General features: G+C 37.6%; 1 protein-coding gene across 1 annotated transcript; it reads left to right on the forward strand.

Moving 5' to 3' along the window:
• The first annotated feature begins 2,166 nt into the window (after window positions 1–2,166).
• LOC141424281 (vomeronasal type-2 receptor 26-like) lies at window positions 2,167–44,899 on the forward strand. Its single transcript, XM_074077845.1, is given in 13 exon segments — window positions 2,167–2,192; window positions 2,911–3,146; window positions 3,149–3,205; window positions 4,760–5,260; window positions 5,263–5,317; window positions 29,299–29,573; window positions 31,183–31,346; window positions 40,628–40,852; window positions 41,751–41,853; window positions 41,856–41,873; window positions 44,013–44,229; window positions 44,231–44,265; window positions 44,268–44,899. Coding segments are annotated over 13 exon segments (2,544 nt in total).
• Window positions 44,900–72,089: the final 27,190 nt, after the last annotated feature.

Genomic DNA, 72,089 nt, shown 5'->3' on the forward strand with positions numbered 1-72,089 from the left:
TCTATGAAATAGAAAGGGAAGGAAAACTGCCTAAAACCAGGCAAAGACACCTCCAAAAAGGAGAACTATAGGCCAATCTCCTTAATGAATATTGATGCAAAAATCCTGAAAAAAATAATGGCAAATCAAATTCAACAACACATCAAAAAGAGTGTTCACCACGACCAAGTAGCCTTCATCCCAGGAATGCAGGGGTGGTTCAACATATAAAAATCAATAAATGTAATAAATCACTTTAACAGAAACAAAGACAAAAACCACTTGATCATCTCAATAGATGCAGAAAAAGCCTTTGATAAGATCCAACACCATTTCATGATAAAAGCTCTAAGAAAACTAGGAATAGAAGGAAAGTACCTCAACATTATAAAAGCCATATATGACAAACCTACAGCCAGCATTATACTTAATGGAGAAAAACTGAAACCATTCCCTCTAAAATCAGGAATGAGACAAACATGCCCACTATCCCCACTCCTACTCAACATAGTACTGGAATTTCTAACCAGAGCAATTAGGCAAGAAGTGGGAATAAAGGCAATACAAATAGGTAAAGAAACTGTCAAAATATCCTTATTTGCAGATTATATGATCCTATATCTTAAAGACCCAAAAAACTCTACTCAGATGCTCCTAGACACTATCAACATCTATAGCAAAGTAGCAGGATATAAAATCAATGTAGAAAAATCATTAGCATTTCTATACAATAATAATTAATAAACTGAGAAAGAATATATGAAAGCAAATTCATTTACAATAGCCTCAAAAAACCCAAATACCTAGGAGTAAACTTAACAAAGGATGTGAATAACCTCTATAAGTAAAACTATAAACTACTGAAGAAAGAGGTTGAGGAAGTCTATAGAAAGTGGAGAGTTCCTCCATACTCATGGATTGGCAGAATCAACATAGTAAAAATATCTATACTCCCAAAAGTAATCTACATGTTTAATGCAATTCCCATCAAAATCCCAATGACATTCATCAAAGAGATTGAAAAATCTACCATTAACTTTATATGGAAACACAAGAGGCCATGAATAGACAAGGCATTAAAGAACAATGCTGGAGGTATCACAGTACTTGACTTCAAAGTATATTACAAAGCAAAGGCAATAGAACAGCAATGGTACTGGCACAAAAGCAGACATGAAGACCAGTGGAACAGAATAGAGGACCCGGATATGAAGCCACACAACTATAACCAATTTATCTTTGACAATGGCACTAAAAATATACAAAGGAGAAAAGACAGCCTCTTCAACAAAAACTGCTGGGAAATTGGTTAGCAGTCTGTAAAAAACTGAAGCTAGATCCATGTTTATCACCTTGTACCAGTATTAACTCAAAATGGATCCAGGACCTTAATATCACACCCAAACTCTAAAGTTGCTACAGAAAAGAGTAGGAAATACTTTGGAACTAATAGGTATAGGCAAGGACTTTCTCAGTGGAACTCCAGCAACTCAGCAACTAAGAGATAGCATAGACAAATGGGACTTCATAAAACTAAAAAGCTTCTGCTCAACAAAAGAAATGGTCTCTAAACTGAAGAGAACACCCACAGAGTGGGAGAAAATATTTGCCAGCTACACATCAGACAAAGGACTGGTAACCAGAATATACAGGGAACTTAAAAACTAAATTCTCCCAAAACTAATGAACCAATAAAGAAATGGGCAAGTGAACTAAACAGAACTTTCTCAAAAAAAGAAATTCAAATGGCCAAAAAACACATGAAAAAATGCTCACCATCTCTAGCAATAAAGGAAATGCAAATTAAAACCCAACACGAAGATTCCACCTCACCTGTGTTAGAATAGCCATCATTAGCAACAACACCACCAACAGGTGTTGGCGAGGATGTGGGGAAAAAGGAACCCTCTTACACTGTTGGTGGGAATTAAACTAGTACAACCACTGTGGAAAAAAATTTGGAGGCTACTTAAAAAGCTAAACATTGTTCTACCATATGATCCAGCAAAACCACTCTTGGGCACATACCCAAAAGACTGTGACACAGGTTACTCCAGAGGCACCTGCAACCATGTTTATTGCAGCACTATTCACAATAGCCAAGTTATGGAAACAGCCAAGATGCCCCATACTGATGAATGGATCAATAAAATGTGTTATCTATACACAATGGAATTTTATGCAGCCATGAAAAAGATACAACATGAGTGTAAGTAAGTATCAATTCTTTGATGTCATCTTTTACATTTACTAAAATGGAGAAAAAGAAAGCAAGGGAGGAAAAAAAAAGAGGGAAGGAAAGAATCACCTGCACAGGCCAAATAACAATTCATAGTTATTTTTGAAAAGTACACCTTTGGGTTTCATTGAAAAGCATTATTTGACCAACACAATGTGGAGGAGTCTGTGCGTGTGTGTGTGTGTGTGTGTTTGTGTGTAAGGGACACAAATAGAGGGAGAGGGTTTAAAAAGAAAAATACATTTTTACCTATTCCCCCTCAATTTCTTCATACATACAAGTTCCTGTGCTAATCCAGAAAATGGCCAGTAATTAATCTTCACAATGGGATACAGCTTAGAGTTTTGTTGTTTTCTAACAGCAATTTGAGCAGCTCAGTTTTACCTTACAGTTCTAAACAATCACAATGTCATGAACCACTCCTCTTTAGGGATTTCCCACAGTCTTTCTCCCTCTTCCCTCCATGCTGGTGATACTGTGGGCAGTCAGGGAAGAGCAGGCAGGGACTTCAGAGATAAAGATCAAGGGACAGTGAGATGGTAGAAGTGTGATGCTTTTAGGCAACACATTCCTCAACATCTTAGCAAAGGGTAGCTTCTTTATTTCTTAGATTATCATGTGCATTCTTTGTATGACTTATTTTTTTGAGAATTAAAACTCCAGAAAATGATCTTTTCAACTTTGCATTTTAGGGATCTCACTAAGCACTATCAGCACGTGCTGGCCATGGTTTTTGCTGTACAAAAAATCAACAAGGACCTGAATTTGTTATTCAACATGTCTCCGGGATTCTATCTCTTCAGTGTTAACTGTACTGAGACGAAGGCTGTGGAGAGTTCTCTGTCTTTGCTGTCAGGAGAGAGTCCTCCGGTTCCTAACTATAACTGCAGGTCTGAGAAAAGAAACAAGCTGGTGGCTGTGATAGGAGGTATTCAACAGGAATATCAACCACGATTTTCCAAGTATTAAGTCTCTACAATGTCCCACAGGGAAATAAAGATTCTGGGGTTTGAGGTTAAACATAGTAATTTTGTATGTTAAACACAATAATAGAGCAATGAATATCAAGCAAGTCAATTTATGCTCATTGAAAAAGTATGTACTTCTTAACAATATATTGTTTACTCATTCTTTTTCTCTAAAACATAATTAATCATAATATAAAATTGTGTTTGGATAATAAGATTCCCTTTTGGAAGACTTTAAAGTGAAGAAAAACATATAAGGTAAAATAATGTTAACCTATAATTTGGGCCTAATGTACCCATCATGATTCAGTAGTTATCAAAAATAAAAACAAGACATTACTTTGTTTCATTTATGAAAACTGCTTATTTTTGTAAATACTGAGCTTTTCTTCATTCTTTCTTCCTCTTTCCTCCCCTCTCCACCTCCTATAGTTTCTCCTCTATCTCCTCTTTAAACCACCCTTTCATCTATCAGTTAGTTAATAAGCACATCTATGTCCAAAGACCATGCTTTTGGAACTGCTAAGTGTAGATGTGTATTAAACATTGAATTTTAGCTATCTGGTGAGCAGTTGGGTATATGGGTCTAGGGCTTGGGTTAAGTCCTAGAGTGGACATACAAATTTTGGACATCATTTAGAAAATGTGTGTTTGAGAGAAAATAGAAATGACCCTAGTATGAACTGTGAGATATATGAGCTTGGGAAGATGTAGAAAGTACAGTAAAGAAGACTGATTATGTGTATCATATCCCAGAAATGTATTTCTTAATTAAGGAATACTAACAACTGATTGAGGAACATGTTTCAAGGGAAAGCAAATGATCAATTTTTATACCAGTGGTAGATTAAGTAAAATGAGTTATGGTAATTGATCATTTTACTGAACAACTTAAGTAATTAGTTACCCAATTTTCTAAAAATGGAAGGGAGGAGGGAATACTTGATTGAGAAGTTTCTGGTTGGAGCATTTAGAAATGTATAGGAATAACAGCCTAGACAACTCAGCTTTCAGTTTTCTGTGAAGAAGGGTATCAACATGGGGGTAGCTGCAGGGTGTTGGATAATGACATTTTGGGGAAATAATCAGGCTTGTATCTTAAACAATTTCATTTTAGGATAGTTCACGATGTACACTTCATATAGCAGAAGACATAAGGGACTTTTAGTGAAATTCAGACTTCTTTCTCTAGTGAATTTTAAAATGCTTCATACATGCACCTTTCATAGTTCACTTGGTTATATATTTGGGGCTTCAAGAAAAAGTCTAGAGTGTTTATCGAATCTCATTATAGGAAATTCTGAATTTGCAAATAATCTTTTCAGATTTATGTTGCCATAACTCAGGAGATGTAAACTCTTATGACTTTGTTTAAATATATTTTTAAAAGAACAAATAAAAATATATACATAATGTCAAAAGTGAAAATTAAGTGATGAGTGATCTGCACTCATTAAAGTTATTTGTTCAATTATTTCATTTCATCCACAATGCATGTAAGTCATAGGATAAATGAAGCCATTTGTGAATAAACATCATTATTCTGTACAAGCAGCAACTTTGTGTTTTGTTTAAATCAGTTATGATCCATTTGACCCCAGTCTCAGGGGCAGAGTCCAGCTGCAGTCTCTTTACCAGTTTCCTAAGAGCCCTACAGCTCTGTATCAGGGATTCATTCAATTGATGCTGCATTTTTGTTGGGTCTGTATTGGCCTTGTGGTTCCAGATGACATCAGGGGAGACATATTCCTCAGGCACATGACCCAAGAAATGGCCAACCATGGACTGAGTGTTCCATTTGCAGAGAGGATTCCAGAATTTCTTGCTAAGGATACAGTTAACAGGAAATGTTTTGTGGAAAGATTCACATTAATCAATGTCAATGTTGTATTTGGTGACACTTATTCTCTTCTGAGATTTGTATATAACATCTATTATAATACCCCATCTGGCAATATCTGGGTTACAACTTCTGGTTGGGATATAACTACATTAATCTTTGAACAAAGTCAAAGTTATGTATATTTTGGTGGAGGATTATCATTCTCTGCTCATGTAGATGAGATTTCTGGTTTTAAAATTTTCTCAGAAGTGTGCAGCCTGCAAAATATCCTCATGATGAGATTCCAAGGTGGCGGCTAGAAGGAGGACGCAGAAAGCATGCTTCCTAAAGTAAAATCTTGGAGAGACACTGGAGATACACCTTACAGGAAAAAACACTGAGAATAGGCAAAATTTGATTCCTCCACACCCTCAGCCTATGCATAGCATCCCCACTTCACATTAAATGGAGAAACAAGGAGGGATCCCTCACCACCAGACACCAGAGTGAAGATGGCTTGGGAAGATGCAGACCACAGGTGAGCTAAGTGGCATGTGGTACTCCCACAGACAACCCTGGGCCAGATCAGCATAGCCCCCTGGACAGACCAACCCCCACCAAGGGAAAAAAGAGAAACTGAATAATAAACAACAACAAAAAAGACATGTAGCAAAGAAGGCAGAGTGTCCTAGCACCAAAGAGGGGGGAGGAGAAATCCTCACAGAACTGTAAATAAACAAGCCGGCCAGAGAAGGCAGGAGCGGCGGCACATGCCCAGCAACCAGGAGTGGGAAAGCTTGTAAAAGTGACAATTTGAGGAAAACTCCACAGGAGAGGGGAGAAGGCCCACTTTCCACATGAACTGTAAATAAACATGCTGGCCTGAGAAAGTGGGTGTAGTGACACCTCCCCCAGTGTGCTTGGAAAGGAGAAAGCTTGTAGCAGTGGTGGTTGTGCCCAGGAGAACTCTAAGGAAACAAAGCCTGAGGGGCTAGGTGAGTGTTAATTTCACTCCTGAGATCTGCATAAATAACACCTCCAGCAACAGCAGGCTGACAGCAGCAGGCAGGTGAGCCACAGCCTCAGATAGCCATTCACAGAACTGTCTCCAGACTCTTTTTTTTCTCCGTTCCTTTAATGAGACAACAATTGAACTACAACTGCATGCTGAAAAACTTACTGAAACTGTATTGCATTTGAACTTGGGACACTTTGGTGTTTTTTTTTGTTGTTCTATTCTGTTCTGTTTTGTTTTATTTGTATTTTTTCCACCTTTGATGAGACAATGACAGAACTACTTCTGAAACACCATCTCCAGGATTGGAGGCTGAGGGACTAACACCAAAATTATTAAGACTGAAACTTTATTGCATTTGAACTTGGAGATCTCTTTTCAATCCTCTCTCTGTCTCTTTAATGCCTTTTTAGCTTACTGTTGATTAGTTCACTATCCGTCCCTGCTTATATCTCTGAAACTTTTGTTTGTTTGTTTTGTTTTTTACTTGTTTATTTGTTTTTCCCTTTTTCTTTAACTTCTTTGCTTTCAATCTCCTCTCACCCTTCCATTCTAAATATCACCAGTGTGATTATTACAAGCCAGAAAATACTTAATTGCACATAGTACAGGGACAATAACAACAGCAGGGGCAATGATAGGAAGACAGAATAAACAGGGAAACCAGTTTCCCCACAGCAAAAAATTAGTATGGAAATCATAGGGAAATGAAGAAAACAGATACTCAGATCCAGACTCCAACAAAATGAAGATAAACTATGACCAAGAACCCAATGAAGCCCACAAGAACAGTCTAAAAGAAGAAAACTACAGGTAATCAATGAGAATTTTATAGAGATGATACTGGATATGGTCAACCAAATGTATAGGAGACACTCAAGAAATTCCAAGACAAACAAAAATAGAGAATTTGAAAAATCAAAAGAAGAAATAAAAGAAACCATAGAAGCATTGTATAAACACCAAAGTGAAACAAAGAACAAGATAAATAAAGAGATAAATGAACCTAGGATGAAAATAGACAACATTAAGGAGGAAACAACTCAGGATATGGAAAAAAGAATGAAACAGAATTGCAAAAGAAAATGGAAGGCCAATCCAGCAGAATAGAACAAACAGGAGACAGAATCTCAGAACTCAAAGATGAAATGGTAATTAAAGGAAAAACTGAAGAATTATTAGTTAAACAACTCAAGACCTGTGAAAAGAAAATGCAAGAACTCACCGACTCTATCAAAAGACCAAACATGAGAATCATGGGCATTGAAGAGGGAGAAGAGGTGCAAGCAAAGGGAATGCATAATATATTCAACAAAACAATAACAGAAAATTTCCCAAATCTAGAGAAATCTATTCCCATATAGATGCAAGAGTCCTCCAGAACACCAAACAGTGCAGACCAAAATAGAACTACCCCACAGCATATTATCATTAAAACAACAAATACAGAGACCAGAGAAAGAATATTGAAGGCTGTAAGAGAGAAAAAACAAATAACATACAAAGGTAAACCCATCAAAATCACAGCAGACTTCTCAACAGAAACATTAAGAACAAGAAGAGCTTGGGGTGAGATCTTCTGGGCACTGAATGAAAATAACTTCAACCCCAGGATACTCTACCCAGCAAAAGTATCATTCAAAATAGATGGAGCAATAAAAGTCTTCCATGACAAGCAGAAACTAAAACTATATGTCACCACAAAGCTACCACTACAAAAGATTCTTCAAGGGATTCACACATAGAAAGTGAAACCCAAAATAACCATGAAAGGGCAGGCAGCACCAAACTTCAGGAAAAGAAAAAGCCAGACAGTAGAGAGTAACCTCAACTTAGGTACACACAATCAAACCTTCAAACAACTAAGACAACTAAATGACAAAAATCACCACATACCTATCAATACTAACACTTAGTGTTAATGGACTTAATTCTCCCATCAAAAGGCCCCATCAAAAGGCACTGTTTGATGAAATGGATTAAAAAGGAAGATCCAATGATTTGTTGCTTACAGGAGATCCATCTCACTGACAGAAATAAGCATAAGCTTAGGATGAAAGGCTGGAAAAAGATTTACCAAGTCAATGGCCTCTGAAAACAGGCAGAAGTACCAATACTTATCTCGGACAAAGTAGACTTCAAACCTACATTGATCAAATGAGATAAAGAAGGATATTCCATACTAATAAAAGGGGAAATAGACCAAAAGGAAATAACAATTATCAACCTATATGCACCCACTGTCAATGCATCCAATTTCATCAAACATACCCTGAAGGACCTAAAAGCATATATTAACTCCAACACAGTGGTTGTGGGAGACTTTAGCACCCCATTATCATCAATAGATAGGTCACCCAAACAAAAAATCAATAAAGAAATCCTAGATCTAAAATATACTATAGATCAAATTGAACTAGTTGATGTCTACAGAGCAATTCACCCAACTTCTACACAATATACAATCTTCTCAGCAGCCCACAGAACCTTCTCCAAAATAAATCATATCCTAGGGCAAAAAGCAAGCTTCAGCAAATATAAGAAAATAGAAATTATACCGTGCATACTATCTGATCACAATGCAATAAAACTAGAACTCAACAACAAAAATAAAGACAAAAAACATGCAAACAATGGAACCTGAATAACTCATTGCTTAATGAACAATAGGTCATTGATGAAATAAAAGAGGAAATTAAAAAGTTCCTGGAAATCAGTGAAAATGAAAACACAACCTACCGGAACCTATGGAACACAGCAAAGGCAGTTCTGAAAGGAAAGTTTATAGCTACGAGTGCATATATTAAAAAGACTGAAAAATCCCAAATCAATGACCTAATGATACATCTCAAACTGCTAGAAAAACAAGAACAAGCAAATCCCAAAACAAATAGGAGAGAAATAATAAAAATAAGAGCTGAAATCAATGAAGTAGAAACCAAAAACACCATACAAAGAATTCATGAAATAAAAACTTGGTTCTTTGAAAAAATAAACAAGATCGACAGACCCCTGGCAAACCTGACTAATATGAGGAGGGAAAAAACCCAAATTAGTAGAATCAGGAATGCAAAAGGGGAGATAACAACAAACACCATGGAAGTCAGGGAATCATCAGAGACTACTTAAGAACCTATATTCAAATAAGTTCAAAAATCTTAAAGAAATGGACAGATTTCTAGATACATATGATCATCCAAAACTGAACCAAGAAGGTATTAATCACTTGAATAGATCTATAATACAAAATGAAATTGAGACAGCAATCAAGAGTCTCCTAAAAAAGGAAAGTCCAGGACCTGATGGATTCTCTGCTGAATTCTATCAGACCATTAAAGAAGAACTGATACCAACCCTCTTTAAGCTGTTCTATGAAATGGAAAGGGAAGGAAAACTGCCTAACACATTTAATGAAGCCAGTATTACACTTATCCCAAAACCAGGCAAAGACACCTCCAAAAAGGAGAACTATCGGCCAATCTCCTTAATGAACATTGATGCAAAAATCCTTAAGAAAATAATGGCAAACCAAATTCAACAACACATCAAAAAGATCATTCACCATAACCAAGTAGGCTTTATCCCAGGAATGCAGGGGTGGTTCAACATATGAAAATCAATAAACGTAATAAACCACATTAACAGAAGCAAAGACAAAAAGCACTTGATCATCTCAATAGATGCAGAAAAAGCCTTTGATAAGATCCAACACCGTTTCATGATAAAAGCTCTAAGAAAACTAGGAATAGAAGGAAAGTAACTCAACATTATAAAAGCTATATATTACAAACCTACAGTCAGCATTGAACTTAATGGACAAAAACTGAAACCATTCCCTCAAAATCAGGAACTAGACAAGGATGCCCACTATCTCCACTCTTATTGAATATAGTACTGGAATTCCTAGCCAGAGCAATTAGGCATGAAGAAGGAATAAAAGGAATATAAATAGTTAAAGAAACTTTCAAAATATCCCTATTTGCAGATGATATGATCCTATACCTTAAAGACCCAAAAAACTCTACTCAAAATCTCCTTGATACCATCAATAGCTATAGCAAGGTAGCAGGATATAAAATCAACATAGAAAAATCATTAGCATTTCTATACACTAATAATGAACAAACTTAGAAGAATGTATGAAAACAATTCCATTTACAATAGCCTAAAAAAAAATCAAATACCTAGGTGTAAACCTATCAAAGGATGTGAATGATCTCTAAAAGGAAAACTATAAACTTCTGAAGAAAGAGATTTAGGAAGACTATAGAAATTGGAAAGATCTCCCATGCTCATCGATTGGTAGAATCAACATATTAAAAATGTTATATTCCTAAAAGTAATCTACATGTTTAATGCAATTCCTATCAAAATCCCAATGACATTCATCAAAGAGATTGAAAAATATACTGTTAAATTTATATGGAAACACAAGAGGCCATGAATAGCCAAGGCAGTACTCAGTCAACAGAACAATGCTGGAGGTATCACGATACCTGACTTCAAACTATATTGCAAAGCAACAACAATAAAAACAGCATGGTACTGGCACAAAAACAGACATGAAGACAAGTGGAACAGAATAGAGGACCCAGATATGAACCCACACAACTATAACCAACTTGTCTTTGACAAAGGCGCTAAAAATATACGATGGAGAAAAACAAAAACTGCTGGGAAAACTGGTTATCAGTCTGCAAAAAACTGAAACTACATTCATGTATATCACCCTATACCAATATTAACTCAAAATGGATCAAGGATCTTAATATCAGACTCCAAACTCTAAAGTTGATACAGGAATGAGTAGAAAATACTCTGGAATTAGTAGGTATAGGTAAGAAATTTTCAATGGAACCCCAGCACAGCAACTAAGAGGTAGCATAGATAAATGGTACTTCATAAAACTACAAAGCTTCTGCTTATCAAAAGAAATGGTCTGTAAACTTTATAATACACCCACAGAGTGGGAGAAAATATTTTCCAGCTACATATTAGACAAAAGACTGATAACCAGAATATATAGGGAACTCAAAAAACTAAATTCTCCCAAATTAATGAACCAATAAAGAAATGGGCAAGTGAACTAAACAGAAATTTCTCAAAAGAAGAAATTCAAATGGCCAAAAAACACATGAAAAAATGCTCATCTCTAGCAATAAAAGAAACGCAAATTAAAACCACACTAAGATTCCACCTCACCCCTGTTAGAATAGCCATCATCAGCAACACCACCAACAACCTGTGTTGGCAAGGATGTGGGGAAAAAGGAACCCTCTTACACTGCTGGTGAGAATGTAAACTAGTACAAACACTGTGGAAAAAAAATTGGAGGCTACTTAAAAAGCTAAACATTGATCTACCATATGATCCAGCAATACCACTCTTGGGGATATACCCAAAAGAATGTGACACAGGTTACTCCAGAGGCACCTGCACACTCATGTTTATTGCAGCACTATTCACAGTAGCCAAGTTATGGAAACAACCAAGATGCCCCACTACTGACGAATGGATCAAGAAAATGTGGATCTATACACAATGGAATTTTATGCAGCCATGAAGAAGAACAAAATGTTATCATTCGCTGGTAAGTGGATGGAATTGGAGAACATCATTCTGAGTGAGGTTAGCCTGGCCCAAAAGACCAAAAATCGTATGTTCTCCCTCATATGCGGACATTAGATCAAGGGCAAACACAACAAGGTGATTGGACTTTGATCACAAGATAAAAGTGAGAGCACACAAGGGAGATATGAGGATAGGTAAGACACCTAAAAAAAGTCAATGGCATTTGTTGCCTTCAAAGCAGAGAAACTAAAGCAGATATCTTAAAAGGAACTGAGGCCAATATATTAAGGGGACCAGGAACTAGAGAAAAAGTTAGATCAAGAAGAATTAACGTAGAAGGTAACACACATGTACAGGAAATCAATGTGAGTCAACTCCCTGTGTAGCTATGCTTATCTCAACTAGCAAAAACCCTTGGTCCTTCCTATTATTGCTTATATACTCTCTCTACAACAAAATTAGAGATAATGGCAAAATAGTTTCTGTGGGTATCGAGGGGATGGGGGAGAGGGAGGGAGTGAGGTGTGGGATAAGGGAGGGCTTGGGGGGAGTAATGACCCAAACATTGTATGTACATATGAATAAAAAAATTAAAAATTCATAATCTACTTTATACTATATGGTAACTATTATCCCGTATCTGTACATAAAGAGCTTTCATTTAATTGTTTTGTGTTTGCCTTGCAGGAAATACATTATTGTCCAGTAATGTATTTAACCAACCATTCATCCATTTACCAAATACTGAAAATCTTTTCACATTATAATTAGCATATTCTCATACGCTAATTTTTTCAATTGGTGCCAATCTTCTGCCCAGTTTTCTACTTTTATTTGTCTACCTTTTTCATTTAGAAAAGTTTTTAATACATGTATTGAGGATATTTTTCCTCTGTGAGTTGAGTTTTCATTTTTCTGTTTCCATTAACAAATGTTAACTTCAATGTAACCCAATTATTTTCTTCCCTTTATGGTTTATGCTTTTTGCCCCATTGAGAAGTCTTTGCTTTTATCAAGGTAGTGAAGATAATTCTCTAGCCTTCTTCTAAAAAATTTATTGGTTTATATTTCACATTTAGATAGTAATGTATTTGAAATTGAGTGTTCTGTGTGAATAGTTGGGGGATCAAGCTGGATGATGCTGGCTCATGTGTGTAATCCTAGATAATTAGGAGGTTGAGTTCATGAGGATCGCAGTTTGAGGCCAGCCTGGATCCCATTTCCAAAAGAACCAGAACACAATAAACTGGAGGTGTGGCTCAAATGGTAGAGCACCTATTTTGCAAATGTGAAGTCCTAAGTTAACCTCCCTTTCCCTCCCCACCCAAAAAATAGATGGGAGGAATCAAGATAATTTTTTTTCACTCTGAATATTCAATTAGCCCAGGACAATTTATGGAAAAAGATATATCTCCCTGTATTACCCTCTCTGTATTATAATCTTTAAATTAGGGGCCTGCATTTATAATTCTATTTTTGACTTTCTTCTGCTTTATTAGTTGTTCACCTGTAGAAATTTTATGCTGTCATAAGTACTATGAATTTATAATATAAATTTTTATTCAGTTTGCTTGCAGCTGATTTATAAAGATATGATTCATATGTTTGTATTTATTTTATGAATTTATTTTTTACATCCATTTTGCACTCATTTCATATTTATAATCTGTAAATGCTATGTACATAATCATATCACCTGAAAATAAAAATTTTCATTTATTTCTAGTCTTATGATTATATTTCCCTTTTGCCTTACTAAACAAGTTAAGCCCTTTTGTAAAGTTGCATACAAGTAACGCTAGCTGGCGTACATACTTGTTCACAAAGTTAATAAAAACACATCCATATTTTTATTGTTTTATGATTTGTTCTGTAATTTGTGGATGCTGTTTACTAGAAAAACAAACCTTCTTCAAATTTTCTAAGAATTTAAAAATATTAAAGTTCTTCACTTTGACAAATGTTTTTCTACATTCAGTTTGATCGGTTTTATTGAGGTTTTTTGTTCATGTGGAATAGTGGTCTGTGATTTTCTTTTTTTAAAAGATTATTTTTTATTAGCATACACTGAAGATTGAAAGGGATTCCATTGTGACAGTTCCATAGGTATGTATATTGCACTTTGAACAAGTTCATCCCTCCATCCTCCATGATATTTCTTTTTTTTTTTTTTTTTTCATGTGGCAGTTATATTTTAATTTTTTGAGGAACTTCTATGTTGTTTTTACATAATGGCGGTACCAATTTACATTCCCAACAACAGTGTCCCAGGGTTTCCTTTTCTCCACCTCTTCACCAACAATTGTCTGTTGACTTTTTAATAATTACACCTAACAGATGTAATGTGATATTTCACTGTGGCTTTGGTTTGCATTTCCTGATAACTAGTGATGCCGGGTACATTTGTATACACCTGGTGACCATTTGTGAATTTTCTTTGGGTCCATGATATTTCTTTAAGCTCCTTTCTCCCCTTTGAGTGCAGTACTGGATAGGGTTTATTATGCTATCTTCCTATACATATATACATATATATAGTGATTCCATTAGTTTACATTATATATGTTTATGCATGACAGACATTCATCCTCTTCACCCCCCAGGACCCTCCCTTCCTACTCCTCCCAGGATCTTCCCAGAAGTCCTCCTTTAACACACATGTTCCATCATTATTAATATCATCACCATTACCATCACCATCACCATTTTAGGTCTAGATTCCACATATGAGCAAAAACATATTTGGTTTTTTGATCTTGGCTTATCTTGCTCAGCGTGATGTTCTCCAATTCCACCTCTTATCCTGCAAATGACATAGTTTCATTCCTCTTCATGGCTGAATTATACTCCACAATTTCTTTATCCATTCATCAGTTTTGGGGCAACTAGGCTGATTTCACAGCTTGGCTATTGTGAATACTATTGCAATAAACATGGATGTGAAACTCCAGCATGTTGAACTGCACCCTTTCAGATATATGCCCAAGAGTGGTTATGGCGGGGTCATAAGGTAGGTCTACTTTTATTTTTATGATAAGCATCCATACTCATTTCCATAGTCGTTGCACTAGTTTACATTCCCACTGGCCTGTGATTTTCTTACAGTTTCTTTGTCTGTAACAGTGTAATGCTGGCTTGGAAAATGAATTTGGGGATTTTCCCTTCTCTTCTATCCTGTGGAAGAATTTCCAAGTTATTTGTATTAATTATTATTTATAGGTATAAACAGAATCCACTCAAGAATCCATGTGTTCCTTGGTTTTTCTTTGTTGGAAGATTTTTCATTATTGTTTTCATCTCCTTACCTGCAACTGATCTGTTTGGACTTCTATTTTTTTGTAACTCAGTCCTGATAAATTGAATGCATCTAGCCTTTTCCATTTCTCCTAGGTTATTCCATTTTCTGGTGTATAATCGGTCACAGTATTTTTAATGATTGTTTGTATTTCATTTGTGTTAGTTATCCTGTTTCTTCTTTTACTTATGATTTTTAAAATGTGAACTTTTTCTCAGTTTTTTTTAGCAAAAGGCTTATCAATTTTGTTCATATCTTTAAAAAAAATCATCCCATTTTAATTTGTCATTTATATTCTTTATTGTCTACTTCATTTATTTTTGCTGTGATATTCACTTCTTTCCTTCTGCTAACTTCATGCTCAGTTTGTTCTTCTTTTTTGTAGTTTTAGAGGCATAACATTGGTTACTTTTTGAGCTGTTTTTTTGTTCTAAATATAGGCATTTATTGTTGTAAATGTTCCTTCAAGAAATGCTTTTATGCCTTGTAAGTTTGTCATGTTGCCTTTGTATTTTTGTTTGTCTCCTTTCTTTCTGATTTCTCTTTTGATTTATTGGTTATTCAGAAGCATGTTAAGGACCATATGTTTGTGAAATTTACAGTTTCCTTTTTGTTTTTCTAGTTTTATACGATTGTGGTCATATAATATTCTTCATCTTATTTCAGCTTCATAAATCAGTTAAGACTTGTTTTGTGGCCCAACATATGATCAATCCTAGAGAATGTCCCTTGAGCATTTGAGGAGAATGTGTACTCTGTTCCTGTTGGGTAGGATGTTTGTATGTGTCTGTTATATTCATCTGGTCTACAGTATGTTTCGAGGTCAGTGTTTCCTTTTGAATTTCTGTCTGGATGACCTGTCCTTTGAAGTAGGGATGTTGATATTCTATCTGAATATCTTATTGTGGTTAATTTCTCCTTTCTGATCTGTTAATGTTTGCTTCATATGTTTAGGTGCTCTGATTTTGATGCATATATGCATAATTGCTATACCCTCTTGATGGATTGGACTTATTACCATGATGTGATGCTCTTTGTTTTGTGTGACAATGTTTCACTTAAAATCTACTTTGTCCATGGGTATCTACTTATGAGTGTAGCCCTTCTGTTCATTTTTCATTCCCATTTCATGGAGCATTCTTTTCCATCCCTCCATTTTCAGCCTATGTATTCTCTTAAAGCTGAATTGAATCTCTTTAGACAGCATCTTGTTTGACCATCTTTTTTTTTTAAATTTTCTGATAGCCACTATTATTTTGAAGAATTCAGTGCATTTTAAGTATATAGGAACCATATTATGATATTTCAGTCAATAAAGACCCACATATTCAATGGTGTTCCCATAAGGTTATATTTCTTAATAATAATGTAACCACCTTTCTTCATGCAATCCTTTCTATTATGTTTCCACAACAACAAAATTGTCTAATGTCATGTTTTTCAGGATGCAAAACTACAGTTAAGCCACATCTAATTACTTTCCATTTAAAGTAGTCATTGATAGGGAAGGACTTGTTATCATTTTGTTATTTCTTTCTTACTGCTTTATTTTTCCCGTTTTTGTCTTTGTCTTCATTTGTGATTTTCTCAAGTGGTATGGTTTGATTCTTTTCTCTATTTTGTGTATCTACTATAGGTTTTTGCCTTGCAGCCAAACCTTTGCAATAATCCTGAGACATACATAAAATATCTTAAAATTGTAACAGTCTATTTTAAGCTGATAAATACTTAACTTTAATCACATACAAAAACTATAATTTTAGTTCATTCTATATTTTTATGTTGCAATTTGTATCTTTTATATTGAGGCTCCATTAACAAGTTTATTGGTATAGTTACATTTTCTCCATTTTTTAAATCATTTTTTCATTTACTTACATGTGTATACATTGTTTGTGCCACCTTCCCTCTTCTCTCTAAAAACTCCCTTCCCCACTTCCAGGCAGAATCTGTTCCACACTCTTCTCTGATTTTGTTGAAGAGAAAATATAAGAGATAATAAGAAAAACATATAATATCATTTTTGCTAGCTTGAGATAAAGATAGCTATACAGAGAGATTCCTAGCATTGCTTCCATGCACTTGTGTATTGCAACCTACATTGGTTCATCTCTACCAGATCTCTTCTCTACTTCCTTGTCCCCTTCCCATAGTGGCCTCTGCTAGTTTAAGATTACTATATCCACTCCTCTGCAGTGAGCACATCACACACATTCAGGTTTTAGTACTTTTCCCTATTCCTCCCGTGCATGTTCTCCCCTTAATGTGTGACCCATATCCAATAATATTACTGCATTTTTTGAGTCTATAACCCACATATTCATTTTTAATATTTTTGTCTTTTAACCATTACTTTGTAGCTAAGACTGATTTACACATCACAATTACTGCATTCTAGTATACTGAATTTGATTGTAGACTTATCTTTACCAATGGGTTTTACATTTTCATATGTTTCCTTTTAATAACTAGAATCCTTTCATTTCAGTCCAAAGAATTTCCTTTAGCAATTCTCACAAAGTGGGTCTCCTTCAGCTTTTTAAAAATCACAATTTGATATTTATCATTGCTTGTACATATACAGTAGAAAATGATGATGTTAGGATTTATGAATACAATGTGAAACAGTTAAGTCAATGTATTTAAGTAGCCACCATTTCAAATACCTAGCGTTTTTTGTGGAAGAACAAATTTGTTTTCTTAGTCATTTTGAAATGTACAATACATTATCATTTACTGCCCTCACTATCTTGAATAATAGAGCTCTAAAAGAAAAGGTAGTCTTCTTGTATACCACACTTGTACCCTTTGACCATCATCTCCCAATTCTCCCCATCCCTCACCCTTTGGTGGCTATTTTAAAATAGATTTCAATTGTGGGTGAGACTATGTGGTTTTTGTCTTTCTGTGATTGGCTTATTTTATGCAGCATAATGTTCTCCAGTTCCATCCATGTTGTTGCAAATAACGGAATTTCCCTTTGTGAGGCTTTAGTAAATAGTATAGTATATACAGTACAACATATTTACCACATTTTATTTTTCCACTGGCTATAGTCAGACTTTGTGTCACCAGGCCAAAATGCCTGACATAAACAAAAGGAGGAAGGATTTATTTTAGCTGCTTGTTTTACAGTTTCAACTCATCACACCTGGATCCACTGACTCAGAGCCTGTGGCAGGCAGAACATCATGGCAGCAGGAGCATGTCAGAGGTGCTCACCTCATGGTAGACAGGAAGCAGAGAAAAGAAGTATGGGAAGGGACCAGGGCAAGAATATGCCACCAGTGACCTACTTTCCCCATGTAGCCCCACCTCCTGCTTTCTACCACCTCCTGCTTTCTACCACCCCCAATATTGATCACATTATGTAGTCATCCAGGGATTAATTCATTGATTAGATCAGAGCCCTTAGGATCCAATCACTCTTTAAAAACCCATCATCTGGCAACCACAGCCCCAGTACATGAGCCTCTAGAGGACATTTCAAGTTTAATCATGATACTTTGAATGTGTTCTTCAGAGTTCTTGTGTTGGAAGGCTGATCCCCAGTGCAACAGTGTTGAGAGGTGGCAATTCAGGAGGGCTCTGACCACATTTGTGGATTAATGCCTTCACTGTGGGAGTGGATCCATTATCAGGGTAAGGGTGTCATTGTACACTATGAGCTTGGCCCTTTTCCCCTTTCTCACATGTGCTCTATCACATGCAAGGCCTCTGCTGTATTACAAATTAGCAAGAAGACTCTCACCAGTGCACAGCCTTTGATCTTAGACTTCCACCCTGTAGAACTCTGAGCCAAGTAAACTTCTAATGTTTATAAATTACCCAGTGGGTAGTGTTCTGTTATAGCAACAGAAAATGGACCAAGACACCATTCATCTGTGGCTATACACTTAGGATGATTCCATGATGTGGTTACAAAGAGTTGCCATAAACAAGTATCTCCTTAACATACTGATTTCAAATAGCTTGGGTAAATACCCAGATATGGAATTACTGGGTTTAAAAGCCAGTTTTGTTTTTGCTTTTTTGAGGAATGCTCCCTTCTGGCTGGACTCATTTACACTTGCACCAACTGTGTACAGGGGCTGCCTTTTCTATATGTATTTGCTGTACTGTTGCCAATAAAGCCATTATGACGGGCGAGGGGTGGTTTCATTGTATTCCTCATCTTTCATTTCTCCAAGAATGTCCTTATCTGTCTTTTATTTCAAAAAGACAATGTTTTTAAGTATAGTATTCTTATTTAGTCATCTTTTACTTTTAGCACTTCTAACATCCCATCCCACTCATGCTCTGCATGTTTCTGATGAGAAATCTGCTGATGGTCTCATGCAGTATTCTCTAGTGATGACTTGCTTTTCTCTTGCTTTCAAAATTCTTTCTCATTGGCTTTTGACAATTTGATTATAATGCTTCTCAGTGAAGTTCCTTTTGAGAGAAGTGGTTTTGAGAATCTTTTACATTCATGTACCTGGGTGTCCATATTTCTCCTCAGAAAGGAAAGATTTCAGTTATTATCTAATTACTTTTTCTGCCCATTTCTTTCTTCCTTTTTCCTGAATCCCCCATTAACTCATAAATTAGTTCTCATGATGGTTCCCCATGAGTTGTATAGCTTTTTTCATTACTTTTCATTTTTTCCCCTTTTCTTCTCTGGCTGGATAATTTCAAGTGATCTCTCTTTTTGTTCATTGATTATTTTCAAGTCATTTAAGACTATTTATTTTTTTCATTGCATTCATTGTATTCTTAACCTCTAGAATTTCTATGTAGTTAGTTTACGCTTTCCATCTCTTTGTCGAAGCTGTCATTTAGTTCACCTACTGTTTCATTGTTATTACTGAGTTGTCTGTGTTCTCTTACTGCTTGCTGAATTCCCTAAAAGAATTATTTGTTAGTACTGGGGTTTGAACTGAAGGCTTTGTGCTTGCTAGGCATCATTCTTCTACTTGAGCCACAATTCCAGCCCCAAAAGAATTATTTTGAATTCTTTGTCAGGCAATTCATAGATTCCTGTTTCTTTAGGGACAATAAATTGTAATTATAGTGTTCTTTTGGTTGTGTCATATTTCCTTGATTTTTTTTGTGCTCTCAAAGTCTCGCATTACTGTCTATGCATTTGAAGAAGTAGTCACCTTCTCTAGTCTTTACTGACTGTCATTAGAGAGAAATAGTTTCTCTTGTCAGCCTATGTTGAAGTTCTGAGGTTCCTTAGAACTGTTCTATGGATGATCCCTCTCCATGCCTCTGGCTCCCTCTTGCAAGAATTGTAATTCTTCAATAAAATTTATGCCTTTCCTTGGTTCCTTAAAGACAGGGCAAGTGCTGATAGTCTGCTTTCTCTCTCGTAGTTCAATACCATGAAATATTCACAATTGTGTTCCTTCTTAAAATCCACAATATCGCACTGTCTATGTGCTTGTGCTAACAAGCCATCTACAGAGGTTTTGCCTTTCCATATAAACTTTAAAAAGCCATTATTTGGTACCCATATAATTTAATTGAACTACAGCTCAAGTTGAGAAGTGATGTTTTAACAATATTGAGTTTTCTTTTTTATTTATTTAAAAAATTTATTCACATGCGCATACATTGTTTGGGTCATTTCTCATACTCTGCCCTCCTCCCCCACTCCCTCCCTTCTCAGTTCCAGGCAGGTCCCGTTCTGCCCTTATCACTGATTTTGTTGAAGAAAGGACATATGCATAATAAGAAAGACAAAGCGTTTTTGCTAGTTGAGTTAAGGATAGCTATACAGAGAGATTCCTACTATTGTTTTCATGTACTCATGTGTTACGACCCATGTTGATTCAACTCTAACTGATCTTTACCTTGGTTCCTGATCTCCTGCTCATGACAACCTGTTGTTTTAAGGTTTCTGTATTAGTTCCTCTGGAGTGGGGACATCAAACGCTTTCATGTTCTGGGTTTTCTACTTATTCCTATATCTCCCGTATGTACTCTCCCCTTGTCATGTGATCCAAGTCCAACAGCGTTGCTGCATTTGCCCTGGATCTAAAGTCCGCATATGAGGGAGAACATATGATTTTTGGTCTTCTGAGCCTGGCTGACCTCGCTCAGAATGATGTTTTCCAGTTCCATCCATTTACCTGCAAATGATAAGATTTCATTCTTCTTCATGACTGAGTAAAATTCCATTGCGTACAAGTACAACATTTTCTTGATCCATTCATCAGTAGTGGGGCATCTTGATTGTTTCCATAACTTGGCTATTGTGAACAGTGCTGCAATAAGCATGGGTGTGCAGGTGCCTCTGGAGTAACCTGTGTTGCATTCCTTTGGATATATCCCCAGGAGTTGGATTGCTGGATCATATGGCAGGTCTATGTTTAGATTTTTAAGAAATCTCCAATTTTTTTTCCAGAGAGGTTGCACCAGCTTGCATTCCCTCCAGCAGTGGATTACTGTTCCTTTTCTCTATATCCTCATCAGCACTTGTTGTTGTTGGTGTTTTGGATGATGGCTATTCTAACATGGGTGAGGTGGAATCTTAGTGTGGTTTTGATTTACATTTCCTTTATGGCCAGAGATGGTGAGCATGTTTTCATGAGTTTTTTGGACATTTGAATTTCTTTTTTGAAAAAATTCTGTTTAGTTCAGTTGCCCATTTCTTAGTTGGTTCATTGATTTTAGGAGAGTTTAGTTTCTGCATATTCTGGTTATTAGTCCCTTATCTGATGTATAGCTGGCAAATATTTTCTCCCACTCTGTGGGTGGTCTTTTCAGTTTATAGACCATTTCTTTTGTTGTGCAGAAGCTTTTTAATTTTATGAAGTCCCATTTGTCCATCCTTTCTCTTAGCTTCTGTGCTGCTGGGGTTCTATTGAGGAAGTCTTTGCCTATACATATTTGTTCCAGAGTGTTTCCTGCTCCTTCCTGTAGTAACTTCAGAGTTTCAGGTCTGATATTTAGGTCCTTGATCCATTTTGAGTTGATACTAGTACAGGGTGATAGACATGGATCTAGTTTCAGTTTCTTGCAGACGGGTAACCACTTTTCCCAGCAACATTTGTTGAAGAGGTTGTCTTTTCTCCATCGTATATTTTTGGCACCTTTGTCAAAAATGAGGTGGGTATAGTTGTGTGGGTTCATATCTGGGTCCTCTATTCTGTTCCACTGGTCTTCATGTCTGTTTTTGTGCCAGTACCATGCTGTTTTTATTGCTATTGCTTTATAATATAGTTTGGAGTCAGGTATTGTGATACTTCCAGCATTGCTTTTTTTGCTGAGTATTGTCTTGGCTATTTGCAGTCTCTTGTGTTTCCAAATGAACTTTAAGGGTAGATTTTTTAATCTCAGTGATGAAAGTCATTGGGATTTTGATGGGATTGCATTAAACATGTAGATTGCGTTTGGTAGTATAGCCATTTTTACTATGTTGATTCTACTGATCCATGAGCATGGGAGACCTTTCCATCTTCTGTAGTGTTCCTCAATCTCTTTCTAGGAGTTTGTAATTCTCCATGTAGAGGTCATTCACATCCTTTGTTAAATTTACTCCTAGGCATTTGATTTTTTTTGAAGCTATTGTGAATGGAATTGTTTCCATGTATTCCTTCTCAGTTTGTTATTGTTGGTGTACAGAAAAGCTAATGATTTTTGTAGGTTGATTTTGTATCCTGCCACCTTACTGTAGCTGTTTATGGTGTTTAAGAGTTTTTGGGTAGAGTTTTTTGGGTCTTTTAGGTATAGGTTCATATCGTCTGCAAATAAGGATATTTTGACAGTTTCTTTACCTATTCGTATTCCATTTATTTCTTCTTTTTGCCTAATTGCTCTGGCTAGAAATTCTAGTACTATCTTGAATAGGAGTGGAGATATGGGCACCCTTGTCTCATTCCTGATTTTAGGGGGAATGGTTTTAATTTTTCACCATTAAGTATGATGTTGGCTATAGGTTTGTCATATATAGCCTTTACAATGTAGAGGTACATTCCTTCTATTCCTAGTTTTCTTAGAGCTTTTTTCATGAAGTGGTGTTTGATCTTGTCAAAGGCTTTTTCTGCATCTGTTGAGATGATATAATGGTTTTTGTCTTTGCTTCTATTGATGTGCTGTATTACATTTTTAGATTTGCGTATGTTGAAGCACCCCTGCATCCCTGGGATAAAGCCGACCTGTCATGGTGAATGGTCTCTCTGATGTGTTGTTGGATTCGGTTTGGCAGTATTTTATTGAGGATTTTTGCATCAATGTTCATTAGGGAAATTGGCCTGTAGTTCTCCTTTTTTGGTTGTGTCTTTGTCTGGTTTTGGGATGAGAGTAATATTGGCTTCATAAAATGAGTTAGGCAGTGTTCCTTCCCATTCTATTTCATGGAACAGTTTAAGGAAAGTTGGTATTAGTTCTTCTTTAAATGTCTGATGGAAGCCAGCAGTGAATCCATCAAGTTCTGGCTCTTGATGGCAGCTTCAATATCATTTTGTGTTATAGATCTATTCAGGTGATTAATATCCTCTTGGTTCAGTTTTGGGTGGTTGTAAGTTTCTAGATATCTGTCCATTTCTTTGAGATTTTCAAATTTATTAGCGTATAGGCTCTCAAAGTAGTCTCTGATGATTTCCTGGATTTCCATGGTGTTCGTTGTTATCTCTCTTTTTGAATTTCTGATTTTACTGATTTGGGTTTCTTCTCTCCTCATTTTAGTCAGGTTTGCCAGGGGTCTGTCAATCTTATTTATTTTTTCAAAAAACCAGATTTTTGTTTCATTGATTCTTTGTATGTTTTTTTTGTTTCTATTTCATTGATTTCAGCCCTTATCTTAATTATTTCTTTCCTTCTGCTTGTTGGGGTTTGTTCATTTTTGTTTTTCTAGGAGTTTCAGCTGTAGTGTTAAGTCATTGATTTGAGATCTTTCTGTCCTTTTGATTTATGCACTCATGGCTATAAACTTTCCTCTCAGGACTGCCTTTGCTGAGTCCCATAGGTTCCAGTAGGTCGTGTTTTCATTTTCATTAACTTCCAGGAACATTTTAATTTCCTCTTTTATTTCATCATTGAGTAATGTGTTGTTCAGCTTCCAATTGTTTGTGTGTTTTTTACTGCTGTTTTTGTTGTTGATTTGTAGTTTTAATGCATTGTGGTCAGACAGAATGCTTTAGATTATTTCTATTTTCTTATATTTGCTGAGGCTTGCTTTGTGCCCTAAGATATGATCAATTTTGGAAAAGGTTCCATAGGCTGCTGAGAAGAATGTATATTGTGAAAAGTTGGATGAAATATTCTGTAGACATCAGCTAGGACCTCTTGATCTATGGTGTGATTTAGTTCTAGGATTTCTTTGTTGATTTTGTGTTTGGATGACCTATCTATTGGTGATAGGGGGGTATTAAAGTCTCCCATTACCACTATGTTGGAGTTTATATATGTTTTTACATCCTTCAGAGTGTGTTTGATGAAATTTGGTGCATTGACTTTGGGTGCATATAGGTTAGTAATTGTTATTTCCTTTTGATGTATTTTTTCTATTATTAGTATGGAGTGTCTTTCTTCATCTCATTTGATCAAAGTAGGTTTGAATCTACTTTGTCCAAGGTAAGTATTGCTACCCCTGCCTGTTTTCAGGGACCATTGGCTTAGTAATTCTTCCAGCCTTTCATTCTTAGCCAGTGCTTATTTCTGTCAATGAGATGGGTCTCCTGTAGGCAGCAGATTGTGAATCTTCCTTTTTAATCCAGTTTGCCAATAGGTGTCTTTTGATGGGGGAATTTAGTCTATTAACATTCAGTGTTAGTATTGATAAATGCTTGATGATCCCTGTCATGTAATTGTCTTTGTTGATTAAGGTTTGATTGTGTGTAGCTGAATCAGTGTTACTCTTTGCTTTCTTGCCTTTTCTTCTCATGTGGTTTGGTATTGCTTGCCCTTTCATGGTTTTGTTTCCTTTCATTTTCTGTGTGCAGAATTCCTTGGAGAATCTTTTGTAGTGGTGGCTTGGTGGTCACATATATTTTAGTTTCTGCTTATCATGGAAGACATTTATTGTTCCATCTATTTTGAATGATAGTTTTGCTGGGTAGAGTATCCTAGGGTTGAAGTTATTTTCATTCAGTGCTCAGAAGACCTCACTCCATACTCTTCTTGCTTTTAATGTTTCTGTTGAGAAGTTTGCTGTGATTTTGATGGTTTTTGCCTTTGTATGTTATTTGTTTTTTCTCTCTTACAGCCTTCAATATTCTATGTCTAGTTTCTGTACTTGTTGTTTTAATGATAATATGTCATGGGGTAGTTCTATTTTGGTCAAGTCTGTTTGGTATTCTGGTGGCTTCCTGCAGCTGTATGGGCATAGTTTTCTCTAGATTTGGGAAGTTTTCTGTTATTATTTTGTTGAATATGTTACACATTCCTTTTCTTTGCACCTCTTCTCTTTCTTCAGTGTCCTTGATTCTCAGGTTTGGTCTTTTGATGGAGTTCTTGCATTTTCTTTTCACAGGTCTTGAGTTGTTTAACTAACAGTTTTTCAGTTTTTCGTTTAATTGCCATTTCATCTTCAAGTTCTGAGGTTCTGTCTTCTGTTTGTTCTATTCTGCTGGAATTGCCCTCCATTTTGTTTTGTATTTCTGTTTCATTCTTTTTTCTGAGGTTTTCCATATCATAGGTTACTTCCTCTTTCATATTGTCAATTTTTGACCTTAATTCATTTATCTCTATGTTTGTGGTAGTCTCAGTTTCAGTTTGGCATTTATTTAGGACTTCTATGATTTCATTTATTTATTTCTGTGTTTTCTCATATTCTTTATTTTTGTTCTCTTGGAATTTCTTGAGTGCCTCCTGTAAATTTTGATTGACCATGTCTAGTAACATCTCTATGAAATTCTCATTAACTGTAATATTTATTCTTTAAGGGTGTTCTTGTGTGCTTCATTGGGTTCCTTGGTATAGTTTATTTTTGTTTTGTTGGAGTCTGGGTCTGAGTATCCTTTTTCTTCATTTTGCTCTAAATCCTGTAGTACTTTATTTTTTAGGGGGGGGGGAATGGTTTCCTTCCTTTTTTATTCTTCCCAGTTTCCACTAGGTAACATTTATATCCATGGACTATGTGAAATTTAGTATTAGCTGGGTAACAGTATTAATACTAACAAGACCAAGAAAGAAGGATATAAAGGACAGAGAGAGATGGAAAGATAAATGGAATAGAGTAGTGAGGAAAATAAAAAAAAGGTAGAGATGGTGGATGATCAAACAGTAAAACAGGCAGCAAATCTCTGAAGGGAAAAAAATTACAATTAAAATTTAAAAAAAAGGAAATCATCAGTTCTGGGACAGTAGAGTTGCAGTCTTAGTTGTTCTGATGCTAGTTCTTTAGCATCCAGACCTGTCTGTGTGTGTAGGTTTGGAGCCTTCCTGTGGCAAGTCGATGGTGGGTGGGGTCCCACAGGCCTTCGGGTGGAGGCCTTTAGCTGAGGTGAAGTAGCAGCCTTTGGATCGTGGGCTTGGCATGCCTGAAGGGCACAGGCCAGTGGAGTGGAGATCCTGAGTGTCTATAAATCCCTGGCTTGACAGGCTTGGGGGGGGGCGTGGTCCAGCAGAAGGAGGAGGTCTGCTTGTCAGGCCTTAGGGGCACAGGCTTTTGGAATGAATATTGTGCAGGGTTGTGCAGGCCTTGGGGGTGTGTACCGGTGAAGCAGAGATCTTCCAGGGTGGGGGGGCCCACAGCCCAGCAAAACAGAGCTCTTGCAGGGCTGTGCAGGTCTTGGTGGCATGGCCCGGCAGAGACCGTGCAGGGCTGTGCAGGCTGGGGGGACATGGCCTGGCGGAGATCATAAATGTCTGTGGATCCCTGGCCTTAAGGGCTTGTCCCATGGAGATCCTGCTGTTCTGAGGGGTGGGAGTTTGGGTTAGCACAGCCACAGAGGGGCAAAGGAGCAGGGCTGGAGGATCAGAGATCCCACGGTATATGGAGCAGCAGCTTCGCGGGCCTATGGGGCTGGGCTTAGCGTGCAGGGCCAGCTATTCTTTTAGAACAAGGTGGCGTGGAGAGGCCTCCCGCCAGCTAGGGGTTCAGAGTGCTGGTGTTTCAGCTCTCCCTGGTGTTTTACCTCAATAAAGCTCTCCAGCTTCTTATTAAGGTCCCTGAATCACGGATGTCAGAAGGTCTGTGACTGTATTCCGGTCACCATCTTGGATCCACTCTCAATATTGAGTCTTCTTATTCAGGAACTTGGAATGACTCTCTACTTTGGAAGATCTTCTTTCATTTATTCCATCACAAGTTTGTTCTTATCTGGTTTTAATTTAGATAATACTGGCCTCATAGAATGTGGTAGAAGTGGTTTCTCTGCTATTATTTTCTATAATAAATTATAGGAAATTAGTGTCATTTCTTCATTAAATGTTTGGTAAGATTTGCCCTTAAAATTGTCTGGGTCAGGTACTTTCTGGTCTGAAAAGTTTTTATTGATGAAATGTTGACATGTCTTGAAGTTACTGAGTTTTTCTTCAGCCATATCCAGGTGGCTAATGGACCAATCAAAAGTATTTTTCATTTCTAGTATTTCATGTTGATCTAAGAGCCTTAATATCTCTGCTTACATTGGTGGCCTGTTCTTGCATATTGATATTTTTCCTTTAGAGTTCTTGGCTCTAACAGTTTTAAATTTCCTAGTCTGGTAATTCCATATTTTCTACCATATCTGAGTCTGATTTTGTTATTTGCTTTCCTCCTTGGATTGTACTTTTTTTCTTGCATGGTATACAAATCTTTTATAATTTAGGCATGATGTATTTATATGCCCCCCCTTTTGAAAAAAATTCCATCTTTATTTTATTTTATTTTTTAAATTTTTATTTTATTCACATGTGCATACAATAATTGGATCATTTCTCCCCCCTTCCCCTATCCCCTTCCTTACCACCCCCACCCCCTCCTTCTACCCCCCTAACCCCTTGCTACCAGGCAGAAACTATTTTGCCCTTATCTCTAATTTTGTTGAAGAGAGAGTATAAGCAATAAGAGGAAGGAACAAGTGTTTTTGCTGGTTCAGATTGTTTGGCCAGTGGGCAGCCACCCCATGGCGATCAGGGACTCTCTGCTCACTTTCCACTCCATCCCCTCCTTCCCTTCATGATTACCATGGCAACTCCTGCTGGCAGGCAATGGGTCCTGACCTACCCTACAGATCCAAATTACCCCTAGCTCCTCCCCACCAAACCTTGACCTATCCCGATGCCCCATAATACCTTAAGCTCTTAACTTCACTCATGATATAAAAACTGGGCTGCCATTTCTCTGGCGTGACTTCTCTGGCCCTGCTCTTTGGGGACGGTGAACCTTGCCCAAGAGCGCGCTCTCAATAAAGCCTGCTTAAAGCCTGCTTGCTTTATTTGGCTCCAATTTGGCCTTCCCATCAGCGTCTACCTAACATTTGGTGCCGAAACCCTGGAGGAAGCGAGCCTCACCTGACTCCAGGCAGTTGGGGACCTGGGCCAGGCCCTGGCTTGAGGCCCTTCCTCCTCTCCAGATCGACGCTCCGGCTCCAGCTTGGGTGAGTGTCCTCCCCCTTTTTGTTCCTCCTCGGGCCTCTATCCTAGTCACAGCCGCGCCAGGATCAGCCCCTCCACTTCTCCTCGCACCTGGGCATTCGGAGAGATGCCTCCCCTGTCCAGGCTGCCTCCTCCAAACCGGGTCTCCTCTTTTAGTGAGGGACACTTCTCTAAAGGTTGAGATCTCCGACAATTTGGGGGTGGGGTCCTCCCAATCCAAGCAGGACTCAGGGACTCCCTTGTCCTGTCTCCTCTCAAACTTCAAAATTTGGGACTCTCTCCAGACCTCTGCCACAAGCAGCTCATTTTCTACTGCACCATGGCATGGCCACAATACACCTTAAACAACAACTCAAAATGGCCTCCACAGGGCACTTTTGATTTTAATATCCTCACTGATCTTGACAACTTTTGCCGTCAAACCCATAGATGGTCTGAGGTCCCATATGTACAGGCCTTCTGGGAACTGCACTCTCTCCCCTCTCTGTGCCTCCAATGTTCCCCTTCCCAGATCCTTCTAACACCCAATTCTTCTGGGTCCCCTCCCCCATACCCCAACCCTTCTCCTTTATGTGAATCTACTGAATTCCTTGCCCCTCCCCCACCACCGACCACAGCCACCCTCATCGTTACATCCAGCTTTCCCTTACCCTCCCCCTCCCCCACCCACGTAGCCATCTCCTTTGGCCTTGCCTCCCACACCCTCTGCTCCACCTATTCCCTGCCCTCCTACATCCCCAATAGCCTCCTAGCCTCCTACACTCGCTCACACCACCCTTCCCCACCCCCTCTCCTTTGTCCTCTCCAAGAGGTGAGGACATGTCCATGTCCAAGTCCATGTTCCTTTCTCTTCTCCTCAGTGACCTTCTGGAAGCTGTCATTACTGTACTCCATTACCAGGCAGAGGAACAGAGAGGAGATCTGGCAGGACATAAGACCCCTAAGCCAGCTACCTGAAGCAGGTCTGGGTACTGTGCAGGGTCAGTGGCTCCAGGGCCCCTCCACATGGCTGTCATCCTCAGTGATTATGGGAACAGAGAACTACAGGCTAGGGGCTCCTGTCTCTTCTCTACACCCAGGCTCCTCCACGCCAGACTCAGTCCACACCCAACTCATTGGACTTGCCAAAAGCTGCAGTTGCCCTGGCCACTGCACATGTGGACCCCTGTGCTGGGGTAACAGCTCCTCCTACAGGGCTCAGTGGAGTGCACTTCCTTCAGGAGCCTGCCCGGCCAGGTCCCAGCACACCACCAGGGCCCAGCTCTACTCCTGCCATGGGGAGACATCCTCTTTTCTGCCCCCTCCCTGAGAACATCAGGGGGTGCTTGGGAAATATTTGGGATGCACGCAGGAAGGACCACTCTCCGAGGCTTCCTCAGAACCCAGCACTCAGGGAGGGAACATGTATAAGGGGAACCCTCTGCCCCATGCAGCCCTGGGTTGTCAGCCCAGGCGGGGACTCTGACATAGAGATGTGCCAAAGACCTACACAGTGGAGGCCTCACAGCCTCCCTACTCTTTTTCTTAACCGCCTCTAGGAGACCCTCACACAATATACCTGATTAGACCCTACCTCCCCTGCTGGGGCACCAATCCTGGCTGGACATTTTATATCTCAGTCTACACCAGATATTAGAGCTAAACTAAAAAAGGCCAAAAATGGCCCTCAAACCCTTATACAGAATCTGATGAAAATGGCTTTTAAAGTTTTAATGCCTGAAAAGAGGCAGCAAAATCAACCCGCCAAAAAACACCTCCAATAAAAGGTGGCCCTCCAAACCCAAGCCTTGGTGGCAGCCCTGCGGCCGGCTGGATTACAGCCCCTAGTCAAAGGAGGAATCTGAAACCTCCCATCAGCCCCTCTGGGGGCCTGCTTCAAATGTGGCAAGGAAAACCACTGGGCTCGCCAGTAGTCCAACCTGAGACCTCCAACTAAACCCTGCCCAAAATGCAAACAGGTGGGTCACTGGGGATCAGATTGTCCTGGACAGGGCTTACCCCCTACGACTCCTCGTGGAGGGTCAGCCCCACCAGCTATCCAGATCCCTGACTTTCTTGGACTGGCAGAAGATTGACAATGCCTTGACTTGGGGACCCCAATCACCCTCGCCGAGCCCAGGGTCATACTCCAGATAGTGGGTAAGTCCATCTCCTTCCTCTTGGACATGGGGACTACCTATTCTCTGCTGCCTGCCCACTTGGGTTTAACAGTTCCTTCTTCAGTCTCTGTTAATTGACGGATTTTCCTTCTGCCCATACAAAACTCTGCCCCTTCCTTGCTCTGCTAGAGGTATTATATTTCCACACTCTTTCCTTATCATCCCATCCTTCTGTGCCCCAGCTCTAGGTCGAGATATTGTAACAAAGCTTGGGGCCTCCATAACCATCCCTCCCCACCTACCAGAACCTCTAGCTTCCCACTCACTCCTTCTGGCCTCTGCCAGTCACCTAACCCCTTCGCCTCCTGGACCTGCTCTGCCCACCTTTCCTCTTCCGGCCAACCCCATTGTCTGGGACATCTCAGTCCCGGTTGTGGCTACACACCACTTGCCCATCCACATTTCTCTTAAGAACCCTAACCAATATCTCTGTAGACCCCAATTTCCTATTTCAGAAACCCAGTACACTTCTACAATATGTCAATGACCTCCTTCTGTGCTCCCCCTTCCAGCAGGTCTCTGAAATGGGAACAGCCAACCTCCTTAACTTTCTAGCCTCTAAGGGATACTGGGTCTCCCCAGCCAAGGCCCTTCTCTCCTTCCTGGAACCCTTGTTTCACCCCAGGGGCCTCCAATCCACCATCCATCGGGTCCAGGAGGCCTGCTCCATTTGCTGTCAAGCAAACCCCCACGGCAGACTCCATCTCCGCCAATCCCTCCATCAACTCCATGGTAGCCAGCCTGGTAAAGATTGACAGATCGATTTCACTCATATGCCAATTAACTCGGGTAAGGTTCAACCAGATGATGCTCCAGGATTCATGACTTCCAGCTCCTCCCCATGGGGTCCGGCTGTACCGGTCAAGTGGCCCAAGACATCCCTAGCCCCTAACTTCGCCCCCTTTCAGCAGGAAGTAAACAGAACGATTCTGCACCCCTATACCAAAGAGTCTGGGATATTTGGCTGGTGGGCAGCCACTCCATGGCGGTCAGGGACTCTCTGCTCACTTTCCACTCCATCCCTTCCTTCCTTTCATGATTACCATGGCAACTCCTGCTGGCAGGCAATGGGTCCTGACCTACCCTACAGATCCAAATTACCCCTAGCTCCTCCCCACCAAACCTTGACCTATCCCGATGCCCCATAATACCTTAAGCTCTTAACTTCACCCATGATATAAAAACTGGGCTGCCATTTCTCAGCGCGACTTCTCTGGCCCTGCTCTTTGGGGACGGTGAACCTTGCCCGAGAGCGCGCTCTCAATAAAGCCTGCTTAAAGCCTGCTTGCTTTGTTATTTTGCTCCAATTTGGCCTTCACATAAGCATCGACCTAACAGAGATAAGGATAGCTATACAGGGAGTTGACTCACATTAACTTCCTGTGCATGTGTGTTACCTTCTAGGTTAATTCTTTCTTTCTATCTTTATTTATTTATATATTTTTTATTCATATGTGCAAACAATGTTTGGGTCATTTTTCCCCCCTCCCCCCATGCCCCTTCCCTTTTCCCCCCAACCCCCTCACTACCCAGCAGAAACTATTTTGCCCTTATCTCTAATTTTGTTGTAGAGACGGTATAAGCAATAAGAGGAAGGAGCAAGAGTTTTTGCTAGTTGAGATAAGGATAGCTATACAGGGAGTTGACTCACATTGATTTCCTGTGCATTTGTGTTACCTTCTAGGTTAATTCTTCTTGATGTAACCTTTTCTCTAGTTCCTTGTCCCCATCTCCTATTGTCCTCAGTTGCTTTAAAGTGTCTGCTTCAATTTCTCAGCATTGAGGGCAACAAATGCTATCTGGTTTTAAGGTGTCTTACCTATCCTCATACCTCCCATGTGTGCTCTCGCTTTTATCATGTGCTCAAAGTCCAATCCCCTTGTTGTGTTTGCCCTTGATCTAATGTCCGCATATGAGGGAGAACATACGATTTTTGGTCTTTTGGGCCAGGCTAACCTCACTCAGAATGATGTTCTCTAATTCCATCCATTTACCAGTGAATGATAACATTTTGTTTTTCTTCATGGCTGCATAAAATTCCATTGTGTATAGATACCACATTTTCTTAATCCATTCATTAGTCATGGGGCATCTTGGCTGTTTCCATAACTTGGCTGTTATGAATAGTGCTGCAATAAACATGGGTGTGCACGTGCCTCTGGAGTAACCTGAGTCACATTCTATTGGGCATATCCCCAATAGTGGTATTGCTGGATAATATGGTAGATCTATGTTTAGATTTTTAAGTAGCCTCCAATTTTTTTTCCAGAGTGGTTGTGCTAGTTTACATTCCCACTAGCAGTTTAAGAGGGTTTCTTTTTCCCCCACATCCTCGCCAACACCTGGTCGTGGTGGTGTTGCTAATGATGGCTATTCTACAGGGGTGAAGTGGAATGTTAGTTTAGTTTTAATTTGCATTTCCATTATTGCTAGAGATGGTGAGCATTTTTTCATGTGTTTTTTGGCCATTTGAATTTCTTCTTTTGAGAAAGTTCTGTTTAGTTCACTTGCCCATTTCTTTATTGGTTCATTAGTTTTGGGAGAATTTAGTTTTTTAAGTTCCCTATATATTCTGGTTATTAGTCCTTTGTCTGTTGTGTACTTGGCAAGTATTTTCTCCCACTCTGTGGGTATTCTCTTCAGTTTAGAGACAACTTCTTTTGTTGAGCAGAAGCTTTTTAGTTTAATGAAGTCCCTTTTATCTATGCTATCTCTTAGTTGCTGTGCTGTTGGGGTTCCATTGAGAAAGTTCTTACCTATATGTACTAATTCCAGAGTATTTCCTACTCTTTCCTGTATCAACTTTAGAGTTTGTGGTCTGATATTAAAATCCTTGATCCATTTTGAGTTAATATTGGTATAGGGTGATATACATGGATCTAGTTTCAGTTTTTTGCAGACTGCTAACCTGTTTTCCCAGTAGTTTTTGTTGAAGAGGCTGCTATTTCTCCATCATATATTTTTAGCACCTTTGTCAAAGACAAGTTGGTTATAGCTGTGTGGCTTCATATCTGAATACCACATTTTCTTAATCCATTCATCAATACTGGGGCATCTTGGCTGTTTCCATAACTTTGCTATTGTGAATACTACTGCAATGAACATGGGTGTGCAGGTGCCTGTGGAGTAACCTGAGTTGCATTGCTTTAGGTATATGCCCAGTATGAGGAATGCTGGATCACATGGCAGATCTATATTTAGTGTTTAATGAAGCCTCCATATTGTTTTCCAGAGTGGTTGCACTGTCTTTCATTCCCACTAGCAGTGTTTGAGGGTTCATTTTTTCCCACATCCTCACCAAAATTGGTTGTTGGTGGTGTTTTTCATGATAGCTATTCAAACAGGGGTGAGGTGGAATCTTAGTGTGGTTTTGATTTGCAATTCTTTAAGGCCAGAGATGGTGAGCATTTTTCATGTGTTTTTTGGCCATTTGGATTTCTTCTTTTGAAAAAGTTCTGTTTAGTTCAGTTGTCCATTTCATTATTGGTTCACTCATTTTGGGGGAGTTTATTTTTTTGAACTCTCTGTGTATTCTGGTTATCAGTCTTTTGTCTAGTGTATAGCCAGCAAATATTTTCTTCCACTCTGAGGGTGGTCTGTTCTCTTTAGACACCATTTCTTTTGTTGTGCAGAAGATTTTTACTTTCATGTAGTCCCATTTGTTCATCCTTTCTGTTAGTTGCTGAGCTGCTGGGGTCCTATTGAGGAATTCCTTGCTGGTACATATGGCTTCCATTGTATTCCTTGCTCTTTGTTGTACTAGCATCAGAATTTCGGTCTAATATTAAGGTCTTTGATCCATTTTGAGTTGATACTAGTACAGTGTGCTATTCATGGCTCTAGCTTCAGTTTTCTGTAGGCAGATAATCTCTTTTCCCAGCAACATTTGTTGAAGAGGCTGTCAATTTTCCATTGTATGTTTTGGCACATTATTAAAAATAAGGTGGGCATAGCAGTGCGGATTCATGTCCAGGTCCTCTATTCTGTTTCCCTGGTCTTCATATCTGTTTTTATGTTGGTACCATGCTGTTTTTCATTGCTATTGCTTTGTAATATAGTTTGAGGTCGGGTATTATGATACTTCTACCAATGCTCTTTTTGTTGAGTATTGCCTTGGCAAATGAATAAGTGGTTGCCTGTGTTTCCAAATGAAGTTTAAGGCAGATTTTTCAATCTCTGTGATGAATGTCATTGGGATTTTAATGGGAATTGTGTTAAATATGTAGATTGCTTTTGGTAGTATAGCCATTTTCACCATGTTGATTCTACCAATACATGAAAGATCTTTCCACCTTCTGTAGTCTTCCTTGATATCTTTCTTCAGAGGTTTGTAGTTCTCCTTATAGAGGTCATTCACATCCTTTGTTAAGTTTATTCTTAGGTAACTGATTTTTTTTTTGAGGCTGTGGTAAATGGGATTGTTTTCAAATATTCTTTCTCAAATTATTCATTGTTAGTGTATAGAAAAGTTAATGATTTTTGTAAGTTGATTGTGTCTTTGAGGTAGAGGATCATATCATCTGCAAATAGGGATATTTTGAAAGTTTCTTTACCCATTTGTATTCCTTTTACTTCTTCTTGCCTAATTGCCCTGGCTAGGAATTCCAGTACTATATTGAATAGGAGTGGAGATAGTGGGCATCCTTGTCTCGTTCCTGATTTTAGAGGGAATGGTTTCAGTTTTTCTCTGTTAAGTATAATGCTGGCTGTAGGTTTGTTATATATAGCTTTTATAATGTTGAGGTACTTTCCTTCTATTCCTAGTTTTCTTAGAGCTTTTATCATGAAATGGTGTTGGATCTTATCAAAGGCTTTTTCTGCATCTATTGAGATGATCAAGTGGTTTTTGTCTTTGCTTCTGTTAATGTGGTTTATTTCGTTTATTGATTTTCATATGTTGAACCACCCCTGCATCCCTGGGATGAAGCCTACTTGGTCATAATGAATAATGTTTTTGATGTGTTGTTGAATTTGGTTTGCCATTATTTTGTTGAGGATTTTTGCGTCAATGTTCATTAAGGAGATTGGCCTATAGTTCTCCTTTTTGGAGGTGTCTTTGCCTGGTTTTGGGATAAGTGTAATACTGGCTTCATAAAATGTGTTAGGCAGTTTTCCTTCCCTTTCTATTTCATGGAACAGTTTAAGGAGGATTGGTATCAGTTCTTCTTTAAAGGTTTGATAGAATTCAGCAGAGAATCCATCGGGTCCTGGACTTTTCTTTTTGGGGAGACTCTTGATTGCTGCTTCAATTTCATTTTGTATTATAGATCTATTCAGGTGATTAATTTCCTCTTGGTTCAGTTTTGGATGGTTATATGTATCTAGAAATCTGTCCATTTCTTTAAGATTTTCAAATTTATTTGAATATAGGTTCTCCTGATGATTTCCTGGACTTCCATGGTGTTTGTTGTTATCTCCCCTTTTGCATTCCTGATTCTATTAATTTGGGTTTTTTCTCTCCTCACTTTAATCCGATTTGCCAGAGATCTGTCAATCTTGCTTACTTTTTCAAAGAACCAGCTTTTTGTTTCTTTGAGTCTTTGTATGGATTTTTGGTCTCTATTTCATTAATTTTGGTCCCCCTTTTTATTATTTCTCTCCTTCTTCTTGTTTTGGGTTTTCCTTGTTATTGTTTTTCTAGGAATTTGAGATGTAGCATTGGGTCATTGATTTGAGATCTTTCTGTCCTTTTAATATATGTGGTCATGACTATAAACTTTCCTCTTAGGACAGCCTTTGCTGTATCTCAACTCATAGGTTCTGGTAGGTTGTGTTTTCATTTTCATTAACTTCCAGGAACTGTTTAATTTCCCCTTTTATTTCATCAATGACCTATTCATCATTGAGCAATGTGTTGTTCATCTTCCAATTGTTTGCATGTTTTCTCCTATTGTTTTTGCCTTTGAGTTCTACTTTTAATGCATCATGGTCAGATAGAATGCACGGGATTATTTCTATTTTCTTATATTTGCTGAGGCTTGCTTTATGCCCTAAGATATGATCAATTTTGGAGAAAGTTCTGTGGGCTGCTGAGAAGAATGTATATGGTGCAGATGGATGAAATATTCTGTAGACCTCAGCTAGGTCCATTTGATACATGATTTTATTTATTTCTAGAATTTCTTTATTGATTTTTTTTTCAATGACCTCAATGTTGGTGATGGTGGGTATTAAAGTCTCTTACTACACTGCATTGGAACGTATATGTTCCTTAAAGTCCTTTAAAGTATGTTTGATGAAATTGGGTGCACTGCGATTGGGTGCATGTAAGTTGATAATTGTCATTTCCTTTTGGTGTATTTTGCCTTTTCTTTATCTAGTTTGACCAATGTAAGTTTGAAGTCTACTTTGAGATAAGTATTGCTACTCTTACCTTTTTTCAGGGGCCTTTGGCTTGGTAAATCTTCTTCCAGTCTTTCACCCTAAACCAGTGTTTTTTCTGTCAATGAGATGGGTCTCCAGTAAAGAACAGATTGTTGGATCTTCCTTTTTAATCCAGTTTGCCAAAAGGTGTCTTTTGATGCAGGAGTTTAATCTATTGATATTCAGTGTTAATATTGATAGGTATGTTTTGATTCCTGTCATTTAGCTGTTTTTGTTGTTTAAGGATTTTATTGTGTGCAGTTGGATCAATGCTACTCTCTGATTAGTTCTCTTTTTTCCTGTGGTTTGATACTGCCTGTCTTCTCTTGGTTTTGTTTGCTTTCATTTTCTGTGTGCAGAATTCCTTGGAGAATCTCTTGTAGTGGTGGATTGGTGATCATATGTTTTTTAGTTTCTGCTTTTTGTGGAAGATTTTGGTTGCTCCATCTATTTTGAATGATTGCTTTGCTAGGTAGAGTATCATAGTGCTGAAGTTATTTTCAATCAGTGCCCAGAATACATCACTCCATTCCCTTCTTGCTTGTAACATTTCCATTGAGAAATCTGCTGTGATTTTGATGGGTTTACCTTTATTTTTATTTGTTTTTTTATGTCTTATAGCCTTCAATATTCTTTCTCTATTCTCTGTGTTTGTTGCTTTAATGATAATATGTAGTGGGTAGTTCTATTTTGGTCAGGTCTGTTTGGTGTCCTGGAGGCTTCCTGTAACTAAGTGGGCATAACTTTCTCTAGATTTGGGAAATTTTCTGATATAATTTTATTGAATATATTATGAATCCCTTTTGCATGGATCTCTTCTCATTCTTCTGTGCCTATGATTCTCAGGTTTGGTCATTTGACTGAGTCAGTTAGTTCTTGCATCTTCCTTTCACAGGTCTTGTGTTGTCTAACAGTTCTTCAGTTTCTCCTTTAATTTCTATTTTGTCTTTGAGTTCTGAGGTTTTGTCTTCCATTTGTTCTAGACTGCTAGAATGGCCTTCCACTGTGTTTTATGTTTCTGGTTGATTCTTTTTTCTGAGGTTTTCCATATCATGGGTCACTTCCTTGTTAATTCTTTATTTCTCTATTTATTGTGTTCTCCATTTCATTTGGTGTTTATTTAGAGCTCCTATGAGTTCATTTATTTGTTTTTGTGTCTTCTCAAAGTCTTAATTTTTCAGGTATTGAAGTTTCTTCAGTGCATCTTGTACATTTTGGTTAACCGCATCTAGTATCATCTCCTCGCAATTCTCAGTGATACTTGCAGATTTCTTCTTTGAAGGTGTTCTTGTGGGCATTGTTGGGTTCCTTGGTGTCATTTATCTTTGTTTTGTTGGAGTCCAGTAATGAGTATCCATTTTCTTCCTTTCCCTCTGAATCTCGGATTGAATTATTCTTGTGGGGAGAGTGGTTTCCAACTCTTTTTCTTCTTCCCATTGCTCCACTTGGTACTGTCCCACTATGTTCTTGATATGCTAGTTGGTGGTTCTAGTCACCCAGTTTCTTTCCCATGATGTAATTTTTGTTTTGTGGCTGTCTTGGGTTGTTAGCTAGGTTAGTATGCTATTTTGGTCCCTGGTCTGGGTGTAATTTAGTATTAACTAATTCACAGGTTTAATATCCAATGAATAGTTTATATGTTATATAGAAAACCCCTTCACGGTAATATCTATAAACAGTGGGACTTGGAGGGGGGTTAACATTTGTAAGGCTAGCTATAGAAATTTGGGGAATTGGATAGGGTGGCACTAAAGGAGGCAGAAAGTGGGGTGGGTGAGTGGAGGAAGCAGTGTGGGTGCTGCTGCTTTTTGTGTTCCTTGTGTTTCTTGTATTTCTGTTGTTGTAGTAGAGGGTGCTTCTGTCAGGGATTGCAGGTGTTTGGGATTGTGTAAAGTTGGTATAGTAAGTTTGTCAGTGGGTGATGAGTGTGTAGGAGGGAGGTGTAGTCTGGTGACTGGTTGGGGGAGAATGGGAGGGGAAGGTGAGTTCAGGGAGAGACAATGGATGAGTTATTGGGGAGGAATGAAATAGCTTTTATCACAGGAGAAAGAGGAAGAGTGAAGGGGGTGAGAATAGGGATTAGAAGATGATAGTAAAGTTGATAGCATAGAAAGAAAAGAAAGATAACAGGAATAGAAATAAAAATAGAAAATCCACAGTTAAAATACAAGAAAACAAAAAAATCAGTTGGAAAATATGAATGAACAAGTGAACAAACAAAAAACCAAAAACAAACAAAGAAAAAATGGAAAAAAAAGAAAAACAACAGGAACAGGAACAATAGAATTTCAGTCTTAGTTTAAGTTCTGGAGTTACTCCTCCAGCATCCAGTCCTGGTATTGGCATATAAGCAGAAGCTCTGACATGGTCTCACCAAGTGATTGACTTGTGAGTAGTGTTTTGTTCTTCTGTCTACCAGTTAAATTGAAATCGTGAGGTGAGGTAGCTTTGCCAGATCACGCAGGGTAGTCAGAGATATTGATTTCCTCAGCTGATAGCTCTGTTACCTTTCAACTGCAGTTACTTTGTCATCTTCTCCTCCAGTGAGATGGGGCAGTTTCAGTTTGTATGCTGCCCTCAGGTTCAGGAGATCAGTTCTTTAGTCCACTTGTTGCCCTGCTTTGGAGGTCAGTTTTGCTGTGCTCATTTACTGGGATTTCTGTGCTGTAGGCTTATTTCTTTGCCCTACCACTTTTCTCTGGGGCAGTGGCAGTGTTCTGTCAGTCCCCTCTACAGTCAGTGCATTACAACTCTTTGCTGTTTGTTTTTAAATTTTGCTGGTCACTTTGACTTTGTGTGCTGTTCACTGGCTCAGGAGATGAGTTCTGTGATCCACTACCTGCCTTGCTTCAGGCAGTGGCTTATTGCTCAGCTGCTCTCTACCTTTCTGCCTTTCCAGTGTTTGTTTCCTGATAGTTAATTCTGAGATTAACTCCTTGGCCCTTCCCATTTTGGTGCACTTTCAGCTTTTTTGCCCCCTCTGCTGTTGTGCAAGATTACAGTTTATTGTTTGTTATTCAGTGTTTTTTTGGGGGAGGAGGTCAGTCTGCCCAGGGGCTGTGCTGGTTTATTCAGGGAATGGATGGGGAGAATTCCATGTGACATGTAGTGCACACCTTTGTAGTCTATTATCTGTCTCAGAGGCAGGTTTGGACCTGGCAGTGGCAACTGAGTAAGAGGTGGCAGCCCTCATGTTTTCACAGTGTAACATGTTGTGGGAAGCTTTCCACATGCTAGGGATTCAGGGTATTGAGGGTTTGATTCTTTTTGGTGCTATATTTCTGCCAAGTGTGGCTCCAATGTCTCAGGTTGATTTTGGAGTCATGGAACTCATGCTATCTGCTTCTGTATCTTAGTCACCATCTTGGGTTCTCTCCAGGGTTTTTCCTCTTAAAAATTAGAAACTAGGCTTAAAGAATCCTAGTTTTGTCATGACTAGTTACATGACCTTGCAAAATTCAGTTTTCTAACTTGTACCATGAAGTTAATATCAGTAACTAAGTTACAGATTTTACAAAAGTATACAATTCATATATATAAAGTATACAGTACCACTTCTCATAATATTAAACATATGTGTTTCAAGGACAGATGAACCAATAAAATGCTCCATTGGAAAACATAGTTTGAGAAAAAGAGAGTGGTTGAAGTAATAAGATTTATTCCTACTGTTAACAAAAGCTATGGAAATGGTTTTTCACTTTTAGCTCCATCCATTGCTGGAAAAATGCCAACTGAAAAGAAGTGCTGGTAAGGAGGAAATTATGAAGGAGAATAGGTCAATTACCAAGTTTGACCTCTTCAATTATTATTTATTGTCAAATTGTAATAAAGCTCAAGTGAAAGTGGGAGAGTTCATCTTTGAATCACACAATGTTCTGCAGATTTCCTTAAATAGTGAGCTGATAGTCTGGGGTGAGCACCACAATGAAGTAAACATCTTAAAGTCAGTACCATAGTGACTTTCCTCAGAACAAAGTGCACTCAGCATGTAGGACTTAAGGAAGCTTCTGAATTCCATTAGATAGAGACTCACCTTATTTTGTACTTTGTTGTTATGCCAAGTATTTGATATTTCTGGCCTCAGAATCCTTGCTGGAAATCTTTTGCTTTAGCTAGTTGCCAGAGGCTCATGCCTGTAATCCTAGTTACTTGGTAGGTGATGATTGGGAGGATCATGGTTCTAGGGCAGTCCTGGCAAAACAGTTTGCAAGAGCTCATCTCAACAGACAAAGATGGGGTGTGTTGGGACACTTCTGTCAGGAGGCCTGGGTAAAAAGTGAGACCAAAATAAACATAGGTAATAAAGGGCCTGGGTTGGAAACATACTTCAATTGGTAGAGCACCTGTCTAGTAAGTGTGAAGACCTGAATTCAAACTCAAGTACAAACAGAAAAAGACAACTACTGCATTATGTTGGACTAATTGGATAGATGAACAGATCACCTGATCTGATAAAACATGTTAAGAAAAATCAATTCAGACAATTTTCTACGGTAGGAAGATGGTATAAAGGTCAAGGAATGAGAGGATTGAATTGAGTATTTGGGAATAAAAATGGCCTTTGCCATGTAAGTTCAATTTATCACTTGAATTCAACCACTATATACACATTTCATTCCTTTTAAAACATGGAGACACAAAGCATAATGAAGAGTAATACTAATAGCCTTGAGAATATTGGCCCATTAAACATTTTCTAAGCTTCAGTAGTTCTTGGTTATATACTGTATATACTATACTGCACACAAGTTCTGCAACAATTTCCCACCTATGCTCTATCATTGAATCTTGCTTACCTATTAACTTTTTCTCTTCCTTATCTCCTAGACTCCCTCTGCAATTTGTAATCCAAAATATCCTCTTGGGTTCAGGAAAGCAGCTCTTGAAAGAAAATCATTTTGTGGTTTTGATTGTATTCTTTGTCCAGATGGGTGATTGTAAATCAGACAGGTAGGAATTTGTGAAAATTACTCTGAATGTGAAAGTGGTACATAAAGAGAAATGAGTCAATAATGCCAAGAAAACATTTGTATGGCTAACTCCCAATGCATTCTTTTGTATCTTACTAAACTTCTGAGCTCAAGAAATCTTCCTGCCTCATCCTCCTGAGCTGCTGAGACTACAAGCATGGGCCACTGCCCCTGACTCAGGCCTGTCCTTATCATTTTTAGTTTATTTACTTTCCACCCCATATTTTGTCACTAAGTGATCTACTATTGCTGTAATTAATAAGTACATTCCTATTCTCCAAAAACTATGGGGTACACTGTATGAGCATTAGCTTATTTAATGTCTACAATGATATTTTGAGAGAGTCAATAATAATCCAAATTTTTCTTATGAGGGAAGTAAATTTCAGAGAGATTATACAAATTATCAATATCTTATAATGAAGAGACCACTGAGACAAAATTTAGATGTATGTCAATCTGAGTTCCTGTTAAATACATTATAGTATAGTGACACATGTTAGATACAACACTATTCTACTGTTACCCTGCAGTCAAGAGTTTGAGATACTTCAGTGGTACACAGTAGAAACACCATAAAATTGTTTAATGAATGAATAAATGTTTGTGGGATTACTGTGTACTTTTTCATTGCAAAATTATGTTTATTGTAGCAATTTTTATTTTAAAAAGATGCTCTTCATTCAATGATGACATAAGGCAACATTGGGTCTCAATATAATCAAACATTTAATGATCTCAAAAAATGGGTAATGTGTTCAAAGTGCTTCTTACTGATAGCTGATGGTTATACTCAGTTGCTTCCTCTCAAGAATGATTCTCATTCTCACTAAGTATAAAGCAGCACCAGAACACATTAGCTGTCATGATTATCTCTAGTAAGTTAACTACTCCAAATGACTAATGTTTGAATCCACTCTACAGAAATAGTTCTTGCTACTTGCTTGGTTTATATTATTATCTGCTATTCTAAGTTCACTTGCAATCCCTGTATTTAAAATCAGACGTTTTGCAATGTTCTCTTTACTATCCTGAAATGAAAATCATCAGTGATATAATTTGCCTGTCTAAGGAATCTTTAGTCTTAATTGCCATATAATGGTTATACTTTGCTGCTTTTGTTTGCTTATACCTCAATATTTGCATTTTTGTAATCTGTTCTGTAAAGATAAAAATTTTTTTGTGTCATGCCAAGAAAGTTAATTTTAAAAACCAATAAACTGTGGGTCAGAAATGTGAAGTAATTATTTACTGTAAATCAGGAATGCAATTGTGATATAACCGTGTGTTATTAAACAATATCGAGGAAAAGATTCCAATTGTCATTATCAAAAGTATTTTATTACTTGGATTAAATTAAACCAGGTCTGGGTTCTGGTGGCTCATGCCTATAATCTTAGCTACTTAGGAGGCTCAGATCAGGTGGATTGTGATTTGAGGAAAGCCTGGGCAAATAGTTTTGGAGACCCCATCACCAAAATAACAGCAAAATGAAAAATTAGGTACAACAGTACTTTGTGTTTTTATAGAATTCTAATAAAAATTATAATGAAAATTTGCAGAGCAAGCCAAAACAAGTATATTTCATCATAAGAGAAATATTTCCCTCTAAAGTGTATTGTTTTCAGGATTATTCTTCACTATACGTACTAAGATAATGACATACCCCTTTGGAAAAGTGCTAGTAAAGTAAAACTTAAAAGAAAACTTGAAACATAGATACTCAACAAACATTAGAACTATTTGTTTCCTGGGTCTTCCATCATAAAAATTCAGGACCACAGAATGTGTTTTCTCTTTGTTTCATATATAATCAAATATATTTTCACATAGTCTGTGTTTTTCCCTTAACATCATTTCTGTATTCTTGGCTTTTTTCCTTATTGTTCAATTTAACCCAGTTTCTGCATTTTTATGGATTTCAATGTATAATCAAGTACTTTTCTTCCTAGAAGGAAAAAAAATTTATATACTTAGTTTTTCAGTACCATGTCAATGAATATAATTAAGCAGATTCCTTCAGTAATCAAATATGGCTCTGTTCAAGATATAGATACTTTATACACATATTTTGAAAATGACTGATGGAACATAATAAATCCAGGTGTATCTCTTTCAGATATGGATCAATGTATCAAGTGTCCTGAAGACCAATATCCAAATGAACAGAGAACTCAGTGTCTCCCTAAAATTATTACTTTTTTGTGTCATGAAGATACTATAGGCACTGTTTTGATCTCTATGGCTATTAGTTTATCAGTCTTCACTGCTCTGATTTTAGGACTATTTATCAGATACAGAGACACACCCATTGTCAGAGCAAATAACAGAAATCTGTTATATCCTCCTTGTTTCTTTAATGCTCTGTTTCTTTTCACCTTAATATTTATTGGTCAACCTAACTCAGTCACCTGTATCCTGAGACAAGTGTTTTTTGGAGTTGTATTTTCTATAGCTGTGTCTGCTATTTTAGCAAAAACCTTCATTGTGGTTAGAGACTTCAAAGCCGTCAAACCTGGAAACACATTACAAATGTGGATGGTGACTCGATTCTCAAATACCATAGTTTACAGTGGCTCCCTCATTCAAGTGTGTATCTGCACAGCCTGGCTGGGAACTTATCCCCCTTTCCCTGATGCTGACATAAAATCAGAGTTTGGCCAAATCATCCTTCATTGTAACAAGGGCTTGACCACTGCCTTCTACTGTGTTCTGGGATACTTGAGCTTTCTGGCACTTCTGAGTATGACAATAGCTTTTCTGGCTAGGAGGTTACCAGACAGTTTCAATGAGGCAAAACTGATCACATTCAGCATGCTGGTTTTCAGCAGTGTGTGGATTTCTTTCACACCCACCTACTTGAGCACCAGAGGCAAAAGCATGGTTGCTTTGGAAACTTTTTCAATCTTGGCTTCTGGTGCTGGATTACTGGGGTTTATCTTTCTTCCCAAGCGTTATGTGATTCTACTGAGATCAGGTAACAATTCAAGAAAAAAAATGACTTAAGCAAGTTATTTCCAGAAGGCACAGGAATTAATGTCAAGTGTCATGATTTATATGTAATGAACATCAATATGAATTAAAGATTCTAAAGTGTGGCAAAATATGTGCATTCCATTAAAACAATGACAGTTTATCTTTAATCATGCATCTCTGTCATCATTGGAGGCAGCAACTTACTGTAGGCAAAGCTCTGAGCTCAAATAGATGAATATTCATCTTCAACACATGGCTGACTGACTGTGACCTTCATTGTGTCTACTAAACATGTCTGAATTACAGTTTTTTCATTGAACAAAACCATGTCGTAGATCTTACAAAAGATTAGGAGGAGAATTAAATAAAATAATTTGTGTGAAAATGTAATAGTGATCCAAAGTGTGCTCTTTTGAATTAGCCCAAATCTGGCTGTCATTTTCTTCTTATTTAAATAAAAATGACTTTTTAAGGAATTGTAATTTCTGGTGGTAGAAAGCTAATGTTACTTGCTTCTCCCTCATTAAGATGCTCATAAAATTGGATATGGTCAACCAAAATGTACAGTACACACTCAAGAAATTCCAAGACAACAAAAATAGAGAATGTTTGAAAGCACAAGAAAGAATAAAAGAAACTATAGAAGCACTATATAAACACAAAAGTGAAACAAAGAACAAGATAAATAAAGAGATAAATGAACTCAGGACAAAAACAGACAACATTAAAGAGGAAGACATGCAGGATAAGGAAAACCTCAGAAAAAAGAATGAAACAGAAATGCAAAACAAAATGGAAGGCTAATCCAGCAGAATAGAATAAGCAGAAGACAGAATCTCAGAACTTGAAGATGAAATGGCAATTAAAGGAAAAACCAAAGAACTACTAGTTAAACAACTCAAGATCTGTGAAAACAAAATGCAAGAACTCACCAACTCCATCAAAAGACCAAACTTGAGAATCATGGGCATCGAAGAAGGAGAAGAGGTGCAAGCGAAGGGAATATGTAATATATTCAACAAAATAATAACAGAAAATTTCCCAAATCTAGAGAAAGATATTCCCATACAGATGCAAGAGGCCTCCAGGACGCCACACAGACCAGATCAAAATAGAACTACCCCACAACATATCATCATTAAAACAAAAAGTTCAGAAACTAGGGAAAGAATATTGAAGGCTGTAAGAGAGAAAAAAAATAACATACAAAGGTAACCCATCAAAATCACGCAGACTTCTCAACAGAAACATTGAAAGCAAGAACAGCATGGAGTGAGGTCGTTGAAGTACTGAATGAAAATAACTTCAACCCTAGAATACTCTATCCAGCAAAACTATCATTCAAAATAGATGGAGCAATAAAAGTCTTCCATGATAAGCAGAAACTAAAACAATATATGACCACAAGGCCACCAAAACAAAAGATTATTCAAGGGATTCTGCTCACAGAAAGTGAAACCCAACATAACCATGAAAGGGCAGGCAGCACCAAACTACAGGAAGAGAAAAAGCAAGAAAGTAGAGAGTAACCACAACTCAGGTACACACAATCAAAGCTTCAAACAACTAAGACAACTAAATGACAGGAATCACCACATACCTATCAGTACTAACACTTAATGTTAATGGACATAATTCCCCCATCAAAAGACACTGTTTGATGAACTGGATTAAAAAGGAAGATCCAACAATTTGTTGATTTCAGGAGACCCATCTCACTGATGGAAATAACATAGGCTTAGGATGAAAGGCTGGAAGAAGATTTACCAAGCCAATGGCTCCCCAAAATAGGCAGGAGTAGCAATACTTATATCTGACAAAGTAGACTTCATACCTGAATTGATCAAATGAGATAAAGAAGGATATTCCATACTAATAAAAGGGGAAATAGACCAAAATGAAATAACAATTATCAACCTATATGCACCAAATGTCAACACACCCAATTTCATCAAACATACCATGAAGGACCTAAAAGCACATATTAACTCCAACACAGTAGTCGTGGGAAGTTTTATCACCCCATTATCATCAATGGATAGGTCATCCAAACAAAAAATAAAGAAATTCTAGATCAAAAATATACCAAAGAACAAGTGGACCTAGTTGATGTCTATAGAACATTTCATCCAACTTTTACACAGTATACGTTCTTCTCAGCAGCCCATGGAACCCTCTCCAAATTAGATCATATCCTAGGGCACAAAGCAAGCCTCAGAAAATATAAGAAAATAGAAATTACATGATGCATTCTATCTGATCACAATGCAAAAAAACTAGAACTCAACAACAAAAATAAAGACAAAAATCATGCAAACATATGGAAACTGAATAACTCATAGTTTAATGAACAATGGGTCATGATGAAAATAAAGAGGAAATTAAAATGTTCTTGGAAGTCAATGAAAATGAAAACACAACCTACCAGAACTAATGGGACACAGCAAAGGCTGTCCCAAGAGGAAAGTTTATAGCCGTGAGTGCTCATATTAAAAAGTCTGAAAGATTTCAAATCAAGGACCTGATGATACTGCTAGAAAAACAAGAACAAGCAAATCCCAAAACAAATAGAAGGAGAGAAATAATAAAAATAAAAGCTGAAATCAATGAAATAGAAACAAAAAAAAACTGTAAAAAGAATTAATGAAGGAAAAAGTTTGTTCAATGAAAAAGTAAACAAGATAGAAAGACCCCCTGGCAAACCTGACTAAAATGAGGAGAGAAAAAGCCCAAATCAGTAAAATCAGGAATGCAAAGCTGAGATCACAACAAACACCATGGAAGTCCAGGAAATCATCAGAGACTACTTTGAGAAACTATATTCTAAAAAATTTGAAAATCTTAAAGAAATGGACAGATTTCTAGATACTTATGATCATACAAAACTGAACCAAGAGGACATTAAAAACCTGAATAGATCTATAACACAAAATGAAATTGAAGCAGCAATCAAAAGTCTCCCTAAAAAGAAAAGTTCAGGACCTGATGGATTCTCTGCTGAATTCTATCAGACCTTTAAAGAAGAATTGATACCAACCCTCCTTAAATTGTTCTATGAAATGGAAAGGGAAGGAAAACTGCCTAACACCTTTTATGAAGCCAGTATTATACTTATCTCAAAACCAGGCAATGACACCTCCAAAAAGGAGAACTATAGGCCAATCTCCTTAATGAATACTGATGCAGAAATCCTCAACAAAATAATGGCAAACTGAATTCAACAACACATCAAAAAGATTATTCACCATGAGAGATTCCAAGATGGCAGCTAGAGGGAGGAAGCAGAAAGCGTGCCTCCTATAGTGAAATCTTGGAGAGATACTGGAGACACACCTTGCAGGCAAAACCACCAAGAAGAGGCAAAACTTTGACCCCTCCACACCTCCAGCCAGTGCAGAGCATCTCCACTTCATGTTAAATGGAGAAATCAGGAGGGCCCCTGGGATGCCAGTCTCCCGTGCCCAGACGGCTTGGGAAGATGCGGACAAGGTGAGCTTAGTGGTGCCGTGGTACTCCCACAGACAACCCTGGGCCAGAGCAGCATAAGTCCCTGGACAGATCGACCTCCACCTGGGAAAAAAGAGAAACTGAATAATAAGCAATAAGAACAATAAAGACACTCAGGAAAGAGGGTGGGGCACACTGAGCGCCAAAGATTGGGGGAAGGGAATCCTTCCTGGAACTGTAAATAAACAAGCTGGGTGGGCCAGAGAGGCTCTCATGGGAGCAGGGGCGTGCATCCAGCAACCAGGAGTGGGAAAGTTTGTGAGAGTGGTGGAGGGAGGAAAACTCCACAGGAGAGAAGGGAAGACCCACTTCCCGCGTGAGCTGTAAACAAACATGGCAGCTGGCAGGAGCAGCAGCACCACCAGTAATCATGAGTGGGAAAGCTTGTAAAAGTGGCGGTGGGAGGAAAACTCCACAGGAGAGGGAGGAAGACCCACTTCCCATGTGAACTGTAAACAAACACGCAGGCCTGAGAAAGCGGGTGCAATGTCACCTCCCCCAGTGTGCTTGGAAAGGGGAAAGCTTGTAGCAGAGGCTCACACACAGGAGAACTCTGAGTAAACAAAGCCTGTAGGGCCAGGTGAGTGCTAAGCTCACCCCTGAGATCTGCGTAAATAACACCTCCAACAACAGCAGGCTGACAGCAGTGGACAGGCAAGCCACAGCTGCAGCTACCATTCACACAACTGTCTCCAGACTCTTTTTTTTCTCCCTCCCTACCTTTGATGAGAAAACAACCAAACTACACCTGCATGCTGAAAAACTTACTGAAACTGTATTGCATTTGAACTTGGGACACTTTGTGGGGTATTTTTTGTTTTTTGTTTTTTTGTGTGTGTGCAGTTTTGTTCTACTTTATGCATCCCCTTTGATGAGACAACTACAGAACAACATCTGAGGCACCATCTACAGGATTGGAGACTGAGACAGACACCAAAATTATTAAGACTGAACTTCATTGCATTTGAACTTGGAGGATTTTATTATTTTTTTTTATTTTTAATTTTCTATTTTTCATTTTGTTTTATTTTTTATTATGTTTTCATTTACTTATTTTTTATTTTTATTCTTATCTTTATTCTTTTAATTTTTTGTTTTCAATCCTCTCTCTGTCTCTCTAAGGCTTCTTCAGCTTACTGTCTATTAGTACACTAATGCTCCCTGTTTATACCTTTGAAACATTCTTGTTTGATTCCTTGTTTTGTTTTTTCCTACCTGTCTGTTTGTTTTTCCCATTTCTTTAACTTCTTGCTTTCCATCTCCTCTCACCCTTCCATTCTAAATATTACCATTGTTATTATTACAAGCTGGAAAATACTTAATTGCACACAGTACAGGGACAGTAACAACACCAAGGACAATGAAGGGAAGACAAAAAAAAAAGGGAAACCAGTTTCCCCAAGCAAAAAATTAGTACAGGAACCAGAGGGGAATGAAGAAAACAGATACTCAGATCCAGACTCCAACAAAATGAAGATAAATTATGCCAAAGAACCCAATGAAGCCCACAAGAATGATTGAAAAGAAGACATACTACAGGTACTCAATGAGAATTTTATAGAGATGATACTGGATAGGGTCAACCAAAATGTACAGGAGACACTCAAGAAATTCCAAGACAACAAAAATGGAGAATTTGAAACAGCAAAAGAAGAAATAAAGGAAACTATAGAAGCACTGTATAGACACCAACATGAAACAGAGAACACATTAATCAACAGATAAATGAACTCAGGACAAAAATAGACAACATTAAAGAGGAAACCATCCAGGACATGGAAAACCTCAGAAAAAAGAACGAAACAGAACTGCAAAACAAAACGGAAGGCCAATCCAGCAGAATAGAGCAAACAGAAGAAAGAATCTCAGAACGTGAAGATGAAATGTTAATTAAAGGAAAAACCAAAGAACTATTAATTAAACAACTCAAGATCTGTGAAAACAAAATGCAAGAACTCACTGACTCCATCAAAGACCAAACTTAAGAATCATGGGCATCAAAGAAGTAGAAGAGGTGCAAGCGAAGGGAATATGTAATATATTCAACAAAATAATAACAGAAAATTTCCCAAATCTAGAGAAAGATATTCCCATACAGATGCAAGAGGCCTCCAGGACACCACACAGACCAGATCATAATAGAACTACCCCGTGACATAGCATCATTAAAACAAAAAGTTCAGAAACTAGGGAAAGAATATTGAAGGCTGTAAGAGAGAAAAAACAAGTAACATACAAAGGCAAACCCATCAAAATCACAGCAGACTTCTCAACAGAAACATTAAAAGCAAGAAGAGCGTGGGGTGAGATCTTCTGGGCACTGAATGAAAATAACTTCATCCCCAGGATACTCTACCCAGCAAAAGTATCATTCAAAATAGATGGAGCAATAAAAGTCTTCCATGACAAGCAGAAACTAAAACAATATGTGACCACAAAGCCACCACTACAAAAGATTCTTCAAGGTATTCTGCACACAGAAAATGAAACCCAACTTAACCATGAAAGGACAGGCAGCCGCAAACCATAGGAAAAGAAAAGGCAAAAAAAGCACAGAGTAACCTCAACTTAGATACACACAATCAAACCTTCAAACAACTAAACAACTAAATGACAGGAATCACCACATACCTATCAGTACTAACACTTAATGTTAACGGATTTAATTCACCCATCACAAGGCACCATTTGACAAATGGATTAAAAAGGAAGATCCAACAATTTGTTGTTTACAGAAGACCCAAATCACTGACAGAAATAAGCATAGGCTTAGGATGAAAGGCTGGAAGAAGATTTACCAAGCTAATGGCCCCCCAAAACAGGCAGGAGTAGCAATACTTATTTCTGACAAAGGAGACTTCAAACCTACATTGGTCAAATGAGATAAAGAAGGACACTCCATACTAATAAAAAGGGAAATAGACCAAAAGGAAATAATAATCATCAATCTGTATGCACCCAATGTCAATGCACCCAATTTCATCAAAAATACCCTGAAAGACTTAAAAGCATATATTATCGCCAACACAGTGATTGTGGGAGACTTTAACACCCCATTACCATCAATAGATAGGTTTTTCAAACAAAAAATCAATAAAGATATCCAAGATCTAAAATATACAATAGATCAAATGGACCTACTTGATGTCTACAAAACATTTCATACAACTTCTACACAGTATACATTCTTCTCAGCAGCCCATGGAACCTTCTCCAAAATAGGTCATATCCTAGGGCACAAAGCAAGCCTCAGCAAATATAAGAAAATAGAAATTATACTGTGCATACTATCTGATCACAATGCAGTAAAAGTAGAACTCAATAATAAAAGTAAAACAAAAAAATGCAAACAGCTGGAAACTAAATAACTAACTACTTAATGAACAGTGGAGCATTGATGAAATAAAAGAGGAAATTAAAAATTCCTGGAAGTCAATGAAAATGAAAACACAACCTGCCGGAACCTATGGGACACAGCTAAGGCAGTCTTGAGAGGAAAGTTTATAGCCATGAGTGCATATATTAAAAAGACTGAAAGATCTCAAACCAAGGACCTAATGATACATCTCAACCTCCTAGAAAAACAAGAAGCAAATCCCAAAACAAATAGAAGGTGAGAAACAAGAAATATAAGAGCTGAAATCAATGAAATAGAAACCAAAAAAACCAAAGAATCAATGAAACAAAAAGTTGGTACTTTGAAAAATAAACAAGATCAACAGATCCCTGGCAAACCTGACTAAAATGAGGACAGAGAAAACCCAAATCAGTAAAATCAGGAATGCAAAAGGGGAGATAACAACAAACATCATGAAAGTCCAGGAAATCATCAGAGACTACTTCAAGAAACTATACTTAAATAAATTTGAAAATCTTGAAGAAATGACAGAGTTCTAGATACATATAATCATCCAAAACTGAACAAAGAAGAAATTAAACACCTGAATAGATCTATAAGACAAAATGATATTGAACCAGCAATCAAGAGTCTCCCCAAAAAGAAAAGTCCAGGACCTGATGGATTCTCTGCTGAATTCTATCAGACCTTTAAAGAAGAACTGATACCAACCCTCCTTATACTGTTCTATGAAAAAAAAGGGAAGGAAAACTGCCAAACACCTTTTATGAAGCCAGTATTACACTTATCCCAAAACCAGGCAAAGACACCTCCAAAAAAGAGAAATATAGGCCAATCTCCTAAATAAACATTGATGCAAAAATCCTCAACAAAATAATGGCAAACTGAATTCAAGAACACATCAAAAAGATTATTCACCACGACCAAGTAGGCTTCATCCCAGGAATGCAGGGATGGTTCAACATATGAAAATCAATACAAGTAATAAACCACATTAACAGAAGCAAAGACAAAAACCACTTGATCATCTCAATAGATGCAGAAAAAGCCTTTGATAAGATCCAACACCATTTCATGATAAAAGCTCTAAGTAAAGTAGGAATAGAAGGAAAGTACCTCAACATTATAAAAGCTATATATGACAAACCTACAGCCAGCATTACACTTAATGGACAAAAACTGAAACCATTCCCTCTAAAATCAGGAACGAGACAAGGATGCCCACTATCTCCACTCCTATTCAACATAGTACTGGAATTCCTAGCCAGAGCAATTAGGCAAGAAGAAGGAATAAAAGGAATACAAATAGGTAAAGAAACTGTCAAAATATCCCTATTTGCAGATGACATGATCCTATACCTTAAAGACCCAAAAAAACTCTACTCAGAAGCTTCTAGACATCATCAAGAGCTACAGCAAGGTAGCAGGATATAAAATCAACATAGAAAAATCACTAGCATTTCTATACACTAACAATGAGCAAACTGAAAAAGAATGTATGAAAACAATTCCATTTACAATAGCTTCAAAAAAAATCAAATACCTAGGTGTAAACCTAACAAAAGATGTGAATGACCTCTACAAGGAAAACTATACACTTCTGAAGAAAGAGATTGAGAAAGACTATAGAAAGTGGAGAGATCTCCCATGCTCATGGATTGGTAGAATCAACATAGTAAAAATGTCTATACTCCCCAAAGTAATCTACATGTTTAATGCAATTCCCATCAAAATTCCAATGACATTCATTAAAGAGATTGAAAAATCTACTGTGAAATTTGTATGGAAACACAAGAGGCCACGAATAGCCAAGGCAATACTCAGTCAAAAGAACAATGCAGGAGGTATCACAATACCTGACTTCAAACTATATTACAAAGCAATAACGGTAAAAACATCATGGTATTGGCACAAAAACAGACATGAAGCCCAGTGGAACAGCATAGAGGGCCCAGATATGAAGCCAACAAGTATAACCAACTTGTCTTTGACAAAGGAGCTAAAAATATACGATGGAGAAATAGCAGCCTCTTCAACAAAAACTGCTGGGAAAACTGGTTAGCAGTCTGCAAAAAACTGAAACTAGATCCTTGTATATCATCCTATACCAACATTAACTCAAAATGGATCAAGGATCTTAATATCAGACCACAAACTCTAAAGTTGATACAGGAAAGAGTAGGAACTACTCTGGAGTTAGTAGGTATAGGCAAGAACTTTCTCAGTGGAACCCCAGCATCTCAGCAACTAAGAGATAGCATAGATAAATGGGACTACATAAAACTAAAAAGCTTCTTCTTAGCAAAAGGAGCGGTCTCTAAACTGAAGAGACCACCCACAGAATGGGAGAAAATACTTGCCAGCTATACATCAGACAAAGGACTGGTAACCAGAATATAGGGAACTTAAAGAACTAAATTCTCCCAAAACTAATGAAACAATAAAGAAATGGGCAAGTGAACTAAACAGAACTTTCTCAAAAGAAGAAATTCAAATGACCAAAAAACACATGAAAAAATGCTCACCATCTCTAGCAATAAAGGAAATGCAAATTAAAACCACGCTAAGATTCCACCTCACCTCTGTTAGAATAGCCATCATTAGCAACACCACCACCAACAGGTGTTGGTGAGGATACATGGATATAGTAACCCTCTAGCATTGCTGGTGGGAATGCAAACTAGTACAACCACTGTGAAAAAAATTTGGGGCTTCTTAAAAATCTAAACATAGATCTATCATATGATCCAGCAATACCACTCTTGGGGATATACCCAAAGGAATGTGCTCAGGTTACTCCAGAGGCACCTGCACACCTATGTTTATTGCAGCACTATTCACAATAGTCAAGTTATGGAAACAGTCAAGATGCCCCCCTACCAACGAATGGATAAAGAAAATGTGGTATTTATACACAATTGAATTTTATGCAGCCATGAAGAAGAATGAAATATTATTCGCAGGTAAATGGATGGAAATGGAGAACATTATTCTGAGTGAGGTTAACCTGGCCCAAAAGACCAAAAATCATATGTTCTCCCTCATATGCAGACATTAGATCAAAGCCAAACACAAGGGGATTGGACTTTGATCACATGATAAAGCAAGAGCACACAAGGGAGGTATGAGGATAAGTAAGACACCCAAAAAATTAGATAGCATTTGTTGCCCTGAACAGAGAGAAACTAAAGCAGATACTTTAAGGCAACTGAATCCAATAGGAGAAGAGGACCAGGAACTAGAGAAAAGGTTAGTTCAAGAAGAATTAACTTAGAAGGTAACACACATGTACAGGAAATCAATACACGTCAACTCCCTGTATAGTTATTCTTATCTCAACTAGCACAAACCCTTGGTCTTTCCTATTATTGCTTATACTCTCTCTTCAACAAAACTAGATATAAGGGGAGAATATTTTCTGCCTGGTAGCGAGGGGTTGTGGGGGGAAGGGGGAGAGAAAGGTCCCAAACATTGTATGCACATATGAATATAAAAAAGATGCTTGTAAATACAGAGCAACAAAAAATTTAAGTTTTGGATAATCTAAGTAGTATTTTGCAATTCTATATGTCCAAATGAAACATTGCAGAGAAAAGCTTAGGCAATGCCCCAAGAGAAACATAAGCCATCACTGAGGATTTCTAACACACCAAGGGAGAAACTTGGTCTATTGAGAGAAAGGAACCAAACTTTATAGGAGAGTGTTGGTTTCTAATATAGTCAGAATTTTCCTTTTCTCCTTCTTTTCTAACCCTCCTGATACCTGAAGTCACTTATAATGTATTCAGGTATACTATATTTTTCAGCAGTGACGTGTGTCAGAAGGTAGTTGTGGTTCAAAATGTGAGATTTAAATCCCAGCTTGTAGGATGACAGTTATAATTAAAGGAATCAGGAGAAATGTAAACAGTTTTTCTGGAACATGTGGTTTTCTCATGTCTATTATGTACCATTGGCAGCTCACTGCAGGGAAGGACACATGGGCCAACTCTTCAGACTTGACTTCTGGAGCTCAAGTTAGAATTTTCTGTAGTGGGAGAGGTCACTGATGAAGTGTGGTACCCATGGTCAATATAATGGAAGTCATCAGTAATAGATGATTGTCAGAAATGGCTGCTTCAGGAAAATATATATATATTTTGGAATAGGAGTTATTTGTTATTCAGAGTTGGGTAGCTTGAGAGGATTTGTGTTTATACCTAATACTGGACACAGTAAAACTCTAAGATCAAGAAATATTTAATTAAAGATATTCTTAGCCTACCTTAATTTTCAATTATCTACCTTGTACTTTTCCCAAACAAAATAGATTTCTAGCTAAAATTAAGATATAGCTAATCATTTCAATGATATTGGACTGAGTTACTCCTATGTAGCCATAATATCAAGGAACAAGTATTCCAGTGGAGTCTTCTTTGAAATGAATAAAATGAGTGATGTTCAAGTCTTATTACTTGATGCAAATGGAAACAATTGTTTTGGTGAAGTGTAATGCAAAATATCTGCAACTGTGTCATTTTTTATTCATGGTGTCTCACCATTTAAAAAGAGAGAGAAACTTGGTACAGTTTCTAGATGCCAATCTAGATGCCATAGACTTCATTTTTGCCGAAGTCCTTGGCTTGTTCCTAATCTTAGGGGGAACGCATTCAGGTTTCACCATTAAGGCAGCCATTAGTTGTAAGGTTTTGCAAATGAACTTTATCACATTGAAGAATTTCCTTTGTATAATTATATCATGGAGTTTTTCATGTATTTCTTGAGAGTGATGCATAAGACATGTTTTTAAATTGCTAATGCAATCATATTACTTTTATAGGCCTATTTAGATTTTCTACTTCTTGAGTAAGTTTGTGTAATTTATCTTTTCAGGAATTTGTCTATTTTAGTCTGATGTTTAACTTTTTGGTACAGTTATTCATAGAATTCCATTACAATTATACCTATTTCTGCATTGTTGATAATGTGATGATCTCTCTTTCTCTCTCTTTCTCTCTCTGTCTCCTCTCCTCTCTCTCTCTCTCTTTTTTTTTTTTTTCGGTGCTGGGGACCGAACTCAGGGCCTTACACTTGCCAGGCAAGCGCTCTTCCACTGAGCTACATCCCCAACCCCTCCACTCTCTCTCTTAATTTTCAAAATCTTTTCAAATTACTGGCTGCTTTGTTGATTTTTCTTTTTATTACATTTAGTTACATTTTTACCTTTCTTGTTTTCTTCCTTTCCCTTCCTTTGTGTTTAATTTGTTCCTTTCCTTGTTTCTTATAGTGGAAGATTAGGTTGCTGATTTGAGGTCTTTCTTTCTGCAATAAAAGTTTTACAGCCTTAAATTTTCTCCTATTTAACTTTAGCTGCTTCCCATATGTTTTCTTTATCTCAGCTATTTTTCTTTTATTAATGTTTACTTACTGTTGGTCTGTATCTGTTTTGTTTGGTTGGTTTTTAAATCAGAAAATAAAATTGTATTTATTTTTGATATACAGCACAATTCTTTGAAATATATATTGTAGAATGGCTAAATAAAGTGAATTAATATGTTTCTTACTTCACATAATTATCATTTTGTGATGAGAACACTGCAAATCTCTTCTAGGAATTTTCAAGTGTAAGATATGTTGTTATTAACTGTAGTCACTACACACTAAAGCTCTTGAACATACTCCTACATAACTGAAATTTAGTGTCCTTTTACCAACATTCCTCCAATCTTTCACCCCAACTTCTGGTAACTACTATCTTACTCTCTTGTGATGAAGAGTTTTTGTGGATTCAACATAAAAGTGAGATCATAGGTTATATTTCTCTATGTGTCTGACTTACCTCATTTAACACAATGTGCTCCGGGTTCATCTATGTTGTTGCAAATGTTCAGATTTCCTTCTTTTTAAAGGCTGAAACATACTCCATTTTGAATATATACCATGTCTGGGCAAGGGTTTTTTCTGATTCAACCTCAGAAGTACAGGAAAAAAATGCAAAAATAGACTTTACATTTTTGCTAGAGACAAGTAGGGGATAAATCTACTGGCAACATATACTTATAAACAAATTTGCAATGAAAAATAGAGCTATAAGATCCATGAAATGGAAGTGGAAGGGCAAAAATAATAGCTGGAGGAAGAAAGAGGCAAGATGGTGACTGACACTACCCAGCATTCTTCTTCATGGACACCCCTTACTGAGTAGCAATTTTTTGTGCCAGTACCATGCTGTTTTTATTGTTATTGCTTTGTAATATAGTTTGAAGTCAGGTATTGTGATACCTCCAGCATTGTTCTTTTGACTGAGTATTGCCTTGGCTATTCATGGCTTCCTGTGTCTCAGAGGTTGTGTAGTTTGTGTTTTAATTTTCATTCGATTCTGGGAACTTTTTGATTTCCCCTTCATTTCTTCAGTGATCCATTGGTCATTCAACAATATGCTTTTCATTCTCCACATGTCTGAATGTTTTCTATATTTTCTTTTGCTGCTGAGTTGTACGTTTTTTCCGTCATTATTTGATAGAATACAGGGAGTTCTTTTCAACTTTATTACATTTCTAAATACTTGCTTTGTGTGCTAAAATATGATGTATTTTATAGAAAGTTCCATGGGCTACAGAGAAGAAAGTATGTGGTTCAGTAGCTGGATGAAATACTTCATAGATATTTGTTAAGTCCATTGGGTCTATCACGTCCATTACTTTTGATGTTTTTGTTGATCTTTTGTTTGAATGACCTATTATTGGTAAGAGTCAAGTATTAAAGCCTCCCAGTATTATTGGATTGGTGTCCTTCTATGCTCCTAAGTCCAGTAATATTTTTAATGTAGTTAGATGCACCAACATTTGGTGCATATATGTTAAGAACTGTTTTTCCCTCTTAATGGATTTTTGCCTTTATTAATATGAAATGACCTCCATTGTCTCTTCTGATGAATTTTGGTCTGAAGTTTGCTTTATCAAGTAGGAATTTAACTTCTCTTTCCTGCTTTTTGGGTCCATTTACTTGGAAGATCTTTTTCCACCCTTTACTCTAAGCCAATGTTTGTTTTTGTCAGTGAGATGTGTTTCTTACAAACAAAACATGATTGCATCTTGCTTTTTAACCCAACTTGCTATTCTGTGTGTTTTGATTGGAGAACTGAGGCCATTACATTCAGTGTTAATATTGGAAGATATGTAGTATATTAAGCCATTTGTTTGATTCACTGATGTTTACTTTTTCCATATACTTTGTTTGCTAATCTACTTAATGAGTTTTATTCTTTCTTTCATTTTCCTGGCTATGTCTACCTTTCTTTCTCTGTGTGTTGGATTCCTGAAAAAATTTTATGCAGTGCTATTTGGTGATTGTGAATTGTTTTAGTTTTTGTTTATTGTGTAAGGTTTTTATTTCTCCTTCAATTATGAAGGATAGTTTTGCTGGATAGATTAGTCTATGTTAACAGCTGTTTTCTTCCAGGGATTGATATTTATCTTTCCATGTGCTCATTATATTTAGATTTATGTTAAGATATCTGCTGTTATTCTGATGGGTTTTATTTTGTTTGTGACTTGCCACTTCCCTCTCACATCTTTCAATATTCTTTCTTTGTTCTATATATTTAGTGTTTAATTATAATAAGCCCAGGGTTTTTCTTTTCTGATTCTACCTACTTAATGTTCTGAAATCCTCATGTACCTGGATTCCCTTCCTTTCCTATAATTGGAGAAGTTTTCTCCTATTACATTATTGAATAATTTATCTACACCTTTAGTTTGTATCTCTTCTCCTTCTTCTGTACCTATGATTTCTTTTTTTAATGTATTCAAAAGGTCTTTCATGATCCATTCATATTTTCTTATTATTTTTTCATTCTTTGATTGATTGATGTAATTCCTCTACTTTATCTTCAGTCCCTTATTCTCTGTTTTCAACCTGTGCTGCTGTGTCAGCAAGACTTTCATTGAGAGTTTAATTTGGGATATAGGGTTTTTCACTTCCAAGATTCTAATGTGTTTTTTTCAGAATTTCTATATCTTTATTGAATTCACCTTCTATATCCTACATTACCTTCCTTATTTCATTCAGTTGTTAGAATTCTCTTTGAGTAAAAATGACTGTTTAATTTTATACTCTTTGAATTCAGTCAGCTGCTTATCATTCTCATCAATTTTTAAAAAATTAATTGCTTAAAGTTTCTTCATCTTTACTATTTTTTGGGGTACTGAGGCTTGTACTCAGGGCCTACACCTTAAGCCACTCCACCAGTCTTTTTTCTTGTGATAGGTGTTTTCAAGACAGCATCTCACAAACTATTTTCCTGGGCTGGTTTTGAACCACGTTCCTCCTGATCTCTGCCTCCTGAGTAGCTAGGATTATAGGCATGAGTCACCAGCACCCTGATCCTCTTTACTGATGTTTAAGTCCTTTATTATGGAGTTGTTATCTTTTGAAGAACTGTTGTCTTATCGATTTGTGTTTATACACTGGGTTTTATGCATCTAGAGTCAGTTTGGTTGAAGATTGCAATTCTCTGTGTCTCTTTATTTGGGTTTTTTCAAAGAATTATTTTGATCGAATATTGACTGGGTCTTGTTGTATTTTTATGACATTAGACTGGGAGGGTGTCTCAATAGTCAAACATTCAGCTTCAGTTGTCAAGATGCTGGCGTCACTACCTATTCAACCCAGGGAGAAAAAAGCTTAGCTGTTAAAGCTACCACAGTTGTTAAGGCACAACATTGAGACTGAGATTGCAACAATCCCACTGCCTGAGTGGTTCAAGTGGTTGAGTGACTGCCTAGCAAGCATGAGGCCCTGAGTTCAACCCTAGTAAAAAAAAAAAGTACAATGAGATTACAGCAATCTCTGAAGAAGGTCAATCACTGCTACTGCACTAGTATCCTCAGAGTTAAATAGTAACAAAGATGAATTTTTGTTGCCTAGAAAAACACAAAGTAGTAAGGGTAGTATGGGAAGGAGATAGAGTAGATAACTAAAGAATAATTCAAGGTATATAGTTTCATACAGCAGAGTAGAAAGGATCTAGTTATATTGTGTTTAGGAAGAAAGGAGGAAGAGAAATTGAGAAAATTGAGCGGAGAGACAAACATAAACAAAAACAACCAACAACAAAAAAATGATGATGTGGAAATCTGTTTTGAGTTAAATGTAAAAGTAACAAAGGACAATATGAGTCTTTAAATGGAGATAGAAGAAATTGTGAACTAAATAGTAGCTCTAGTTTTAGAAGGAAGGAATGTATAAAGGGGAAAAGGAAGGAGAAGATTTAATATTGAATGTTGAAAGACTGAACACTAAGACTGTTTTCATCTCACATATTTTGACTCTAAAAAATGGAAGGGAGAAACAGAATTAAAGAGAAAAATAATACAAAAAATTATTTAAAAAATCAAAATACCTGAAACTGAACAGCTGCAATAACAAATTAGCCTAAAAACTCAGAATATTCTTGTGTTCTCCTGAATGCATATTTCCCCATGTCAGTGCCTGAGTCTTTCAGTCCACTAGATGGGAGTCTATTCCAAAATTCAACACCGGAATGGTGACTATTCACAGTTGTGCTCCTTTTCCAGCCCTATGGGGAGAATCTGGAGATGTGAATACAATCTCTAGAGAAGGTTTCTGAGTTTGGGCCCTCAACTTTCCAGTCTTACACTGTACCCCCTTTCCCCCACCAGACTTGTAGTAACTTCACCCTCTCCCAAGACCCCAACTCCTTACAATGTGATGTTGTAAACTGGGTGCAGTCCTTTGTCAGATGTCTGCTCTGTTGCATGCCTCTGCAATGGGATGGGAAGCACAGCACAGGAACCCCCAACAAATATGCACACCACTGTGATTTCACAGATGGGGCTGTGCCTGACAGCAGTGCCCCATTGATCCTGAAGGATCCAAATTTTGTCTGGATGTCTGTTGTTTCACCCTGCTTTCTCTGCTATTTTACAATCCATGCACCAGCTGGGCCATGTGGAAACACAATGTGGGAATTTCTGGGGCATGCCAGGCCATGGCCTGGTCTGAGCACCAGGCACACCATGCTAGGGCTTCTGGGTATAGCAGGGGGACTGTGTTGTGGAAGCATTAGGCATGGGCTTTTATGCACTGGGCCAGGGCTTCTGGGTCCATGATCCATTCATCCTCAATGCATTACCTTCCACTGCTGGAGTGTTGATTCTTTGAAGTTCTGCAAAGAAATAGATGTGGAATTGCTACTCAGTAAGGGGTGTCCATGAAGAAGAATGCTGGGTAGTGTCAGTCACCATCTTGCCTCTTTCTTCCTCCAGCTATTATTTTGCCCTTCCACTTCCATTTCATGGACCTTATAGCTCTATTTTTCATTGCAAATTTGTTTATAAGTATATGTTGCCAGTAGATTTATCCCCTACTTGTCTCTAGCAAAAATGTAAAGTCTATTTTTGCATTTTTTCCTGTACTTCTGAGGTTGAATCAGAAAAAACCCTTGCCCAGATTGTCATGAATTGTTTTTCGTTTTATTCAGTAGTTTTAAAGTTCTGGATGTTACACTTAAGTCTTTAAAGCATTTCAACCTGATTTTTCTATAGGGTGAGTCATGTGTCTAATTTTAATCTTCTGCATGTGGATATTTCATTTTCACAACACCATTTAGTATACGGACTGTCTTTCCAAATAATGTGTACATTTAGCAATTTCTTTTGAGCAATCAGTTGGGTGTAAGTACACAAATTTGTTTCAGAGCTTTGTGTTATGATCCATTTGTCTATGTGTCAGTTTGTGTCTCTTTTTCCACTACTATAGCTTTGTAATATCTTTTGAAGTCAGGTAGTCTGATGCTTACAGTTTTGTTCTTTTTGTTCAAGATTTGGTGATTAAGTGTCTTTTGTGATTCCATGCAAGTTTTGGGATTGTTTTCTTTATTCTATGATAATGACATTGTAATTTTGATTGTGTTTGAATTGAACCTACTAATTTAATGGAATAGTATGGCCATTTTGAAGATTTTAATTCTTCCAATCCATTAACATGTGATAGCTTTTCATTTATTGCTGCTCACTTCAACTTTATAGTTTTCATAGTAGAGATCTTTTAACCCATTGGTTAATTTTACTCATACATAATTTATTTTTGTAGTTATTACATAGGGTTTTCTTTTTATTTTATTGTAATTATTAACCCTTCTTAATTGTTCACAGTAGTGGGAATCATTGTTTTCATGCATCTCGTACATCCACACTTCTTCTACACTCTTTCCCCCTTCTCCGCCTCCTGGTTCCCCAAGCCCTCATATCTGTCCCTAATACACCCTTTTTCACCTTCAGGTCATCTATTTTGTTGTTGTTTTTATTGTTTCCTTTTTTTTTTTTTGAAGCTTCATCATTTATTTCATATATGTATATGAAGACTATCAACCATGTTTCCTCACCTTTATCTCCTCCTTTCACCCCCTCCACAATTAACACCCCCACCACTGTACCTATTTTATTTTTTTTTTCATTTTTCTTTTATTATTCATATGTGCATACAAGGCTTGGTTCATTTCTCCCCCCTGCCCCCACCCCCTCCCTTACCACCCACTCCGCCCCCTCCCACTCACCCCCCAATACCCAGCAGAAACTATTTTGCCCTTATCTCTAATTTTGTTGTAGAGAGAGTATAAGCAATAATAGGAAGGAACAAGGGGTTTTGCTGGTTGAGATAAGGATAGCTATACAGGGCATTGACTCACATTGATTTCCTGTGCGTGGGTGTTACCTTCTAGGTTAATTCTTTTTGATCTAACCTTTTCTCTAGTACCTGTTCCCCTTTTCCTATTGGCCTCAGTTGCTTTAAGGTATCTGCTTTAGTTTCTCTGCGTTAAGGACAACAAATGCTAGCTAGTTTTTTAGGTGTCTTACCTATCCTCATCCCTCCCTTGTGTGCTCTCGCTTTTATCATGTGCTCATAGTCCAATCCCCTTGTTGTGTTTGCCCTTGATCTAATGTCCACATATGAGGGAGAACATACGATTTTTGGTTTTTTGAGCCAGGGTAACCTCACTCAGAATGATATTCTCCAATTCCATCCATTTACCAGCGAATGATAAGATTTCGTTCTTCTTCATGGCTGCATAAAATTCCATTGTGTATAGATACCACATTTTCTTAATCCATTCATCAGTGCTGGGGCATCTTGGCTGTTTCCATAACTTGGCTATTGTGAATAGTGCCGCAATAAACATGGATGTGCAGGTGCCTCTGGAGTAACAGTCTTTTGGGTATATCCCCAAGAGTGGTATTGCTGGATCAAATGGTAGATCGATGTCTAGCTTTTTAAGTAGCCTCCAAAATTTTTTCCAGAGTGGTTGTACTAGTCTACATTCCCACCAACAGTGTAAGAGGGTTCCCTTTTCCCCACATCCTCGCCAACACCTGTTGTTGGTGGTGTTGCTGATGATGGCTATTCTAACAGGGGTGAGGTGGAATCTTAGCGTGGTTTAAATTTGCATTTCCTTTATTGCTAGAGATGGTGAGAGTTTTTTCATGTGTTTTCTGGCCATTTGAATTTCTTCTTTTGAGAAAGTTCTGTTTAGTTCACATGCCCATTTCTTTATTGGTTCATTAGTTTTGGGAGAATTTAGTTTTTTAAGTTCCCTATACATTCTGGTTATCAGTCCTTTGTCTGATGTATAATTGGCAAATATTTTCTCCCACTCTGTAGGTGTTCTCTTCAGTTTAGAGACCATTTCTTTTGATGAACAGAAGCTTTTTAGTTTTATGAGGTCCCATTTATCTATGCTATCTCTTAGTTGCTGTGCTGCTGGGGTTTCACTGAGAAAGTTCTTGCCTATACCTACTAACTCCAGAGTATTTCCTACTCTTTCTTGTATCAACTTAAGAGTTTGGGGTCTGATATTAAGATCCTTGATCCATTTTGAGTTAATCTTGGTATAGGGTGATATACATGGATCTAGTTTCAGTTTTTTGCAGACGGCTAACTAGTTTTCCCAGCAGTTTTTGTTGAAGAGGCTGCTATTTCTCCATTGTATATTTTTAGTTCCTTTGTCAAAGATAAGTTGCTCATAGTTGTGTGGCTTATATCTGGATCCTCTATTCTGTTCCACTGGTCTTCATGTCTGTTTTTGTGCCAGTACCATGCTGTTTTTATTGTTATTGCTTTGTAATATAGTTTGAAGTCAGGTATTGTGATACCTCCTACATAGTTCTTTTGACTGAGTATTGCCTTGGCTATTCGTGGCCTCTTGTTTTTCCATATAAATTTAACAGTAGATTTTTCAATGTCTTTAATGAATGTCATTGGAATTTTGATGGGAATTGCATTAAACATGTAGCTTACTTTGGGGAGTGTTGACATTTTTACTATGTTGATTCTACCAATCCATGAGCATGGGAGATCTCTCCACTTTCTATAGTCTTTCTCAATCTCTTTCTTCAGAAGTGTATAGTTTTCCTTGTAGAGGTCTTTCACATCTTTTGTTAGGTTTACACCTAGGTATTTGATTTTGTTTGAGGCTATTGTAAATGGAATTGTTTTCATACATTCTTTTTCCATTTGCTCATTGTTAGTGTATAGAAATGCTAATGATTTTTCTATGTTGATTTTATATCCTGCTACCTTGCTATAGCTATTGATGATGTCTAGAAGCTTCTGAGTAGAATTTTTTGGGTCTTTAAGGTATAGGATCATGTCATCTGCATATAGGGATATTTTGACAGTTTCTTTACCTATTTGTATTCCTTTTATTCCTTCTTCTTGCCTAATTGCTCTGGCTAGGAATTCCAGTACTATGTTGAATAGGAGTGGAGATAGTGGGCATCGTTGTCTGGTTCCTGATTTTAGAGGGAATGGTTTTAATTTTTCTCCATTAAGTATAATGCTGGCTGTAGGTTTGTCGTATATAGCTTTTATAATGTTGAGGTACTTTCCTTCTATTCCTAGTTTTCTTAGAGCTTTTATCATGAAATGATGTTGGATCTTATCAAAGGCTTTTTCTGCATCTATTGAGACGATCAAGTGGTTTTTGTCTTTGCTTCTGTTAATGTGGTTTATTACGTTTATTGATTTTCGTATGTTGAACCACCCCTGCATCCATGGGATGAAGGCTACTTGGTCGTGGTGAATAATCTTTTTGATGTGTTGCTGAATTCGGATTACCATTATTTTGTTGAGGATTTTTGCATCAATGTTCATTAAGGAGATTGGCCTATAGTTCTCCTTTTTGGAGGTGTCTTTGCCTGGTTTTGGGATAAGTGTAATACTGGCTTCATAAAATGTGTTTGGCAGTTTTCCTTCCTTTTCTATTTCATGGAACAGTTTAAGGAGGGTTGGTATCAGTTCTTCTTTAAAGGTCTGATAGAATTCAGCAGAGAATCCATCAGGTCCTGGACTTTTCTTTTTGGGGAGACTCTTGATTGCTGCTTCAATTTCATTTTGTGTTATAGGTCTATTCAGGTGATTAATTTCCTCTTGGTTCAGTTTTGGATGATCATATGTATCTAGAAATCTGTCCATTTCTTTAAGATTTTCAAATTTATTTGAATATAGGTTCTCAAAGTAGTCTCTGATGATTTCCTGGACTTCCATGGTGTTTGTTGTTATCTTCCCTTTTGCATTCCTAATTCTACTAATTTGGGTTTTTTCTCTCCTCATTTTAGTCAGGTTTGCCAGGGGTCTATCGATCTTGTTTATTTTTTCAAAGAACCAACTTTTTGTTTCATTAATTCTTTGTATGGTTTTTTTTGTTTCTATTGCTTTGATTTCAGCTCTTATTTTTATAATTTCTCTCCTTCTATTTGTTTTGGGATTTGCTTGTTCTTGTTTTTCTAGGAGTTTGAGATGTGTCATTAGGTCATTGATTTGGGATCTTTCAATCTTTTTAATATATGCACTCATGGCTATAAACTTTCCTCTCAAGACTGCCTTAGCTGTGTCTCATATGTTCCGGTAGGTTGTGTTTTCATTTTCTTTGACTTCCAGGAACTTTTTAATTTCCTCTTTTATTGCATCGATGATCCATTCTTCATGAAGTAATGAGTTATTTAGTTTCCAGCTGTTTGCATGTTTTTTGTCTTTACTTTTGTTGTTGAGTTCTACTTTTATGCATTGTGGTCAGATAGTATGCACGGTATTATTTCTATTTTCTTATATTTGCTGAGGCTTGCTTTGTGCCCTAGGATATGATCTATTTTGGATAAGGTTCCATGGGCTGCTGAGAAGAATGTATATTGTGTAGAGGTTGGATGAAATGTTCTGTAGACATCTACTAGGTCCACTTGATCTATTGCATATTTTAGATCTTGGATTTCTTTATTGAGTTTTTGCTTGGATGACCTATCTATTGATGATAATGGAGTGTTAAAGTCTCCCACAACCACTGTGTTGGCGTTTATATATGCTTTTAGGTCTTTCAGGGTGTTTGATGAAATTGGGTGCGTTGACATTGGGTGCATACAGATTGATGATTATTATTTCCTTTTGGTCTATTTCCCCTTTTATTAGTATGGAATGTCCTTCTTTATCTCGTTTGAGCAATGTAGGTTTGAAGTCTACTTTGTCAGAGATAAGTATTGCTACTCCTGCTTGTTTTCGGGGGCCATTGGCTTGGTAAATCTTCTTCCAGCCTTTCATCCTAAGCATATGCTTATTTCTGTCGGTGAGATGAGTCTCCTCTAAGCAACAAATTGTTGGATCTTCTTTTTTAATCCATTTTGTCAAACGGTGTCTTTTGATGGGTGAATTAAGTCCATTAATATTAAACATTAGTACTGATAGGTATGTGGTGATTCCTGCCATTTAGTTATCTTAGTTGTTTGAAGGTTTGATTGTGTGTACCTAACTTGATGTTACTCTCTACTGTCTTGCTTTTTCTTATCCTGTGGTTTGGTGCTGCCTGCCTTTTCATGGTTAAGTTGGGTGTCACTTTCTGTGTGCAGGATCCCTTGCAGAATCTTTTGTAATGGTGGCTTTGTGGTCACATATTGTTTTAGTTTCTGCTTCTCATGGAAGACTTTTATTGCTCCATCTAGTTTGAATGATAGCTTTGCTGGGTAGAGTATCCTGGGGTTGAAGTTATTTTCATTCAGTGCCCGGAAGATCTCACCCCACGCTCTTCTTGCTTTTAATGTTTCTGTTGAGAAGTCTGCTGTGATTTTGATGGGTTTACCTTTGTATGTTACTTGTTTTTTCTCTCTCACAGCCTTCAATATTCTTTCCTTAGTTTCTGAACTTGTTGTTTTAATGATGATATGTCGTGGAGTAGTTCTATTTTGATCTGGTCTGTTTGGTGTCCTGGAGGCCTCTTGCATTTGTATGGGAATATCTTTCTCTAGATTTGGGAAATTTTCCATTATTATTTTGTTGAATTTATTATGCATTCCCTTCACTTGCACCTCTTCTCCTTCTTCGATGCCCATGATTCTCAAGTTTGGCCTTTTGATGGAGTCAGTGAGTTCTTGCATTTTCTTTTCACAGGTCTTGAGTTGTTTAATTAATAGTTCTTTGGTTTTTCCTTTAATTACCATTTCATCTTCAAGTTCTGAGATTCTGTCTTCTGTTTGTTCTATTCTGCTGGATTGGCCTTCCGTTTTGTTTTGCAGTTCTGTTTCATTCTTTTTTCTGAGGTTTTCCATATCCTGGCAGTTTTCTTCTTTATTGTTGTCTATTTTTGTCCTGAGTTCATTTATCCATTTATTCATTGTGTTCTCTCTTTCACTTTGGTGTTTATACAGTGCTTCTATGGTTTCCTTTATTGCTTCTTTTGCTTTTTCAAATTCTTTATTTTTATTGTCTTGGAATTTCTTGAGTGTCTCCTGTACATTTTGGTTGACCCTATCCAGTATCATCTCTATAAAATTCTCATTGAGTACTTGTAGTATGTCTTCTTTTAAATTATTCTTGTGGGCTTCATTGGGTCCTTTGGCATAGTTTATCTTCATTTTGTTGGAGTCTGGATCTGAGTTTCTGTTCTCTTCATTCCCTTCTGGTTCCTGTACTAATTTTTTGCTGTGGGGAAACTGGTTTCCCTGTTTTTTCTGTCTTCCCGTCATTGTCCTTGGTGTTGTTACTGTCCCTGTACTGTGTGTAATTAAGTATTTTCTAGCTTGTAATAATAACAATGGTAATATTGAGAATGGAAGAGTGAGCTGAGATGGAAAGCAAGAAGTTAAAGAAAAGGAGAAAACAAATATACAGACAAGAGGGAGAAAGCAGAACAAGGTATCAGTCAATAGAGTTTCAAAGGTATAAACAGGGAGTGTTAGTGTACTAATCGACAGTAAGCTGAACAGACAATAGAGAGACAGAGAGAGGATTGAAAATCAAAGATAAGAAAATAAAAAATAAGTAAATGAAAGTAATATCTATATATAAAAATGAATTAAAATAAAATGGAAAATAGAAAATTAAAAAAAAAACAAAATACCAAAAAACTTCCAAGTTTATATGCAATGCAGTTTCAGTCTTAATAATTTGGATGTCCCTCTCAATCTCCAGTCCTGGAGTTGGTGCCTCAGATGTTGTTCTGTAGTTGTCTCATCAAAGGGGATGCATAAAGTAGAACAAAACTGCACACACACATACACACACATACAAGAAAAAAAAAAAGCCCCACCAGTGTCCCCAGTTCAAATGCAATACAGTTTCAGTAAGTTTTTTGGCTTGCAGGTGTAATTCGGTTGTTCTCTCATCAAAGGTAGGGAGAAAAAGAAAAAAAAAGTGTCTGGAGGCAGTTCTGAGAGTGGTATCTGCAACTGTGGCTTGCCTGCCTGCTGCTTTCAGCCTGTAGCTGGCGGCGTTATTTATGCAGATCTCTGGGGTGAGCTAGCACTCACCTGGTCCCACAGGCTTTGTTTGCTCAGAGTTCTCCTGTGCGGGAGCCTCTGCTACAGGCTTTCCCCTTCCCAAGCACTGGGAAAGGTGACACTGCACCCGCATTGTCAGGCCTGCGTGTTTATTTACAGTTCATGTGGGAGGTGGGTCTTCCCCCCTCTCCTGTGAAGTTTTCCTCCCACTGCCACTTTCACAAGCTTTCCTGCTCCTGCTTACTGGGCAGTGCTGCTGCTCCTGCCGGCCGCCATGTTTGTTTACAGTTCACGTGGGAAGTGGGTCTTTCCTCCTCCACTCTCACAAGCTTCCCCGCTCCTGGTTGCTGGGCACGCGCCCCGCTCCCGCCAGAGCCTCTCTGGCCCACCTGGCTTGTTTATTTACAGTCCCGGGAAGGATTCCCTTCCCCCAATCTTCAGTGCTCAGGGCGCCCCACCCTCTTTCCAGCGTGTCTTAACTGTTCTTACTGCTTATTACTCAGTTTCTCTCTTTTTTTTTCCCCCGGGTGGAGGTCAGTCTGTCCAGGGGGCTATGCTGCTCTGGCCCAGGCTTGTCTGTGGGGCTACCGCGGTACCACGAAGGTCACCTGGTCCGCGTCTTCCCAATCCGTATGGGCGCCGGCCACTGGCGGACCCAGGGGCCCTCCTCGTTTCTCCGTTTAACGTGAAGTGGAGATTCTCTGCACCGGCTGGAGATGTGGAGGGGTCAAAGTTATGCCTTTTCTTGGTGATTTTGCCTGCAAAGTGTGTCTCCAGTGTCTCTCCAAGATTTCACTATAGGAGGGTCACTTTCTGCTTCCTACATCTAGCTGCCATCTTGGAATTCCCTTTATTGTTTCCTTATATGAGTAAAAACATGCAATATTTGTCTTTGTGTGTCTGCCTTATTTTATAAGGTTTCTTGATTTCTTCTTCAGATAGTTCATTATAATTGACATACTAATTACCCTAAATCATTCGCTACATAATGAATATATGTATTAAATAGTATATTGATTTCCAGAAATATGCATACTTTTTAAAAATGTAAAGTCAGATCATATAGTAGCACAAAGGAAGCCTCAGCAAATATAAGATAATAGAAATAATCCAATGCATTCTATCTGGTTACAATGCATTAAAACTAGAACTCAACAGCAAACACAACAGTAGAAAACATGCAAACAATTGGAAACTGAACAACACATTGCTCAGTGATCAGTGGGTCATTGATGAAATAAAAGAGGAATTTAAAGTTTCCTGGATGTTAATGAAAATGAAAACACAACGTGCCAGAACCTATGGGACACAGCAAACACAGTCTTAAGAGGAAAGTTTATACCCATGAGTGCATATATTAAAAGGACACAAAGATGTCAAATCAGTGCACTAATGTTACATCACAAACTCCTCAAAAAACCAAAACAAGCAAAGCCCAAAACAAGCAGAAGACAAATAATAAAAATAAAGGCCGAAACTAATGAAACAGAAACAAACAAAGAAAAAAAAAACATATAAAGAATCAACAAAACAAAAATCTGGTTCTTTGAAAAAGTAAACAAGATTGATGGACCCCTGGAAAACCTGACAAAAATGAGGATGAAGAAAACCCATATCAGTAAAATCAGAAATTTAAAGAGAGAGATAACAACAAACACCACGGAAATCCAGGGACTCATCAGAGACTAAGTTCAGAATCTATATTCCAATAAATTTGAAAATCTTGAAGAAATGGACACATTTCTGGAAAATATTTTTTAATTATTCATTTATTCACATGTGTGTACATTGTTTGGGTCATTTCTCCACCCTGCAACTCCTCCCGCATACTATCCCCCCTCCACTCTTACTTCCAAGAAGAATCTGTTCTGCCCTTATCTCTAATTTTGTTGAAGAAAAGACATAAACTTAATAAGGAAGACAAAGCATTTTTGCTAGTTGAGTTAAGGACAGCTATACAGAGAGATTCCCAGCATTGTGTTCATGTACAAATGTGTTACTACAATCCAATTGATTCATCTCTAACTGATCTTTACACTGGTTCCTGATCCCCTTCTCGTGTTAACTTCTGGCACTTTAAGGTTTCTGCATTAGTTCCTCTGGAGTGGGGACATCTAAAGCTTTCATATTTTGGGTTTTCTTCCTATTCCCATATCATCTGTATGTGCTCTCCCCAACACTTTTTAAAACTTTTCATGCATTAAATTGTTTTGCTGGAGACAGGAGCATCCTTCAACATTTTATTTTTTTCTATATTTGCTTTGTATTCAATAATTTATTTATATTTTTCTTTTAGTCATATGTGCATACAATGTTTGTGTCATTTCTCCCCACTTCCCCCTGCCCCCTGCTTTTCCTTCTGCCCTCTCCCTCTCCCCCCCACCCCCTTGCACCAGGCAGAAACTATTTTGCCCTTATTTCAAGTTTTGTTGAAGAGAGTGTGAGCAGTAATAGGAAGGACCAAGGGTTTTTGCTAGTTGAGATAAGGATAGCTATACAGGGAGTTGACTCACATTGATTTCCTGTACATATGTGTTACATTCTAAATTAGTTCTTCTCAAAGTAACCTTTTCTCTAGTTCCTGGTCCCCTTCTCC

The sequence above is a fragment of the Castor canadensis genome, chromosome 6 (genome assembly GCF_047511655.1).
Source record: "Castor canadensis chromosome 6, mCasCan1.hap1v2, whole genome shotgun sequence".
Lineage (NCBI taxonomy): Eukaryota > Metazoa > Chordata > Mammalia > Rodentia > Castoridae > Castor > Castor canadensis.